Source organism: Mus musculus, chromosome 3 (genome assembly GCF_000001635.26).
Source record: "Mus musculus strain C57BL/6J chromosome 3, GRCm38.p6 C57BL/6J".
Classification (NCBI taxonomy): Eukaryota; Metazoa; Chordata; class Mammalia; order Rodentia; family Muridae; genus Mus; species Mus musculus.
Genome location: NC_000069.6, coordinates 137,264,514 through 137,326,319, shown reverse-complemented (window position 1 = coordinate 137,326,319; position 61,806 = coordinate 137,264,514). Strand labels below are relative to the sequence as shown.

Below are 61,806 nucleotides of genomic sequence, written 5' to 3'. Positions count from 1 at the left end.
GCACGTGAACTCTAGGTGTAACCTGAAGTTTGTCAGTCTACAACTAAGAGAACCAAGCTTTTCCACCTGTATAGAACCAATGTAATTTTCCTGAAGCATTTTAGCATACATTGGTCATTGCAGATTTGCTTCAGAATAAAAAGGTCTCTCAGTATTCCAGATGGCAGCCTTGTCTCACTTTCATGCACATAGGTAAATTTGTGAGAGTTGGTGAGGAATAACGAAAAGGGGTGATGTTTTACTTTCAAGTCCCTTCTAACTACTGCTTCAACTGTTTAGCTGTGCCAATAGCCGAAGTGTAGAATAATACCTATTTGGGCAGTTTGCTCTTTGATACCCTACCATTGCATGACCAGTTTTCTGCAATAATCAGAGATTTCTTAAGGCTAAGGAATATACATAAGGCAGAAACACAAGGCTGGAAAGAAGCCATCATTGAGATGTAAGAACTCATAGCCTCTTACCCGCGTTCTCGACCGGCCAGGAAAGACGCAGCAAACCAGAATCTTCTGCGGCAAAAGCTTTATTGCTTACATCTTTAGGAGCAAGAGAGCAAGAGAGCAAGAGTGCAAGAGAGAGAAGCAAGAGCCAGAGCAAGAGAAAGAACAAGAACAAGAAAGCAAGAGAAGAGAGAGAAAAAGCAAGAACAAGAGAGAGAAAAAGAATGGCAAAACCCCGTCCCTTTTAAGGAGAATTATCCTCCGCCTAGGACGTATTACTCCCTGATTGGCTGCAGCCCATCGGCCCAGTTGTCATCACGAGAAAGGCAGAACACATGGCGGGAAAACTGCCCCTGCACGTGTGCAGATTATGTTTACTACTTAGAACACAGCTGTCAGCGCCATCTTATAATGGCAAATGTGAGGGCGGCTCCCAACAATAGCCCACCCAATAAGTGTGTTAATTTCATATTTGAGATGTATTCTTAATATTGTAGCTACATTTTGTAGATAGAAAACACAGCCTCCCAAAAGGAATACTGTAAGTTGTCCCTTTGGTTGAGTCTTGGCTTGATGAATATAATGAAAAATAGAAGCACTTGCTAGGCCAAGTATAAATTTATTTTCTCCTTGACATCCTAAGAGACAAAAGGTCATACAAAGAAGATATGAGGCTCAGATCTCAGGGTCTTAAGAGGCTTTACTGAGTCTCCAGTCTGCCAGAGGCCAGATTTTCTATCTAACTTGGTGGCCTTTCCCAGTCTGATTTTACAATAAAACAACACAGGCTGATGTATGAGACCTCACCAGGGACAAAGCTGAGGACAGAGACAGAGTTACCACAAAGCTAATTTAGCTTTTAGAGTCTTTTATTTATAGATGTTTCTTCCAATTTCTTCTGGGTGGAATTCAGGATTCCATTTGGTCATGGTTCTGCTGTAGGATTTGTACTTTAGCTGAAGTCATGATTCCTCTTGATCCATTGTCCTAGTGAAGAGTAGCACTGAAAACTGGTGTCATGGGGATATAGGTAGAGACAATAGGGATGCTGAGTCTGTTTAAGATTTGATGGCATATTTCTAGGGTTCATGGTCAAGTCTAGGTATCAAGTTATGAGTGGCCATTTCTGTGTCCTGTTGTTCACTGCAAGCTGTCCTTCAGCTGAGCATGATTGTCGTATGAATGTGGTTTATGGCTCTCTGTACTGGATTTTTTTGTGAGTTGTGGAAGGAAAACAATGTTTGCAATGTATGGAATGAGAGGCTACTTTGGGGAGCATTCTTATGATCATCAGACATATCAGGTTATAGGCAGTGCGTGTGGTTTCATGTTCCCTTCTGTGAGGGACACTTAATACATTTTGTATAATACAATCCATACATCATGCAATGTAACTGTTTTGTCTTGATAAAATCATAACAAATAGAATTGATCATGCTGCCTGAACATGTGTGTGTGTGTGTGAGTGTGTGTGTATGTGTGTGTATGTGTGTATGCTGAAATGGTTAGATATTACAACTGAATGTAACTGAGCAAAGAGTTTGGTCAATGCGTGGTGATTATCTTTCTTTTCTTTCTCAGGAAAATGATTTTATAAGATGTTTATCATATAAAACAGTGACTAAATATTACAAAGACAAAATAGGTAGAAATAATTAGTATTGGAAAATATTTGTTGTAGCATTTCTAGTTCTTTTGACATTTCTGGCATTAGTGGGATGTTAAAGCTCTCCAGTTCGCAGCTCCTTTTCATTCACTTTAGACAGAACTGTATATTTTTAAAGTACTCTGCTACTTTACTTTTTTTTTCCTAAAAGTGACCATGAAATTTTATAAGCTGCAGAATTGTTTATGTTCTCCCTGGGGGAGATAAATGGTTTATATTAAACTGTCTAATGTGTCAAGTAAGCCAACTAAATAACTTGACTCTGAAAATTCCCTAGAACTGTGTAGCAAGCCTGAAAAAGTTTTTTTTTTTTAAACAAATTAAAACAAAAAGAAGTTATTCAGTTGAACACCTTCTCATGAAAAGAAACAAAAATGCTTATTTAAGCCAATACACACAGGAAAGTTCCAGAAGCTTGCTAAGTTACTTCTGGCCTCTTATTCAGTGTCCCTGTCCTCAGCCCATGTCTTTGTGATTACTGTCTCACATTCTGTCCTGTACCTGGGCAAGAAACAGCAGGACTGTTGTACCAATATATTTGACTTCAGTGTCTCAAAGTTGAGTGTGAGTTTGAGCTTTCTGCATGTGTGGGGAGTGCATCCATGGAAAACACTGATCCAGCAATGCAGCAGCTCAGTAATGCTGCAATACAGCAATATGCTATGCACAGTAAATCACTCCTTCAGGAAATACCCACTGAACACAAATTATGAATCTATTCTGGATCTAGACCCAAAGTACGAAAGGATGAAATATATCTTATTAATACACTATATAAAAATAATATATTTTCGTTCATAGTATGCATGATTTGAAAACAAGCCCTAATTTTAAAAATCATATTAAGGATACTTATTTTTTAAAATATAGAATCGTAATCATAAGGATTTAATGGTAACAATTACTATTTTATTCAGACGTGAGTGAATGGATTCATAAGAAAATGTGCAATAAGGGAGCTTAATTATTAACAGCATTCTTTGAGAAAATTATTTTAAATCTATATCCAAAGAATGGGTGAAATTTTCTCAAATAAAGTTTGGAAATTTTATAGATTTTCGAATTAAAAAAAAAATCTGTTGCATTTGAGGCAGAGTGAAGTAAGACATCGTCCCGTGGTTGAAGAAACGTGAATGAGAAGGTGGCACAATCCCAAATCTGACATTTGAACAGGAGCAAGGACTTTAAAAGGCTTGCCTTAAACGCTGCTCATGGACCAAGGGACTTCACGGAAGTATCCCAGAAGGCAGTGCGTTGTTGGTATTGTGGGAGCGCAAATGCTACTTTAATTCTAGTTCGTAGACTACACAATAAGGGTTGTTCCTCAGCAGAGAGGCTGAAGGAGAAAGACTGCACTGCAAACCCTAGGTATCTCTATGAGGGGAAAAGTCATGGGTTAAATCAGGAAAGAAATTGAATGTAGTGATGGGCCCGCGAAGAGAGGAAGTGGGGTTCATGCCAAGATACTTTGGGCAATTCTCCTGAAAGTAACATCTACAGTACTAGCACAAGTGTCTGTAACAGCTTTGTACAACCCGTCTGTCGTTAAAAAAAGATGTCTGAGACTGTGTTTTCCTCCAGGCTCACCGTGGAGATGGAATCTTAATGACCTGGGAGGATCCATGAGCCGAAAAGGAAGGAAGCAGGAGTCATAAGGCCAGGAGCCACAATAGCCACATGAAACAGCAGCATTCTATGAGACAGGCTGTGCTGAGCTCCGGGCTCGGGATTCTTCATGTGGTCCTCATGGGAATCGCGTGCTGTAGTGTAATCAGCATTCCCATCTGTCAGACACCGAGGCTCAGAGAGGACAAACACTGCACAGAGGTCGCAGGTGCATTCGGTGGCAGAAAAGGATTAGAAAACCAGGAAGACTGCCATGGAGTTCCGCTTTTAATTGCTATGATGTATTCACAGGGAATCTTGAGGTGGTATCAGCGTTGCTTGGGTTCTCAAGATTTCTGACTTATCCAAACCCTCGGAAGGAGAGAAGCTCTGAGAGACGTGCGCCAAACGTGTCCCTTAGTTTCTCAACACGTTAAATATTGGTATGCTCAAACATGTCCTAGCCTCTAGGAACTACATGGTCAATGCTAGCAGAGAGTCCTCAGGCCACACTTTAGTGGGCAAGGTCATAGTGAGGAACAAGCATTTAATCACGTAGGATGCATCATAAATATGCAGAACATGTCCTCTTCCCAAATCCATTTTACGAGGTGTGCTTTGAGAATGTACTTGTAAATTCAGTTTAGTGAAATCTGTGTACAGACAGGGCTTCCTGGAAGAAATTACAAGCCTGTTGGAAGAAGAGTCAAATAGTCAAAAGAAGGGACCATCACTTTAGGCAGTCTCTTAAAGGGCGTTTGTGCAGAAGGAGACAGAGAGAGGTCACTGTGTCTGACTGTGATCCAAAGGACAGAGACGTGGGTCTTACACAGGTCCAGTGGGTGATGTGAGGGTTAACGGGCTCTTTTTACCTCCAGGGTGTTCAAATAGATGTGTGTTTTGAAAAAGATTGCCTATCACTTTATTACAATGGAGATGGCAGATGCCAGAGCAAGTGTGGTCTTGTCAGAGGTCTTTTCAAAGCCAGTGGTGACATGCATATGCTGATGGCAAGGTTATTCATCGCAGGCACAAAACAATAGGGAACATAAACTAGAGTAGAGATAGGAAATACAAAGAGAAAGAAAGAAGGGAGTTGACAGGTCTAAGAGCTGACTTTGGGAGCACTTGAAGGACTGAATTAAGAGTACGAGGAGAGTGAACTGTTGGGACATTTCTAACTCCCCCACTTTAAAAAAATATATGGTTTCTGTCATAGCACTAACAACAAAAATACATACTTTTCAGGAGGGTGTTTCTAGGTTCATTTTTGCAGATGTAGAGTTTTGAGGAGACTCAAATAGGCACAACCATCCGTCCATCCGAAAGTAAGAAAAACCACGCTGGGTGGCGATAAGTTTGTGTATCGTGTGTACACTGCCATTTAGTTAACAGCAGTGGATGGAACTGTGCACAGAGAAGGGGCCTGCGGTCATGCCAACATTTAATTGCTTAGTGAAGGCTGAGGAGCTCACAAAGGCATAATGAACTTCCACAGAGATGACAGAGAAAAAGGAAGGGGAGAAGCTGCCCCTCATGTTCACCTGCTACCGCGAGGTTAAGTAAAATGAGATCTTCAGAACAGCCTGTGGGGTTAGCAAGCTGCCATACACAGGAAAACACACCAAGTGGTGTAGACGATAGAAGGCACCGAGTCCGGGGTGTGGGCCACAAACACATGATTTTCTTGTCTAGCTCCCACCGTTGGGGTGCAGGACTGAGTGGTGAGTGGTGAGTTTGTCTCAGAGGTAACATCTCTCACCATCTACCATGGATGAAATCTTCCTTTCCACACTATAAGACTACTTAGAGCAACAAAATTGAGTAAAAAGCCAATTTTAGGGGATTCAGATGGGATCCATAAATTGTTAGATATGTGGTGCATAGATTGAATAAAAGATATATCATTTTCCTAGTAACAAGGTAAGCTGAAGTTTAGACTCTAAGTTATACTTTTTTTTTTTTAGTATCTTTATTTTTCCACGTGGGAAGAGTTTGTATTTGTTGGCAGATAGGTGACTGTGTGTCTCCAAATGCTCTATGGAGCCAGCAGTTATCAACCTTGGGATGCTGGTTATGGGAGTGGGTACATTTCCATCTCATTTTCCAATTCCAAGAAACAGGAGTCATCAGGATAAAAGTGTTCCAATGGAGACAAATAAGTCTCCTTAGCACAAGAAGTTAGAGCTTGCTACAGTGCCACAGTGGTGAAGCGGGATTACAGAGACTGCATCTTAATGAGAATGTAAATAAGGTACCCAGGTCTTCAGCTGCAAGCAGCTCTGCAGAGCTCACATGGCCACACAGTTTACCTGGCATGGGAAGACCCTGCAGTGTCTAATCCTCAAACTCTAATGTGTAAGGTTCTAAAGCCAAGTCCTTAGAATCCTGTTTTAATCAGCACCACAGCCAATTCCACTGGGTTTTGTTGACACATCAGAGACAAGTGTTGTGCAATGTGTCTCAGAAAAACCACATTATCCTCTAAGTTATCAAACTGGTGAAAGATAACAAAGCCCTTCCATGTTCCTACAAAGGAGGAAGGGTTGGAGACTGTCCAGTCTTTTTACTTTTATCTTAGGTCAACTCATAATACCAACGATTGAGTTTATTGAGTTAAATTGAAACAGCAGTCAGTAGAGGGGATAATGCCTGCTGAGCTAGGCAAACTAAAGAGGAGTCATGGGAATTTAACAGTTGAGTTTGTCAGGAATCAGGAAAACAGGACATCTTTCCAAGGGGTCTAGGAGACTGCAGTCCTCTTCAGAAGGCTGTGCCACAGTGCAGACTCATACTATTTTTTTATTAGATATTTTCTTTATTTACATTTCAAATGTTATCTCCTTTCCTAGTTTCCCCTCTGAAAATCCCGATCCTCTTTCTCCTGCTCACCAACCCACCCACTCCCACTTTTTGGCCCTGACATTCCCCTATACTGAGGCATAGAACCTTCACAGGACCAAGGGCTTCTTCTCCCATTGACTAGGCCATCCTCTGCTACATATACACCTAGAGCCATAAGTCCCACCATGTGTTTTCTTTGGTTGGTGGTTCAGTCCCAGGGAGCTCTGGGGGTACTGGTTAGTTCATATTGTTGTTCCTCCTATGGAGCTGAAAACCCCTTCAGTTCTTTGGGTACTTTCTCTGGCTCCTTCATTGGGGACCCTGTGCTCCGTCCAATGGATGGTTGTGAGCATCTACTTCTGTATTAGTCAGGCACTGGCAGAGCCTCTCAGGAGACAGTTATACCAGTTTCCTGTCAGCAAGCTCTTGTTGGCATCCACAATAGTCTGGTTTTGGTGGTTGTTCATGGTATGGATCCCTAGGTAGGGCAGTCTCTGGATGGTCATTCCTTCAGTCTCTGCTTTACACGTTGTCTCTGTAACTCCTTCCAAGGGAATTTTGTCCCCCCTTCTAAGAAGGAGCAAAGTATCCACACTTTGGTCTTCCTTCTTTTTGAGTTTCATGTGTTTTGGGAATTGTATTTAGGGTAATCCAAGCTTCTGAGCTAATATCCACTTATCAGTGAGTGTATATCATGTGTGTTTTTTGTGATGATATCCTCTAGATCCATCCATTTGTCTAAGAATTTCATAAATTCATTGTTTTTAATAGCTGAGTAGTATTCCATTGTGTAAATGTACCATATTTTCTGTATCTAATCCTCTGTTGAGGGACATCTGGGTTCTTTCCAGCTTCTGGCCACTATAAATAAGGCTGCTATGAACATAGTGTCCACCTGACTTATACCATTTCTTAATATTGAAGGATTTGGTTGGTTTTTTTTTTTTTTTTTTTTTTTTTTTTTTTGTATGTGTTGGGGACTCCTCTTGGGAAGTATACGGAGTCTCACAAAGACAATTAAACTAACACTAAATATAGATTAGAGTGGACATTAGCAGTTTAAGAAGCAAATGGAAGAGAAAAGCAGATCTGTGGCTTGGGAGGACTTTTGGCTCCTCCTAGAACTGGTCTGCCAGTCTCTTCTCAGGAGGCTTACCTGACTTGCCTTTAGCATGAGGTCTGTCCTTCCTTCCCCCAGGCAGGCAGCCAGGTGGCTTGAGCTGCTGGCTTGGCTCAGTGACATTTGCTATACCACCCTATGCTTGTTGTCAGTTCTCAGGTATTTCTGCAGCGCCTCCCTCCCTCCCTCCCTCCCTCCCTCCCTCCCTCCCTCCCTCCCTCCCTCCCTCCCTCCCTCTCCCTCTCTGCCTCTCTCTGTTTTTCTGTCTCTGTCTGTCTCTCTGTCTCTCTGTTTCTAACCCCCCCCCCGCCCCCCCCCCCCCGGCCTGGGGTAAAGTCTTAGTTTGTTTGTTTTGTTACATCTTGCTTTTTCTCACTCCAGTACTTCTGTTTTACTGAGTTACATGAATTGGCTTCTGGTCCGTAATTTCATCTGAAAGCCACTTTCAAACTTTAGTCACAAATCAATATTTTATATACCCTTTCCCATTGCATTTTGGCGCTGTAATTTCGGACCAGTCCAATAGAGCAGAAAAACATCAAACTGGTCACTGAGACTAGACCTTAATATCTGCAGTTTTGACTTCTAATTTTTCCTGAAATGTTTACTTTTGAAGATTGACCATTCCACTCTGAGGAAGCCAGGCAACCTGTGAATAGTCTATTTACATTATCATAGATAATAATAACTGATGAGGTATGGGTCTCCAGTCCTAAGTGATTGGCAGGCATGTAAATGAGCAAATCTTCAGATGTCAACAACATTCACCTTTATGTCATGCATACTTCAGGCAGATGACTACTGTCCCCTCTGAGTCTTTCTCATTTTGTCAGTTGCGATAAAAATAAAATGATAGTTTTTAATGTTGCCAGTAATTTTTGGATGTTTTGTTACTCAATGGTAAACAATTGGAACAAAGATTTTTACTGTAAAAAATGAGCTTGGTACATATGCAGCTAGAGTCAAGAGCTCTGGGGTACTGGTTAGTTCATAATGTTGTTTCACCTATAGGGTTGCAGATCCCTTTAGCTTCTTGGGTACTTTCTCTAGCTCCTCCATTGGGGGCCCTGTAAGCCATCCAATAGCTGACTGTGAGCTTCTGTGTTTGCTAGGTCCCCGGCATAGTCTCACAAGAGACAGCTATATCAGGGTCCTTTCAGCAAAATCTTGCTAGTGTATGCAATGGTGTCAGCATTTGGAGGCTGATTATGGGATAGATCTCTGGATATGGCAGTCTCTAAATGGTCCATCCTTTTGTCTCAGCTCCAAACTTTGTCTCTGTAACTCCTTCCATGGGTGTTTTCCACTTGACATGCAAACTTTATATGCCCCAGTACAGGGGAACGCCAGGGCCAAAAAGTGGGAGTGGGTAGGTAGGGGGGTGGGGGGGGGTATGGGGGACTTTTGGGATAGCATTGGAAATGTAAATGAGGAAAATACCTAATAAAAATATTTTTAAAAAAGATCAAAAAATGAGCTTGGTTGTTTTACTTTTTTGATTGTAGGTGTTAGTAAATTCAAGATGAAGACTTGGTCAGATTCATGTGCTGAGAATCACTTTCACAGTTCATGACTGATAGTTTCTTTTTCTTAGCAAGTAATCTTGTCTACCAGAAAAGTTTAACTTCATGCAGTGTAATTTAATACTTAAATAGTGTTTTCGGTAACATTCTAAAGAAGCCTCGTGTACTCAGATGTCTTAGTATCTTTATTTCAAACCAACTAATTCTATCTTATTTTCATTGATTTTTTTGAAAGGGGACAGATTCTCTTTTAGCATGACTGATCTGAGCTTTCAGAGAACCTTAAAAGAAGGCAGTTAGGCACTTCCACCACAGTTGTTTTCCAAACTGCATCAATGATTCAAAAATCCTTTCATTTCTCTCATTAATTTTTTATTTATTCACTTTATATCCCTATCTCAGCCCCCTTCCCAGTCCCCTCTCACATCCCCCTTCATCTCCCCTTCTTCTCTGAGAAGGGGTGCCTCCCCGGGAATCTGCCCACCCTGGCACGTCACGTTTCTGCAGAATTCGGTGCATCCTTTTCCACTGAGGCCAGACAAGGCAGCCCAGTTAGGAGAACAGGATTCGTAGGCAGGCAACAGATTTAGGGACATCCCCACTTCAGTTGTTCCGGGACCTGCATGAAAACAGAGCTGCACATCAGCTACCTCTGTGCAAGGAAGCCTAGGTCCAGCCCTTGTATGCTCTTTGATTGGTGGTTCAATCTTAGAGTCCCGAGGGGTCCAAGTTAGTTGACTGTTGTTTTTCCTTTAGAGTTCTTTTCTATTCTGGGCCCCTCAATTCTTCCTGCAATTCTTCTATAAGAGGACCCAAGCCCTGTTCAATGTTTGGCTGTGGGTCTTTCACTTGTTTCAGTCAGCTGCTCTGTGGAGACTCTCAGGGGACAGCTATGTTAGGGTCCTGCCTGTAAGCATTAACAGAGTATCATTAATAGTATCAGAGATTGGTGTTTGCCCATGGGAATGTTTGGCCAGTAACTTGTTAGCCCTTCAGCAATCTGAGATTAGATAGGTCATGGAGCTATGGGAAAATCTGTTGATATTTTGCTAAAAGAACATACCAATAAAAATGTTTCCTAATGACATATTGCTATACCCAAAGAAGAACACATTCTTAATCCTGATCAGAAAAGCTTACTCTTGTGGTAGGTGGTAATTAACAAAAAGATTTAGAACGGACTATGTGCAGAAGGTGAGAGACTTTGGAGCACTCACTGCTAAAATGGATGTTTTCTCTTTGCTCAGAAGAAGCCTACTATTCTTACAGCGCTAGGCAATGTGAGAAGATGCTATCCCAAGTATTAATTAATTAATTAATTCTTAATTAATGGTGGGATAAATAAATAAAATATTAAATAAGCTTTGCATGCAAAGTCTGTGAGTCCAAGTATAAGAAAACATATATTGAAAACCATAGTTAACATTGAAGTTTTGTTTTAAAACACTGGAGAAGTAAATGTTAGTGCTAGAGGCTAGTCCTATCATATTAGGGGAGAATTGTATTTATATTTCCCTTTGTCTTTTTCAAACACCCTCAGAAATTCAAAACTTACATTTAATTAGAATGAAAAAGAATTTGAATATGACAAGTTTCTTTTAAACAAACAGACAAACAAACAAAGTCAAACAAATTTCATCACCGGAAAAGATATTAGTACAATAGTGTGTGTGTGTGTGTGTGTGTGTGTGTGTGTGTGTGTGTAAACAATAATAATTAAAGAACAAGAGAAGATGAATTTGAGAGAACATGAATTTGAGAGTATGTATCGAGATGAAATAAATAGATACTCATATATGAAATTCTCAAAATTAAACAAAAAATAAATTAAAATTAAAGATTATTTGATTATTAGTTGATAATGAGTTGAGTTTACAGGCAAAATTGAGAATTTTTACCTTTTTTCCAGATCATATATTGTAAAATGTTTTTATCAGCATATCACCATAAAAATATTTGGAAATTCAGCCCGTTATGTTAAATTGCACCTATACAGATTCAACTGACCTTGGATATAATTCAGGAAAACATTTTATTTTCCTTGATGTTGTTCCCTATGTAATACCCTGTAATGGTTATCTACAGAGCATTTATATGGTATTAGATATCACAAGTGATCTTGAGATGAGTTAAGGCATATGAGAAGATGGATATAGGTCATATGCAAATACTACCATGACAACAAGGGACCTGAGTATCCCAAGGTTTTGGTGTCTGTTAGAAGTAGGATTGTTATTTATAAACAGTTGCCCTCAGATACTGAGGAAAAATTATATTTTTTAGATATGCCTTACATTTGCTAGTAGAAAAGTTCTTGTGTTGAGTTATATGTAGACTGATTTTATTGTTTCCAAATGTAAAGTTTTAAAATATCAAAATCTCCAATCCTAGCATCCTAACTACATCACATACCAGAAAGTCCTAATGGATCATGTGCTTACAGCTTTTTGTTTTCATTTCTTCCCAACATTGCAAATGACGTTTAAATAACTCCAAATATAGCATCAGTTATTTGAGAAAAAACAATTCCTATTCATCTTCCATTGAGATAGGGACTACTAGCATGAAGTAAGCTCTCAGCAATATTTCAATAAATGAATATTAAAATTCTAGTACTATGAAGAAAAAACTGACAAAACTGAATATTATAAGATTATTAAAGGCCGGGATATAGAGTTTCTTGTCAGCTATGAGCACTTACTTCTCTTGCAAAGGAACTGAGTTCAGCTCATAGCCCTCATGTTGGGCATTTAAAAATGCCTGGTATTTTATTTCCAGGCCTATCTGATATTTATGGCTTCCAAGGGTACCTATACATATAGACACATACTGTTAGACCCATTCTCATATACACAATTAAAAATAAAACAAACCTTTAATAAGTAATTATTAAAGAAGAACAAGTTTCCCTTGCTGGTTTATGTAAGATATGGCCTGCTGAGTTGAATAGTCATAGGAGCATGTAGGGGCTTGGGAAATAAGGCAGATCCATGCAAAGAACCTCATTAAGTGTGTAATCATAATTTCATGATGTGTTTTGAGAATTGAAGAATCTCTCTGAGAAGTCATAAAATTAATTTGAAATGGAATTAAAAGGAGGGATACATATTGCCCTGTAAAGGCTCCTGTATCCCACAAAGCTCCCTAAACGCGTCTCTGAGCATCTTGTCCTGAGGCCATGAAATGAGAAACAGCATCAGTCTTTGCCTCCTGATGCTCACATGCTTGGGACTGTTATTGCTTCATAGCCTTTGCTCTCTCAGAGGGAACACATGGAAGTGTCTGGGGTGGGGTCAGGCTTTAATTTTCCAGAAGACAGATGGACAAAATCAAACCACACTCAGACATACCCTCATCTTTTTGTTCAGAAGGACTCTGCTTTCCTGGGCCTCATTGACAGCCTCAGGCCATTGTGGGAAGATGCTATCCCAAGTATGTCAGCATTTGCTCTGTAGTCATTTTCTCATCTGACTGATCAGTATATGGTAATAATGAAAATTACTCTAGCATTTTTTCATTCTTTATTAATAGTGGTTCAAATAATTAAATATTAACTAAGTTTTATAAACAAAAGCCATGACTCCAAATACAGGAAGAATATATTGAAAACCATAATTAACCATTTTTTTAAAAAAAATACTGCAGAAGTAAATGTTAATGTAAGATGCTATTGATATAATGTTCAGATTTTAATGACTAAAATCTCATATTTTTAAGTTGATACTCATGAATCTAAAATGATTCATTATACAAATTTTTAATGTAACCAACAGTTAAAACATAATATATAAATACTGAAGAAAATGGAGGAAGGCTTTTTATTTTAATTTATTTCTTATTTTTTATTTTTTGTGGCGTTGGGAACCAAGCATGTCAAAAAGGTGCTCTACCAGCGAGTTACAAACCCAATTCAGGATAGGACGTTTAAAATTGCTATAAGACCCAGTGGCTTTCTCTTGTGTCCCCAGCACCTGAAAGTAAGCATCAAATCCACAGCTGTAGAAAGAGAAACATGTAGAAAGTCTACGCTGTACGACTGCAAGAGAAACATTGAGAAGTAGATTTACAAACGACTCGACACATCCCAAATTAGAGCACTGAGCAATGTGGCAGGGTCCCTGAACACAAGGAAAGGCAATTGTCCAGAAAGAGAGACAGTAGAAACAAAATTCAGATAGTGGGGCTGCACGAAACAGAAGCTGCAGAAGGACCCCAGTATTTGTGGCCCTTCTGTGCCCACTACACCCTGGGAATAGTGGAACAATCTTGGGAGAATTTTACCACGAAACTACTCTAGCAGAGAAAGCAGACACTAGGGAGTATTGCATATGCAGATGCCCAACTCCCCTGTGACTAAACAGTTAATGGCCCCACTAATCACGTGATCACTGATGTGAGCTGACCTGCACACAGAATCAGTGGATACAAATATACTCAGGCAAAGACATGGAGGTGGGGAGGGAAGGGACCACACTGATGGAAGACCAGCCTGGGCTCAGGAAAGAGACTCTCTAAGGAAGGATACAACTCCTTAGATCCTCAGTGCTAGGAGCAAATACCTTTACCTACTGAGACATCTCAGCAGCCCCAGCCAACTAATGTTTTATAAAGATGTCAAAAATATTCATTGGGAAAAAAAAAACCAGCCTCTTCAAAAAACAGTGCTGTAGAAATTGAATTCCCATGTGCAGGAGAATGTAATTAGATTCATATCTCTTACCCTGCACACACACACACACACACACACACACACACACACACACACACACACACACACATCAATAGAAAGTAGATCAAAGACTTTAATATAAAACCCGAGGTGCTGAAACGATTAGAGGAAAACCGAGAACACGTTTCAAGCTACAGGCGTTGGTAAAAATTCCGTTAGAGTTCCAATAGCAGAGAAAATAACTAAGAACTGACAAATGCGAAATTAAAAACTTCTTCTGCATAAAAAAGAAAACATTCAGTATGCTGAAAAACAGTCTACTGGGTGATAGAATGTTGCCAGCCATACCTAAGATCGAAGGGCTCCTACAATATATAATGAACTGCAGTGTGGCTATACAGGCAGTTTAAGAACATAACAGTGATGGAGGAAGAGGTATATTGAATAAAAAAAAATGTGAAGTGTTCCAATGAGAAAATTCGTAACAAAAATGCTAAAACTCAGAGTAAGTAGGGGTTTAAAACATGCTGAGGGCAACACAAATGTCTCTGTTTTTCTACTGTTTACACCATAAGGAAGGGTTCTTCTTAGACCAGACGCTGTGATGTTAAAAGGAGAAGAGGAATAAGCCAGTATTTACTTTATTTCCACTTTCCATATGAAGGCAGAACTTCAAAGTGTCCAGGGGTAAAACTTTGCCAAGAAGAGATTAGGCTCAAGGTGGCCATGAGGAAAAACATAAAAACCAGACTTCCACACATCCACTCTGTACTGTGCGTTCACTCAGCAACTGTTCAAAAGCGCACTGCACACACTCTAACAGGAGCTGGGAAGACACCCAGGAATCAGTTAAATGAGTCACTGAGGTCAAGGAGGTTTGATACACGAGGCTCCTGCATTCCAAAGAAGTTCAAGATCTCATTATTTCCCCAAAACATGAAGTTGAGGCTCTGAAAAGGTTATTAGCTAAAGGAGGATTAAAGCAAACAGGTGATGTAGACTCTGAGATTTATACCTAAGCCTACCCATTTCCTAAGCTATCCAAGTCTACCCCACCCCCTAATCTATCCAAGTCTATTCTATCTTCCAAGTTACCCATGTCTACTCCATCTCCTAAGATACCTAGGTCTACTCCATTCCCTAATCTATCTAAATCTACTCCATCTCCCAAGCTACCCATCTACCCCATCTCCTAAGCTACCTAAGTCTACCCCATCTCCTAAGCTACCCAAGTCTACCCCATCTCCTAAGCTACCCAAGTCTACCCCATCTCCTAAGCTACCCAAGTCTATCCCATCTCCTAAGCTACCCAAGTCTACCCCATCTCCTAAGCTACCCAAGTCTACCCCATCTCCTAAGCTACCCAAGTCTACCCCATCTCCTAAGCTACCCAAGTCTACCCCATCTCCTAAGCTACCCAAGTCTACTCCATTTCCTAAGCTATTATCTCCCGTCTATTTTGTGTTTCTCTAAGATATAGAAAGTATACGTTCATACAAATTGCAACCTAAGACATTCAAAGAAGCTACATGCAAACTATCAGTTAACATTTTAAAAGTTAGGAATATTTTAAGTTTTAGAGCAAATAGCGAAGACTATTCAGAAAGAAATATTTGCAAACACATACTCAAGAAACTATTATGTAAATAAGAAAAAATTCTAGAATATATTTAAAAAGTTTTATCAGTAAGAACATTTACAATTAAGTGATAGTTGCTAGCAAACCTTATAATTTTCAGAAATCCATGAACACTGATCATAACTCTAAAGTGTTTGAACACATACCGCAAACATTTTCTCACAAGTACTTTTGATACCTTCATGTTTCTTGATACAGGAAGGTGTATGTGTTGCTGATGGTTGGTGGCATTCCCTAAAATTCTGTTTTTGGTTAATCTTTGAAACCCCATCTCTAATGAATACATTCAATCCCATTTAAAAAAAATAGCAGATGCTGAAAATGTAATATACTGCATTTCTGAGTATAAATGATACATTCTGATATAATAATTTTTTAAAAAGGAATCTAACAGGATGAACATAATTTTTGAGAGATTGTTAAAATTTCAGTATTAGCTGATAAGGGAGAATACATATCTCAACATTTTAAGTAGAAAAATAATCTAAAGTCTAGGATAGTGGCTCACTAAAGGAGAACTTGTGCAAGTGTGAGAACCAGAGCTCAGCCTTCCTAGACACATATGAAAGCTGGTAGGCATGGCAACATCCTATAATTGCAGCACTTGGAAGATGAAGACAGCTAGGTAGACTAGCTACAGTCAGTGAGTGATGGATTCAATAAGGGACTCTGCTACACTAAATGGAGAGTGGAGAGCAATTAAAGAACACACTAGACATCAATCTCTGGCTTCCACATGCTTGCATGCACCTATGCTCCCACATTTGGAAATATCACACACACACACACACACACACAGAGAGAAAGAGAGAGAGAGAGAATAATAACAATGTTCTTAATTTTCATTATTGTAGGAATAATATGAAATATTTTCTTCTCAAAGATGATGCAATCTCAGCCTGATTTTGGTCCGCTGAAATGACCATATGAAAATATATTAGAATAGGGCACAGGAGTGGTGGAGCAGATGGGACAGGGTCAGGAGCTGGGGCTGTTCTTGCCAGGGGAGAGATGGTCTCCAGGGAGTGTTCTGACTCTCTGGCTTGGAGGTGAGATCTCCATTTTCGCTCCAGTGACTGTCCAAGGCAGTACCAGGCAAGAGTGGTAGAGCAGGTGGGACAGGGTGCTTCCAGCCTGTCCTCCCAGCCTCCATCTGCATCCAGGAGCTGGAGATATTCCCCAGCCCTCTGTGTAAGGGTCCTGCCAGGGGAGATCTGGTCTCCCAGGAGTGCTGACACAGGCTTACGGGAGTGACAAGCTCAAGCCAAGACAGCAAGACCAACTAACACAAGAGATAACCAGATGGCAAAAGGCAAGTGCAAGAAATTTATCAACAGAAACCAAGGCTACATGGCATCATCAGAATTCAGTTCTCCCACTACAGCAAGTCCTCGATATCTCAACACACCAGAAAAGCAAGATTTGGATTTAAAATCACATCTCATGATGCTGATAGAGGATTTTAAGAAGGACATAAATAACCCCCTTAAAGAAATGTAAGGAGAACACAGGTAAACAAGTAGAAGCTCTTAAAGAGGAAACACAAAAGTTCCTTAAAGAATTGCAGGAAACCATAACCAAACAGGTGAAGGAATTGAACAAAACCATCCAGAATCTAAAAATGGAAGTAGAATCAATAAAGAAATCACAAAGGGAGACGATTCTGGAGATAGAAAACCTAGGAAAGAGGTCAGGAGTTATAGATGTGAGCACCACGAATGGAATACAAGAGGTAGGAGAGAGAATCTCAGGTGAGATAGAATCTCAGATACCATAGAAAACATTGACACAAAAGTCAAAGAAAATGCAAAAGGCAAAAAGCTCCTAACCCAAAATATCCAGGAAATCCAGGACACAATGGGAAGGTCAAACGTAAGGATAATAGGTATAGAAGAAATGAAAATTCCAAACTTAAAGGACCAGTATATATCTTCAACAAAATTATAGAAGAAAACTTCCCTAACCTAAAGAAAGAGATGCCCATGAACATACAAGAAGCCTACAGAACTCCAAATAGACTAGACCAGAAAAGAAATTCCTCCCATCACATAATAATCAAAACATCAAACACACAAAACAAATAAAGAATATTAAAAACAGTAAGGGGAAAATGTCAAGTAACATATAAAGGTAGACCTATAAGATGGAGAAAACAAGGTATTCCATGACAAAAACAAATTTACACAGTATCTTTCCACAAATCCAGCCCTTCAAAGGATAATAAATAGAAAATTCCAACACAAGGAGCGAAACTACACCCTAGAAATAGCTAGAAAATAATCTTCTTTTAACAAACCAAAAAAGAAGATAGCCACACAAACATAATTCCACCTCTAACAAAAATAACAGGAAGCAACAATCACTTTTCCTTAATATCTCTTAATATCAGTGAAGTGATTTCTTCAATAAAAAGACATAGACTAACAGACAGGATGCATAAATAGGACCCAACATTTTGTTACATACAGGAAACCGACCTCAGTGACAAAGACAGATATTACTCAGAGTAAAAGGCTGCAAAACAATTTTCTAAGCAAATGGTCCCAAGAAACAAGCTGTAGTAGACACTGTAATATCAAATAAAATCAACTTTCAACCTAAAGTTATCAAAAAAGATAAGGTGGGACAGTTCATACTGATCAAAGGTAAAATGTACCACGAGGAACTCTCAATTCTGAACATCTATGCTCCAAATACAAGGGCACCCACATTCATAAAAGAAACTTTGCTAAAGCTCAAATCACACATTGTACCTCACACAATAATAGTGGGGGACTTCTACACCCCACTCTCATCAATAAACAAATCATAGAAACAGAAAAATAAAAAGTGACACACTGAAACTATCAGAATTTATGAATTTAGTCTGTGATGATCTGATAGGATGCATGGGATTGTTTCAATCTTCTTGTATCCCTTGTGACCTGTTTTGTGACCAGTTATATGGTCAATTTTGGAGAAGGTACCATGAGGTACTGAGAAGAAGATATATTCTTTTGTTTTAGGATAAAATGTTCTATAGATAACAGTTAAAAAAATGGCTATGACCACAGACAAAGCTGTGTAGGTCTTTTTAATAGGGAACTAGGGGAATTTTAGCTAGGGTTAGGTAATCTAAAACTTCATTGGAGGGTACAGGGGGGTGTTACATGTGTTGATTTCTGATTGGGTTGTGTCCAGGTGATCAGTGGACTAAATTCCTTTGTCATGAATCTTTAACCACAGGATGAGACACCCAAACTATATAAAGCTGCCCGTCTCTGATAGCTGATCCTAACTAAGATATGATTTTTCCCATCCTTGTAGGTATCTCCAGGTTGTTCTTTGAATATGGGATTTTATGGCCTTGTTCCTGGATTTTACGGTCTGTTCCTGGAGCTGGTGACTTATAGCTTAGATCCTGGGACTGATGAGTTAGAGAGAGTTTATGGTCAGTTCCTGGAATGGGTGACTTTCCTTTTGAAGTTAGACTTGGTCTTAAAATGGAGTTTATGTTATCTTCTCAGAGACAAACATTAGGACCTTGATCACACATCTCCAGAGAGATAGGATGGACTCACAGGGCAAAGGACAACTGTTACTCCATATTTGCGTAGTGCTTTGCTTATCACAAGGCAGACAAAACTCTCCAAAGACAAGTGAGGATATAGGATTGGAGTGATAGCCTCAGCAATAACTGATACAGCCTTTTGTACCAAGCGATTTTCACTCTTGCATAGAAAATAGACTAGATTGTTGCTCACACTAAGATGAATATCCTGAGCACACATTTATTTTTCTGTAAAATTACTTCTAGTTCAAGGATTTTATGCATGAACATACTGTCTAAATGTGACAGAGATTTATATAACCACTTCAATTCAAGACAGAGGAATAGCTTTTTGTCTTTCCTACCCTTCTCCTTATCTCCTGTGAACTAATATGAGGGCAGCGTTCAAGTTGGAAGCACACAGGTTCTGCTAGCTCTAACTGCAATCCTATCTGCAATCTCTTTTCTTAAAAAAAAAAAAGCACCATAGAGATGAATAGACTGGATTCTTTTTATCATACTGATGATATTCAGAATTGATGGCCATGGCAGACTTGTTCTTTACACAAAAAATAATGACATTTTCAAGGTAAGTTGCTGTCATACTGACTATCTTGGCAGAGATTAAAGGAGTGGTAACAGTAATTATGACTGGTCTAACAGGGGAGAGCAGAAATTTTGACTAGAATTATAGCAATTACTGAAACCTTCCTCTCACAGTGTGATGTTCACTTCCAAGATTTCAGATATCTTGCCAGGAAGATTTTGAGCCTCTAAACAGAACCCAAGAAGAAATAGAATTTATTTATGGACCTTAATATTTAAAGTTCGATGTCCATTGAAACTAGCAGAGAAAGCATGAGCTATGTGTGTCTACCCCTTGTCCTTATGACCATGAGCAAATTATTTCCAGTTTTTATACCTGTTTTCTAATCTGTGATGGAAGTAACCTTTTATTAAGGCATGTCACATCTGTATATTCAATTGTTAGTTGCTGAACTGGCAGGGAGCTAAATGCTAACAGGATTCTGGTATTGACACTGTCATATGACCCATTTTGCTTGCCTCCTGTTTTGTAAATCCTAAAGAAAAAGTCACACTGTCCTCTATCCCTAGACTATATAAGAGTTTTGTCAGATGTATTTCAATGCTGATTGGTTGTTAGAAAGACCTGATGGCCAATAGCTATGGCAGGAAGTGGAAGGTGGGATTTCCAGGCAGAGAAAGGGACTCTGTGAAGAAGGAAAAAGGAAGGTCTTTTTGACAGGAGACACTGGGAAGAGACATGACTATGGGTCTGGAAGATATAGCTAGCCGTATGATAGGACAGAGCTAGGTAGCCTGGTCAACTTAAATGATCTAGTTGAGAGTCTGCCCAGGTAGTGCCTAAGGATTGAAATATGAAAAGAATGGTGTCATTATTTTTGACTGGTGGATCACAAGGGTCCTACAATAATCTGTGAAGTAGTTTCACTAAAACTATAGGATTATATGAAAGAGCTGAGGTGGTAGCTGTATAGTGGTTGGTATAGTTGCTCATATGCCAAATGCTTAGCAAGTGCTAACCACAATGCCTGACTCCATGAAGGGTGGTCTACAAAATGCAAACTTCTACTTTACTTTGGGTTTGGAAAGGACGTGAGCAGTAGACCTGATTTTGTTTTCTTCCTTTCATTTCTCAGTTCATTCCAGCTCTGGTTGCAATAAATTCAACAAGAAGATGGTCTTAACAATTTTTATTTTAGGAAATATCATCAGTGCCAACAGCTACAAGTTATTTATTAATTGAAAAATAAAACTATGTTCCAAAGCAGTTTTGATGGTGACATGGACAAGAAGTTGATAGCACTTCTTATTGTGGGCTATGACTTTGGTATAACAAAAACCAAAACAAATGATGCATGAGTTAGGAGTAACATACACTGTACTAAATCTGGCTTTTGCTCTTGCTTTACAGTAAATTGTCATGTTTGAAAACGTCACTTACATGTATATATTGGTTCAAACTCCAACACTTGCTTACTCAAACAAGTAATTTACTCATTTATGTGCTTAGCATGTCCCCAAATTCTAGTAAATATTTTATATACTTCCCTGTTATAGAAGTATCTTAGTAATGTTCATAAAATAAAAATAATGCATATAGTGCAAAAAGAAATATGTGTATAAAATATTCCTTAGTTGAAATTGTGCACATGGCTGTATAAGTGAGAAAAAAATTAAATATGACAATTTCACTGAAATCTGAATCTGACTCCTTTGGCTTCAGTTGGAATGAAGACCACAAATCCCAGAAACCTTTCAGATTTTAAGGAAGTACAAAAACACCCACCCTTGAGAACTAGGTAGTTACCACTTCTCAGCCACTCTAAGAAAATGCTAACTAAACTTTAATCATATTGCATAGTTCAAAAATAGAAAAAACCTACATACGTATGAAGAGTCAATACTTCAAAGTTCTAGTGTCCACCTACATATGAAATGATTAGTGAGTGATTAAAGATACCTTTCTTCAGCTTTGTAATGCCCAAGTTCACATTTCTCCAAGTGTTTGGTTCCGATGCAGGAATCAGGCATAGGCTAATCCATCTCAGTGTATGATTGCCCACCACTGTTTTGTGTAGGTTTACCTAGTGCACAAGATCTAGCCTCTTTCCTCTTCTAACTCTGCGATGTCATCTCCAAAGCTTTAGATTAGTCTAAAAGGATGGTGATATAAAGGAGACCAGCAAGAACAAGAATGTTCAGCGAGACAATGGTTGGACACCAATAAATTCACTGATCATACACTAAACTGTCCTCATAGTGACCCCCAAACATCTCAAGCAGTGGAGAAGTTTCTTTATAAACAGTCACCCTGTAAGGAAACAGAATTGGAGTGAAAGTTTTACTAGTACTTAAAATTGACCTCCACATAGGACACATCAAAAATGCAGAATTCATTAAGAAGACAGACACAAACTAATTTCCAACTCTTGCCTTATGATAATAAAAAACACATTCTAACAGGGTCTTATTGTTAGTTTAATATCATTTTTATTTTGACATCTGCCGAAACTGAGGAGCAATAATCTTTGAATATATTAGCAGTTCAATGGATATTAACAGTTGTGTATGCTTAGAACCACTGCAATCATCAATAAGCAAACTCTCCTACAACTGTAACTAGTGATTTTCGCCCCTGTCCAGGCGATAGAGCGCATGACCTCAGACCAATTTAAGTAATACATTCTATACCATTGTAGAGTAAGTGGCATTTTATAGAGTTTTAAATAAGCAGAATCATACATTATATATTCCTTTATGATGAGGTTTATTCCTTTGAAGAAATGATTTCAAGACTTATGCACTGTGTTACATTCATATCAAGCTTGCTTTCCTTGCTAAATATCCACCATTGAGTATATATACTATGAGTTAACTATTCGCAAAATGGCACAATTTTATTATTTCTAATCTGGATGATTCATAAATAAAGTGTTTTTGTTTGGTGGTGGTGGTGATGTGTGTGTGTGTGTGTGTGTGTGTGTGTGTGTGTGTGAATTCTTAAATGTAGAACATTGGGGTTACATGGAGGGTTGCTGAAACTGGTTGAAACTTGACAGGATCTGGATTATCAAAGAGATACGCTTCTGGGTGTGTCTGAAGGTGCATTTCCTGGAAGAATGAATTGAGGGCAAGGCTGTGCTGCAGAGTAGATACATCTGCTGCTGGTGGCCTGACTATCTAGAGGTCCAAGAGAAAAGCTGTTCTCTCCTTAGCCTCAGACTGGTGAATGCATCTGCCCTGTTGCTGTAGCTGCTACTGCTGTAGACATCCTTTGCTGAGACTGAACCCAGCTTCTTTGGCTTTTCATCTCACCCTGAAGGCCAGGAAATCCTGGAATTCTTCAGGCTTTTGACTTCTAAGGTAACCAGACTTAAGAAAACGTAGCTACCAGATTCTGAGTCTGGCTAATGTGATGGCAGCTATTGTTGGAATACCCAGACCATATCCTGTAAGCCAGTCTCATAAATCTCTTTTGAATGTATGTTCAGTCTATTGGTTCTGTTCCTACAGAGACCCTAAGATACGCGGGTTTGTGTTTAGTACTTTAAGGGTGAACGATAACATAGTTACATCACTTGATATCTGAACCAGGCATGCTACGGCTCTCCAGCTGCACTTCATCTTCTCCAAAATGTAGGTGGAGCTCAGCCCTGTCTTCTAGCAGCCCTGGTGAAATCCCATGAACTGTATTGAAACTTCCCAGAACAAAGTTTTCCCAGTTACTGCAGGTTCCAGGAATGTGTGTGAACCTCACACTCATCCTGTTGAGATATGGCTAGCTGTACTCTGGGCCCCGTGCTAACAAACACAGAGGAACATTAGGGCAGTCCGAGAGAAGAATAAAAGGATTCCAGGAGTCTAAAGATCAATACACTTATGTCATTCAAGTCCAAGAATACATTTCTAAGTCTGCTAGAAATGTTTTTGTTTTCTTTTGTTTTGCTTTGTCTTCTAACTTAGAAGTGTACAATTAGAGGAAAAACCTCATTTTGGTTGACATGATAGTGAAATGGAAGAAAACACTGAATAGACACGTCCAGAACGTTCCTGAAGAGGCTGGGAGTGCATGTGAAATGACACTTTAAGTCTGTTCTCTCCCTCCTCTCCCTCTCTCCCTCTCTCCCTCTCTCCCTCTTTCTCCCTCTGTCTCTTTCTCTTCTCTCTGCATAGAAAGTGGCCTTGGGTGACTGTGCTGGAGTCAGATGCTATGCTCTCTTCGGTGATGGTACAAGAAGCTGCGGGTAAACCATATGCCAGACGTGGGGTTTAGAAAAGAGTGGGAGGACAATGCTAACCCTAGAGATCATTTAGCAGAGACAGACCTGCGGGAGGGGAAGGGTTCGTTTGATGGCTTGTCATCTAGGACCTTTGCACATTATTATTTGTGCTTTGGGGAGTAGGGCAAAGAGGGAACCATTAGCTGTAAGTTATATTTTTTCAGTAGGTTACAATGCTCTGATCAATTTCAGAATCTGTAGTCAAACATACAACTGTTCACTATAAGCCATGTGTTTTTCTTCGAAGTTGTTCATGAGCTGGGGAGGTAGTGTAGAGGGTATGCATACTTGATAGGCCAATCTGGTGACCTGAGGTCGATAGCCAGAACCTGGAGTGGAAGGAGAAAATCAACTTTTGAAAGTCACCCCCCGACTGCCAGAGCTAGGCTGTGGTGTATGTACATCCCTACTCACATACAGTCACCATGCAAATAATTAATAAATGAATTAATTAAATAGAGATAGATAGATAGATAGATAGATAGATAGATACAGATATAGATATAGATACTTGTATGCTAATTTAACTATTTAGTCTTTCTGCCCCCTTACTGAATTGGAGACTTTATGAAGAAATGATGTTTTGTACATGCTATTTTTACTGTATTATTTCTTTCACAGAGAAAATCCTCTAGCATAAAGTAGATGCTACAGAACACTTCCTATGTGTTTGGAGAGTAAGTTTTTGATAGATATTACAAGTTTTAAATGAGAGGAAGAACATGACCTGACTTAGTAAATGGGATAGCCTGAGTATTTAGAAAAATACTCAGAAATTAATAATTTTTAAGTGACCATTTAATGACTAAATTTAAGATATACCCTCTCTGGTCTTTATTCTCTTGTTAGGTCGGTAACAATAACGTTGGTTAGTCAAATAAGCCAAAGTGAGGGTGGTTTGACCAACATGCAACAAGTTTTCCATAATTACCATTGAGAATTATAGCATTAGCCAATCACAGATACCTCCACATGCTAAAGGATTTCCCAGTGTGGTAACTGTCTATAGTGACACCCTTTGCACAATTATGTGAATTCCTTCTGTCTGCTCAGATCACCAGAACAAGGAGGTAGGTTATTGATTTCACAACACCTTGTAGTTCCCCAAACTGAAGTCTTGTCTGAATATAGTCACCATGGTATATCACATAGAAAAGGCTGTAAAGGAAGAAACATGACTGCTGATGGGAGGGAAGACTGGGAGGAAAAGGCCAGGGACAGTGACTAGAAACAGTCTCCCACACAAAAGAATAGTGGAGATCAGGAGAGATGAAAGTACCTGCTTCCTTTGTAGGACAGAATGGGATTTTGAGATTTATTATTTGATGCAACAGTTATTCAGTTTCTAGGAGATATGTTTCAGAGGAAGGACAAGTTAACATGTCAACCCACTGCAGACTGGTTTTGTTAGAGGCATTGCATAGCATAGTACATGCATATATAAGGACAAAGAAAAGACAACTGAGTTCAAGTCGTCTAGTGTTTAGTTGAACATAGAGACTTCAAGCCATGTCCAGCCTCTCCAGGGAAGTCAGTAGCTGAGATCTCTTGGCAATGAAAGATAAGAGGAATAGGGTTAGTTGTACTGGAGACATACAAATAGTGAGTTATCTTAAAAGAACCCAAAATAGGCAAAGACAATGAGACTAGGGTTAGTTTACTTCCTTCAAGCTGCCATAAGAAAAATACTTAGTCATCTGTGTATTAGTTACCTTTTGTTGTTCTGAAAAAACACAATGAAGAGAGTGACTTATGGGGCAGTGAGTTTATTTTGGTTTATAGTTCCAGGGAGAGAGTTCACAAGAGCAGGAGAGGAATTGCAGAGGCTGAGAATAGCAGGAAGCTGGGAGGCCACATCTTCAGCTACAAAATGAAGCGGAGAGCAGAAGTTAGGCGAGGCTACAGACTCTCAAAGCCCAGCTCCAGTGACTTATTTCATCCTGCAGAACTCTGTGTAGTAAAGGTTCCATGCTTTCCACAAGTAGTTCCTCCTTTTTTTGCATGAAATATTGCATGAAACGCCTGAAGACTATATGGGACATTCTCATGAAAACCACCACAGCATTGCAATAGAGTTCCTGCAGTTCTACAGGCTAGGGATTCCTATGTCTATTGAGGGCTTCTTCTTCTTTTTCTTCAGAGATAGCTTCCTTCTTGCTGTGTCTTCATATAGCAGAAGAATCAAACTATACTCTGAGGTGTGTGTGTGTGTGTGTATCTGTCTGTCTGTCTGTCTGTCTGTCTGTCTCTCTCTCTGTATGTGTGTGTATCTGTTTGTCTGTCTGTCTGTCTGCTGTCTGTCTGTCTGTCTCTCTCTCTCTCTGTGTGTGTGTATCTGTTTGTCTGTCTGTCTGTCTGTCTCTCTCTGTGTGTGTGTGTGTCTGTCTGTCTGTCTGTCTGTCTGTCTCTCTCTTTCTCTCTCTCTCTCTCTCTCTCTCTCTCTCTCTCTCTCTCTCTGTGTGTGTGTGTGTGTGTGTGTGTGTGTGTGTGTGTGTGTGTGTGTTTGTTTGAGATATCACCATCTTCATTCATGGAAGGCATCCTTAGAACTGGAATCCCTGGAACTCCAGTTTTCAGCACAAGGGCACTGAGAGAGAAGATTTCCATGGAGAGCCATAAACAGCCTATAAAAGATCTAAACACAGGAGCAAGTTGACTGGATAATTATTATGAGAGTCATACAGAGAGATATGGGGTGGTATAGACTTGAGGAGAAGAAAAAGTGGAAAGAAATTAATATCGAGGAGACATGTTTATGAAGAAACATTTAGTGGAAATCACTTTTAGATCAAAAAAGGTCCTTATTATTTTATCCAAAAAATTGGATCAATATTACTACTTCACAGGAAGGTGAAGTAAAAACAAAATCACTTGATAAAGGAAAAAGATGGTTTTGTTTTAGTTTTATAAACCTATGACTAGTTAAAAGGGACCATTTAAAGCTCATTGATTTTTTTTCTTTCAGATTCACAAAGAATTAATACTGATAATTAATAAATAAGCACATTATGAATACATATTAATAAAAATATGGGATCACTTGGGGATATTATTTGGAAAATCTGGGGGAATTTTCTAGCTTTTCTGTTCACCAACATCCACCTCATATGGTCACAGCCTCTCCCTGGGCTTGACATGTCTGTCTTCATCCCATGGCATACTTACCTCTGACACTGATTTCCTTCCTGGTGTGGCTTTCAGGTCTGAAGGGAACATTCCAGCACAGGAGTTGGCTCCGTGTAATATATACCTGAGCTGGCCTTGAGGGATCCATTTTCTCCAGATATCCTCACCTCTTAGGAAATACCAGGTCTTCGAATGTGAGGCAATAGTCATAGAGTTAAGATGGAAAACGTAAATAAAACAATCCTTCATCTCAGATGCTCTGAAGCCCTTTAAGAGAAATACCAGAATGATATTTTTTGTAATATATGTAAATATTTTTTTACTTATTAGGCATTTTATTCATTTACACTTCCAATGCTATCCCAAACGTCCCCCAAACCCTCCCCTGCCCACTCCCCTATCCACCCATTGAGGCTATTCCAGGGCCTAGCAAACACTGAAGTGGATGCTCACAGTCAGCTATTGGATGGATCACAGGGTTCCCAATGGAGGAGCTAGAGAAAGTACCCAAGGAGCTGAAGGAGTCGGCAACCCTATAGGAGGAACAACAATATGAACTAACCAGTACCCCGGAGCTCATGTCTCTAGCTGCATATGTAGCAGAATGATATTTTTATTCTCTCCTTTTTTTTTGTACCTCCCAAAGAGTCAATAATAATAACTTTGCAAAGATTTATTTTGTTAAAGCTTTCTGTAACTTCAAATTATTTCTTCTTTAAAATTCACAGGAGGTAGGAAGAACATTTTAAAATTCTCTTTTAGTTAATTGATAGCCCAAAGCCTTCTGGTGATTGTTGTCCAATGGAGACACGCCCTCACAGACTGGTGGTTGAACTCATAACTGAGTCTTTCCTCAGATTTCTTTTAATTAATTTTCTTTCACTGAAGGCCTGGCATGTCCAGCCGTCCAGCTGATGCACAGCAGCTGTGAAATCAGAGGACAAGGCTCAATGTTTTTGGTGTTGTGGGCAAGAAAGGAAGATGACAGCTGGATTTAGTGCTGCTGAGCAATGGCTCTCTGTCTCTGGTTAGAGGGAAGGAGTGGGAGGAGGAAGGAGGGAAAAATACAAGGGACCTGAAGATAGATTTTGAAACACCAGGAGAATAAAAAGAAAAGTTAAGCCAGAAAGTTGTTATTAAAAAGGAGGTTTTTTTGTGATACTTGCAAATTACTGTGACCCATTTTTGCCCTCTATACATTTGTAAGCCAAGAGGAACACCTTGATTCAATTTATCATGCTTAACAGAATTCCAGAAGGGAATATAAGTAGTATGGCCAATTCCCAAAATGCTAGAATATAAATGATATTCCATGGTGCCTGTCCCAGTCAATGCCTCCACCTGCCTATATTAGCAGGAAGACCTACCTGAAATTTACATGTTCTATAAGGAAATTTTTATTTATAACTGGCATAGATGTTAGGAATGGAATCGAAACTACAACTCAAAGGAACTTTCTCTGGGACCTGCCGATGGCTGCTCTCAGGTTGCCTGTGCAGGGGTAGTTTGACCTTCATGTTGTACAGATGTAGTAGACCATTGAGCACATAGCCCGTGGCTATCAGAGTGTCCTCTATAACTCATGGGTAGTCTCTGTATTCCCAGCCAGGCTAATAGGCAGGAGAAAAAGGCAGTTGTTAAATGATACCTATGGTATCTGCACAGCATAGCTTCATGGGCAAGGGAAAAATAGCTTTTTGTGAAGACAGAATCTTCAGTCTTTTTAATAAAACAAACAAAAATCCAAGTATTAGTAACTTAACCAGATATACACTGAAACAGAAGTCTAAGACCCTAAAATTCACAGTTGAAAACTAATTTCCAACAGGATGTAGTCTCATAGGTGGAATAAATTTCCTTGTTGAAGACACCCCAAGTCCCTGCCTGATCACTTTTGCTATGTGGGGATATAATGTGGAGATGAGCATCTATGGATCAGGAAATGAGCCCTCATTTAAAACAAAATCTCTTATCACTGTAATCTAGGACATCTTAGGGTCCCAAACTATGAGATATAATTTTTTTTGTTGTATGTAAGCCAATCAGCCTCTGATGCATTTCTTCTAATAGCCATTTCAGAATAAAACAGGAAATGGTATGTTCATCATAGCAGGAAATGACTGACAGTCCAGGGAGAAGAGATGAAAAGGATGTCAGAGATCTTGGATGTCATACAAGAGGACACACAGTAGCTCTGCTGTCCTGGAGCACTCTGCCCTTTATTGAGAGTAAATAAAGGTAATTTGAGAGATGTAAAGGACGACCTGCCTCCTTATTTTTAAAAGAAGGGAGCCAAGAAGGTGACCCTACAGAGACCCAAGGGAACAATGTTTGCTGAGCTGTAGGGGTAGGATCTCTACCACAGTGAAGGAAGGCACCCCTCTTACAGACATCCTAAAGATGAGCCCAACAGCTGAGCCTGGAGCGTCCAATCCAAAAATGATTGAGATGCTCGTAGGCTTTAAGATGTAAAGGAATATGTACTCTTGGTTTTGACTTCACTCTGGACCTGTCTCTTGTTCTCCTTTCTCCCTTTTGGGAAAGAAATGTTCTCTAATGCATGTTTTGCCTATTGTATTTTGTAACTACATTGATCACATAGCTGAGGATGAATCTGTCTCAGAATGAATCATATCTCAACCTCATCCACTGTATTTGATTAGATGATATTCAGACTTTATGTTTTGAGTTGGTGGTAGAATGAATTGAGAGACTCAATGAGAGTTATTAGGTTGGACCAACTACATTTTGCATGGGACACAGGCATGAGTCAGGGCAGTAGGGTGGTTCTGAATGGTTCTGGCCTCCCATAATTCATTGAATCTCATCTCCACTGTCAAAGTTATTTGGCAGTGAAGTCTGTGATGGGTGAGTAGACATGAAGTTTCTGAAATTGGATTAACATCCTGACAGAAAAGGCACCGAAGAGCTCACATGCCCTTCTGACACATGCAGGTATAGACAGTACAAGTCTCCGAACCTGTATGTGCTGGACCTCTGACCTCAGACTTCTAGTATCTAGACGTATGAGAGACACATTTTGTTATGCATAATCCACCCATCTTATGATATCTGTTAGAATAGCTATGAACTACTAAGAATAGGTACAAAATAAGTGACTATGACCAAGGATCCACAGCACAGCATGGTGCAGAATCCTTCAAGATTCACTTGAGTAAATTTGCCAGAAATGCTCCCTCAGTACAGCGTGAGTCTCCTTTCCCTCCTAGAACATTGTAAACTTCCCCAGTTCCCAGGACACTAGAGAAGGGATAATTTATAACACTGAAGACTTATTACCATTGTGGTAAATTCATTTCTGCCCACAGAGACAGCATCGCCTCAGGCTGTGTGTCTGTCTGTCTGGGGCTGTGCCTCATCTAGACTTGCTGATCCTTATGATAACTGTGCCCTGTAGTCTTTGACAGTCTGCACCTGTAGGAGCCTGGAGACTCGACCCTTGTAGAGCACGCTATGTTCCAGCTTCTTACCATTTTACTTCTGACACTTAAAACTGGTGACAGCCATTTTCCATGGTTTGGAAGAGAATGTCACTTCCTTTAATCCTTGTGTAGTGAAAGTACCCCCTTCACAAAATGAGACTAAGTGATGCTATTTAGTTGTATTTATTTTTCTACAGGTAGTAGATGATATGGAATAAAACATTTCCTCTAACTCCCTTTCCTACCTGTGAAAACTCCTTAATGTTATCCTAAATGGCTCTACAGAAATATGTTTTTTGTAAATATAAACAAGTTCACAAAGTGTATGTATATGCTTTAATGTAAGCTCTCCCAGAGCTTCTGTGATGTTCTGGAATAGTTCATACACTATGTTTATTCCTAGTGTGTCTAGAACTTCTAGAATTGTCTGGTGAAGTCGCTGAAGAACAATCCCTGGGAACTGGGAAGGGAGGAAGCCCCTTGTCACCTTCATTTGGTGATTTCTGGCTTCACTCAGGCTCTCCACATTCCTTTTGTTAGTAGTCACCTGACATGGTTTTCATCTTTTGTTTGAGAATAGCATTTTTCTTTGTAATCCAAAGGAGAATGATCGTAAGCCATCACAGGAGTTTAGCCTAATTGTCTTCTTTGATAGGAGCATTGTTTTCTATCTTGTTAATATTAAATTGCTTTAGAACTTTGCAAGTTCTTTGCTTTATGTATCTTTGTGATTTTTAAATATGCCCTGTCTTTACTTTTTTTTTTTGGCGGGGGGGGGGGGTTCGAGACAGGGTTTCTCTGTATAGCCCTGGCTGTCCTGGAACTCACTTTGTAGACCAGGCTGATCTCGAAATCAGAAATCCTCCTGCCTCTGCCTCCCGAGTGCTGGGATTAAAGGCATGCACCACCACACCCGGCTCTGCCTTTACTTTTTATTTGTGGAAAAGAGGTCAGTACATTTGCTCCTCTAACTTTGGCCAACTATATACCTCACTAAGGACTATAATATTTATACTTGGATTGAACTCATAGTCTTGACCTTTGCCCCAATCTTTTTCAGCAGTTAAATAGATTTTAGACCACAATTTTCCCCTGTGAATTTTTTTTTTTAGTTATTCTTTTCCTAAATGTTTATTTTTGGTTTTAATCAAGTATATGTATTTGAATCTATGCATGGATATGTAGACGTGTGTGCAGGTCCCTATGGAGGCCCAAAGGGGGCTTCAGAGTCCTTGGGGCTGGAGTTACAGGTGGTTGTGAGCTTCCTGGCATGGGTGCCAGGGACTGAGATGAGCCATCTCTCTAGTTTCTCTGCCCATGTCTTGATTTGTTACACTTCTGTTGTCTTGTTTACCAGCAAGGTTTTTTAGAACAGTTGAAAGTAATTTCCTTCAAATCTTGGTATTTAAATCAAAACTTAGAATTCTTTTAAACTACATGTTGAAATTTTCTTGATTTCAGGGAACTCTTTAAATATATATATTACTTTCAAGTGTATACATATACACACACACACACACACACACACACACACACACAGACACACACATATATATATAGTATGTCTTATCGTCTTATTTCAATATATTCTTCTATGAGATCCTGGTATGTTATCTAGGGCATTCTTACTTATCTTGCGTATCTGTGAAGATATAGTGGAATATTCTTGGCTTTTTAATAATGTAATCTCTGTGAAAAAGAGAAGATAAGAGAATTTTGGTCAAGAGATGTAAATAAATCTTCGTTGAGTATTAGTAGCCAGATTGCAGTCAGACACCAACCAGTGTGTGATTTAACCAACACCCTTCCTCAGGTTCTAAATGTTAAACTGAGCCAGGGAATAGACGTGCTCAAGGGCAGTGTAGGTTTCATTCCTGTTGAAGCATGAAGCAGAGACTTGGCTCAAAGCACCAAGTGTCAGCCTGACCGAAGGGAAACTTGAGCCCCTTTAGATGATGATTCTCTGTACACAAAGAAATATTTCGTCTACAGGCTATGAACTATAAATTAAAAACAAACTTTAATTAAATATTTATTTATCTCCTATAAAATACAATGACAAAAGTGAATATGTGACCATTACTTTCAAGTCAATTTCTGGATTTCTGGAGTAATATTTACAAGGGCTCGGGTTATGAAATGATAATTCTCTATAGATATATGGCATTGCCAATGAGAAAGAGTGAACTTCACTGTCTCCAAAGGAACAGAAACAAGACCTTTCAGCTTTCATGTATCTGACTTATTCCAGGTAGGTATAGGCATGAAGTCAAAGAATAAAACCATGTTGTCAAACAAATACCTTGCATTACTGGCTTAGACCAAGCCTGGGGCTAAGTGAGAGCAGCCAGTGCAGCTCTGTGCCAGATATCCACTTTAGGTTGTTTTGAGTGACGTTTGATTTTCAGTTCTTACTCAGAGGAGCATGGCCCATGGCAATTTGTAACTCACAGGCATGAGAGCATGGAAGTCCAGGTTCTGCATGACAGAACTAAAAAGGAATCCACAGGAAGCGAGTGGGGTCTGTGAAGTGTGCCAAGAGGGCCGGCAACTTAAAATTCTTCAGCTGCGCTGTGCATTACACATCGGCCGGCCCTTCTATGGCTATCACACAGTTTCCCTTTTCTGGGGTTTCCTCTTTTCACTCTCTGCCAGAGAGAGGAGATAACAAAGCATTTCCCCTTGCACATACTGAAATCAATTTTGCCAGTAAGTACGGATCCTAAAATGAAACTGTCTTGACCCTCTCATAAAAGGAGGCATTTTCAATTGCCTGCTGATAGCTGTGAAGTATATATCATTTTTCATACTCTTAGCCTTAGTAATCTGTCAGGTGTCTGGACATTTCATTACCAGCAATGTTTTACCATCTATCCATCTCTGCTCTTCTAGGTGCCTATTTTTAACACAGAGACAATAGATATCAGCCAGTCAATAAAGGATTATCCTGATATACGATGTTTAAGAACAGGTATCCTGGTATCAGATAATGTGGTACATCTGGGTTGTGTTCGAAATTCCCTCTGAGCATTAGAATTTGGTGTCATACATGATGAGGCAGAATTCTTTTCTTTTAAAATAGTATCTACATAACTAGATCATATGATATGTTTAACGATATCAGTATTAAAAACTATGAAAAATGCTATGAAGAAAGAGGGCTTGATAAGGGGACAGAATGACAGGGTTGTACTTTGGGTACAGTTGTTAGACAAGCTGTTCTGGGAAGATTTTGTTTGGACAAGGGCTTAAATGAACTGGGGAAACAAATCATAAAAGCACTGGGAGGGAGGGTTACAGGCAGAGGAAAGAGCAACTGTAAGGATGCAAAAGAAGAAGAAGAAGAAGAAGAAGAAGAAGAAGAAGAAGAAGAAGAAGAAGAAGAAGAAGAAGAAGAAGAGGAAGGAGGAGGAGGAGGAGGAGGAGGAGGAGGAGAAGGAGGAGAAGGAGGAGAAGGAGGAGAAGAAGGAGAAGGAGAAGAAGGAGAAGAAGGAGAAGAAGGAGAAGAAGGAGAAGAAGGAGAAGAAGGAGAAGAAGGAGAAGAAGGAGAAGAAGGAGAAGGAGAAGGAGAAGAAGATGATGAAGAAGAAGGAGAGAGAGAGAAAGAGAAAGAAAGAAAGGGAAGGGAAAAAAGAGAGAGAGCATGAGAAATAACATAATTTCATGGATAGAGAAGATAGAGTGTAAACAATATTCCTGTCTCTCTTAGAAACCATTTGCCATCTAATTCAGCCAACATCCCAGTAAGATGAAGATCCTCTATGATGCAAGGCAGCAGTCCTCCAAGTATGGTCTTGGTACCAGTGTTAATAGCAGTTTTGGAACCTTATAAATAGTACTCATTATTGGACTCCACGCCAGACTCTTGCAGGATATTTGCTCATACCTTGATCCATAAGACTGTGTTATTTACTGAAAAAAGAACAAACACTAAAACCAAACCAACCAACCAACCAACCAACCAAATAAACAAAAATACCAAAACCAAACTGTTTTTAGTTGTGGTGTGGCTCAGCCCTTAGTATACACACCTTTAATCCTACACACCTTTAATCCCAAACAATGAAGGTAAAGTTAGTTAGTCGAAGGAAGTACCCATGTCTGAAAGTGATGTCTAATTGAGTGGCAGATCAAGTAGCAAATCAGAGAAAGATTTGATAGGATACACCCAACACTCACAAGAAGAGAGAGGAAAGGGAAGCTATTTAAGGGGCAGTGCAGAGAGAGAAGGCAGTTTTATTGCAACAGTTATAGAAAGACAGGTTGCAGAGGGAGAACAAGCTAGACATAGATGAAGACAGAATGAGCCAAAGAATGAGAAGGAACCAAGAGACTGGAATATTGCCACAGTTGGTGTGAGTCTAAGCAGAGCAATTCAGAGGCAGAAAAAGAGACACCAGATTGAATCAGTTAGCTTGGAGAGGAGTTTGAGTCAGAACAGCTCAGTTGTACCAACCTGCCAAAGATCAGAAGGAACAAGAAAGGGGAAACCTATTCAGCAGCAAGTCTCAGAGGCTGAAAATATTCTAGGCCTAGATAAGATTGTACAGAAGTGCTAGCAAGCTTCCAGGACTAGGCCTAGGTTAGCAGATGAAGGCAGTATGCCTCTGAGATGACATTGAAATCAGGTGAATAAAAGTTACTATTACACCAGACCTAGTAAATGAGAATTTCTAAGGGAATGGCCCAACATTTTGTTTTAATTAGACTCTCTGATGATCCTAATGTACATTGAAATTCGACCACCACTTTCAGTGATGGTTGAATCTTGTCACTACTAATAATTAGATATGACCTCACCAGCTATAAACTCTGTGCTTCACGTAGTCTCTCTGTTGTACTCTCTCTCTCTCTCTCTGTGTATATACATATATACTTGTGTGTTTTCATATATATATGTGTGTTTTCATATATATATATATGGATGTTTTTATTATATATGTGTGTATATATTAAATATACATATATGAAAATGAATAAAAGCAGAAGTGAACTAACATTATCCTATTTGTAGATTAAATGGTCTCATCTATATAAAAGCTAGAAAATGATGCTTCAAGTTCCTATTACAAACAAGTGCTAAATGACAAGGTAAAGAAGACAGATATTTCCCTGGTTCACATATAGCAAGATAAGACAGGCAGTTGGGTACGCACATTCTCAATTGATTGAATATAGAATTTTTCATGATGGCATAAAGTTGGGGATCAAGGAAGAAAGAGGGTAATTATGACTGGGAAGAGCAGAGATGCGGGGTCACTTTCCTAGATGTGACATATCTATACAGAGCCAAAGCTATCCTTAGTCTTGACATCATGGAAAGGCTGGGATTACTGAATTCCTAAGAAGAAATTATTTTTGTATATATGCATGAGACATGAAAGTGCCAGCCATCAGCTACATTATTGCAAGCAATAAGAGCCAGACTTAATTAAAGAGGAAACTGTAAGATATTAATCATTGAGAACAAGAAAAATAAGGACAGAACTGAGCACAGATCTTAAGGGGCCTTTACATTTCTAGTATACAGCCAACATCAGTTTCCCTACTTTTCTCTCATTCTTGTTTTTGAAGGAAATCTGGAGGCAACCACATTATTTTGATAATAGCAGGAACAAGGGAAAGCAAAGGCAGGAATACGTCTGGAAGTGGAGCCCAGACAGAAAGACCCTTTAAGGGTTCAGCTTTCCCTTCTGTTCTTATTCCTTCCTTCTCCTGTTGATGTCCAGAATGACAAGCTGTCAGCCTTTGGAGAGACAGTGGGAGGGGCAGAAGGAAGGTGGGAACGGAAACAAAATGGAGGCAAAGGTGAGAGAGGCTCAGGGAGTCCCTTAGAGATTCTCTGTTCTTAAGGCCTGGCTGCCGGGAGCAGAGTTTTTGACACTAAAGTAGCAGAGTCTTGGAGTTTGAATCCTTTGTGGCACATTATTTATGACTGAGTTCTTTGTAAGTAGTTATTTTTAATGACTTTGTTCCCACACTAAGCCCTTGGTACCACTGTGCTAGCACAACCTTGTGAAACATTGACCACTTTGTTCTGTTTATAAAGGATGACGGATTTACAGTGCTGAAAATAAAACCCACAGAGTCCATAAAGCCCACACTCTTGGTCCCAGCTCTTACCTCACTCCGCATTTAAACAGGTTTCCCCAGCCACAGTCATAACCATGGTTTGGTGCCTTGCTCAAAGATGGAGGCTTGCAAACGGTGACACTCTCTCCCAATTAGAGGCAAAAGCATGGGCTTCTCTCTGTTCCTGTTCTCAGGTTTCCTGGTGGACAGGAGGCATGATGAGGCTTTATATAAACATTACCAGTGTGCATTACCTCTGGGTAGTTTGAGGTTTGAAATTTTCCACTCTTAACAGACACTTAGCACATTTCCAAGAGAAACAAAGAAGCCTTACTTTAGCACTACATAATGTGTAGTTTCAAATATAATTAGATTGCATACACATAGTCACACTCAGGGAGACATAGGATGTCAACTCCTAATTTGCTACCAAAAACATTGTCTCCAGTTATTTTCCAGAGATTAGAGTGGTAACTTCAGTAATTGAAGAGGGGGATAAACAAAGTTAGCATCAAATTATAGTCTGACAAAACTTTAAATTCTGCATTTTAAGGTCTGTATGAGCTCATGTGTCACAGGTCCCAAAATAAATAAGTGTCCGAGTGCCTGAGAGGAAAACAATGGTATAGTTAAAATCATCTATGTAAATGAGCAAATGAGTCAAGTGCCCAGAATGCCTTCTGCTAGGGGCAAAGCTAAATTATAAATAGGGAAATGTCCCACTTAATGTCCCTTACCTACAGGAAGATTGCGGAACAACCACAGAAACACAGACTTTTGCTCTATCTGTGACATAATAATAATCCTGTTGGGAAAGCATGAATAACTTTGAGTTATTGATACTGTAGGTTATGAGTCCTGATTAGAGACTGGTTAGTGCTAATGCTTTTGGCCTTGAATAAGACCTGAAAGAAATCAAGCCTGTAAAAATTGTAACATGAATCAGAGGAGCACACGTGGCCCCCACTCCTCGCTGAGGAGCTATGGATGGCTGCTTTGGTGAGAGTCATTTCTCTTTAGGGGGATGTCCCCTTGGTAGGCTGCTCATGCATCAGTGGATCGTTCTCCACCCAGCAGAACACAGGCGACACTAATTGCACTAAGTAGGTTATAAAAGCAAAGAAACAAAACCCCAAAAGAGATCAGGTAGCAGAGAGGAGAGGATTCTGGAAGGAGTTGGAGGGCCGGATGGATACGATCAAATTACAGTATATACATGGATGGATTTTTTAAAAGAATAAATGAAAACAAAACCAATCCAGAAACTGAGACACATAAAGAGGAAGTGATACGGAAGACTGGCTCTCTGGATAAAGCAGTACAGAACAGGAAACAAGGTCAAAGCTGGGCAACAAGCACCAAGAAATGGGATGCCTTCCATCCTCCCTCTTTTCTTGAGACAGGGTCTCACTAAGGAGCCTTGGCTGGACTCAAACTTGTGATATAACCAGGCTGGCCTTGAACTCAGAGATCTATCTGTACCTTCCAAGTGCAAAGATTAAAGGTATGTGCCACCATGCTTGGTCCTCAACTTCTTTGCCGTAGCCTAGAGGTCCTGCCTCCCCGGCCTGGCCTCTTACCTCTCAGTTCTCTCCCATAACTACTGTAGCCCATTCCACACTTGCTGGCATCTGTCCACCTTGAGCCTCTTTGCTGCAGTTTAAACCTGCTGGTGATGCTTCTGCCCGAGGGCACTTCATCTTTCTGAAATGAACTCTTCCCTTGTAGGTCGGATGTGTTTTGTTTTGTTTTGTTTTGTTTTGTTTTGTTTTGGTTTGGTTTGGTTTGGTTTGGTTTGCTTTGCTTTGCTTTGCTTTGCTTTGCTTTGCTTTGTTTTCTCATTTATACCACCTTGGTCAAAACTTTCATTTGAGTAAGTAAGGCATTTCATGACTATCTCAGTCGCATGGGCCAAGATGTTTACTGCCTTGCCCGAGCATGCGCAGTGAGGCTGCATGCGTGGGCTGCCTGCCAGGCTGGACTGTTCCTCGTGATCCGGACCTGTCAGCCTATCGGTGACCGACGTGAGCTCATGCCTGGAGTGTGTGTGAATTCTGATTGGATGAGGTGGGCTGGAGATAGATGAGGTTAGTTAGCACGAGGATAGTAGAAGTTGTTGTTGTTCCCGGGAGTTAGTTAGGAATATAGCCTTGCCCTAAGTAGAAGTTGTTTAGCCCTTGCCCTAAGTAGAGGCTAGTTGTAGTAAGAGAAGCTGTTGTAAGGGGAGTTGTTCTAAGAAAAGCTGCAAGAAGGAGAACAAGTAAAGAAGCTGTTGCGTAAACCCGACTTGGGTCGTTCTTGTCTTTCCGGCTCGAAGGACCTGAGTAACAACTATCTTATTTAAATTTAAATAAAATTAAATTCATTTAAATTTTTTCATTGATTCTCAAGATGCTCTGGTCCCTTCCATTCTTGGCCTTTTACTCTAGTGGTTATTATCCCTTTTCAATGACAATTATATATTTTGTTTCTTTATGTTAGCTATTCCATGGGTGACTAAAATATTTGGTGTAACATATATAGTTATTCAATAAATACTCATTCAAATTTTTCTTAAAAGACTTTTAAATATCAATTAGCACTTAAACACCCAGCCCACTGTGGATACTCATTATGAATGCTTACAAAAATCAGGGTGTTCAAGGAGAACATAGCCCAGAGGTACAGATATAGGTCAATAACCATTCAGAACTAAAGAGATGGGAAAGTGGCCTGAGGATACAGGTTCTCTGGGGAGATGGATATCCTATGCTATGGCCTTACCACTCTATAGAGCAGTTAGCCAGTTATATCTGTACCTAGGCCACAAAAATGTCATACTATAATGCTTAGTAGCAATTACTTAGGAAAAAACCTAAGAAGGGATTCAATAGAATTTAGCAACCATCATTATCTTAAATTTATTCAATATTCATAAATACTTCAAAATTCCAAAGATACCCCATGGAAAAACACATCTGTTTGACAAATATTGATGCTGCTGATATGAATTTTATTAATGCTGCATATGTGGTTTGCTGTTCTTAGCTTTGGGGACTCAATAACAGTTCTTTGTAAATGCTAGTGTGACTTTATGTAGGCCAAAGACTCACTGTGGACAGTTTAACTTGTCAAACTTGGGTCACAGGAAGAATGTACACAATGCAACCGAAGAAATGGATGGGTGGAAGGAGATCAGCCAGTGGGTCCTTCTTTCTTTCCCCTCAGAGCTGAGAAATACAATGCACTGGGGCCTTCGGCCTGGTTTGAAGGTTGTCTGAGACCTGGGTCCTGTGACTGTGTCACAATACATACTATACTGCTATCTACCATGCATTTCTTTGAACAGCTCTCTGACTTCAAGCTTGTCTCACTGGGGAGGCAAATTGGGATTAAGTAAAATGTGTAAGTGATCAATAGTTTTGGTAGATAATACTACCCTAATGAACGGACTCAAGACTGTCTCCCAGGCTGGCATGAGTCATTTCACATTTAGAGATACTGTAGGGGCTTCGGATGCACCAAGGAGTCATATTCCTCCATAACAGCATGGAGTTATTTCTAACGGCTCACTGGAGAGGTTGAATCAGAAGAATGACACACCATCTCAAGAACAGTGTCCTAAAGAGGCCTATAACTGCCTCTCTGCCCTGTTATTTTCAGGGAAAACTTCTCCCTATGGCATACAGGTGGGAGAAGATCATCTTTTAAAAAAGAGCCAAAGCATTAGGTTAGGAACATCTTAGATAGCCAGACTGCATCCTCGAGGTCCTGGAACACTCCTAGTTAGAAGCAGGTCCATGATATTGTGTCTTCTGTTCTCCTTGACAAAGGTGGTGGGCTAGAGTGATGGTTTCATTTCTGTTAAAATGAATCAATGGTTAAAGCATGTGTTCCAACCCCCAGGGGAATTCAATTCCTCCCTGTTATTAGACGCGTTCTCACGACCGGCCAGGAAAGACGCAACAAACCAGAATCTTCTGCGGCAAAGCTTTATTGCTTACATCTTCAGGAGCCAGAGTGCAAGAGAGCAAGCCAGCAAATGGCGAAACCCCATCCCTTTTTAAGGAGAATTATCCTCCACCTAGGATGTATTACTCCCTGATTGGCTGCAGCCCATCGGCCCAGTTGTCATCACGGGAAAGGCAGAACACATGGTGGGAAAACTGCCCCTGCATGTGTGCAGACTATGTTTACCACTTAGAACACAGCTGTCAGTGCCATCTTATAATGGCAAATGTGAGGGCGGCTCCTCACAGATCCCCCTTTTCTTTTAATAAGAGCAATAGGCCACCCATATTAATGAGAGTGGAGATAGAGGTCAAATCCCCAGTGTGCAGGTAAAGGAGCCGTACACATAACCTCCTCCCAGGCTCATCACCCAGAGGGGTCCTGGTCTGGTCCCGTGTTGTTTTTCCTGGGGGAAGGACACTTGAACACTCAACCTTCTTGAAAGATGACATGTCTCCCTAGAATAGGCTCATATATGCCGCAGAGCCCTTCTACTGCAGTGCTTAGCCGTGCAACTCTCTCGGGCTGCTGAAGCACACTCACTCTATCCCGTGCAATGAGACTAGCCTCGTGGGGTTTAAGAGCTGAGTGGCCAGCGACCTATTGCTTAAGCATAGATAACTATATATCAGGGGAAGCACCATGTTCTAGTCCTGCAAGCGCCTGGGCAATAACCACCTTGTCTCTCCTAGTTTGGGCCTTAAGCTTACAGACCAATCAAAGAAGCAACACTAATCCACAGCAAAGTGTATCTCCAAATAATATTAATCCCACCCATTTTTTAAAGAAGGAAAATGCTGAGGAGATCCAATTGGGTAATCCTTTGGTCAGCGACAGGTCCAAGCGCGTGGAGTTGACCTGAAGTCTCAATTCCCGAAGGATCTGTTCAAATTCAGCCATCCAATTCTGTAACATATACTGAAAAAGACTTTTTGACAAATTAGCTGCCCTAGTAAATTTAACATACTGAATGGAAATAACACACAATCCCGGAAACTTTTGTTCACATCCCTGCTGAGTTATTTGTCATAATACATCTAGTTGTTTCTGGACAAGATCTATGCGTTGATTAACCAGCATGAGACCTCCCTGTATCTTGACATTAGCTGAGGCCTGTTTATCTATGACTGTAGTCACTGAGGCTGACAAAGTGTTAATGGTGTCAGTCGTCTGGACCTGTCCAGACAGAGCCAAGGCTGTCTGAATCAAGGCTAAACCCAGTTCCCAGTTAGTGGTAAAAAAGCAGGAGAATACTTGAGCATTATACATCACCGTCATTGGGAGTGGAAATATCGACATTATCCCCCAACGCTGCTCTCTCATTGGACAAAATAAGGCCCAAATGCTGCATAATATCCCTTCCCCAGAGGTTAACCGGGAGTGGGAGCACATAAGGTATGAATTTCCCTTGCTGTCCTTCAGAGGATTCCCACGTCAAGGCAACGGAGCTTATAGTGGGACATGATTGATAACCTAGGCCCTGTAATGAATGAGATGACTCTGTGGTGGGCCATGCTTTGGGCCACCAATGTGTAGAAATTATACTTTTATCTGCTCCGGTATCAAGGATGCCTTCAAACTCTTTTCCGTTGATCTTAAGGCGGAGCTTAGGTCTATTATTCAAAGATACAACCAAATAGGCAGAATCATTTCCTGAGGAGCCCATTTTCTTTATCTCAGGTCCTGCAAATTTCTCCCTGGTATTATCAGGGAGGAGCAGCAGCTGAGCTATCCTATCTCCTTTACTAATAGAAAAAACGCCTTTAGGGCTTGAGCACAGGACCTGTATTTCAGGGGAATGTTGACAATCCATAACTCCAGGGTGGACTACTAAGCCCTGCAAGGTGAGTGAACCCCGGCCGAGAATAAGGCCCATGGTTCCCAGGGGCAAGGATGGTATAGGCTCCACCGGCACCGGCTGAATACTCATTTGAGGCATTAATAGGAAGTCGGAGGCGGCACGCAGGTCCACCCTTGTGGGTCTTCCTGGGTCGCCTCTCTGACTGCTTCCTGGGTCCTGACAAACCGGTTCCCATATCTTTGAGGGCCCTGGGACCGAGGGCCCGATGACCCGTTTTTTGGCACATAAGCTGATTGACTATCAGGTGGGGGAAGGACTCTGCCCTTTATATCCCTCACAGAGCGACACTGGTCAGCTCTATGATAACCCTTGCCACACTTAGAGCAAAGAGTGAGAGTCCCTCCCTGTTTACCTGGAGCTCTGCAATCTTTCTTAAGATGCCCAGGCTTCCTGCAGTTAAAACATGTCCTCCGATCATTTCTGCCCATGGAGCATTTTTGGGATTGAAGGATGGCAGCCGCTAAGCCTGCATTGGTGAGAGGTCCCCCAAGCTCCCGACAAACCCTGAGCCAGTCTTGTAAACCTTTGTTCTTTCTTGGGGCTATGGCTGCTCGGCACTCCTTTGTGGCTTGCTCATAGATTAGCTGTTTTATCAGAGGCGCAGCTTGCTCTGACTCTCCAAAAATACGCTCTGCTGCCTCTGTCATTCTGGCCACAAAATCTGAGAAGGATTCCTGAGGTCCCTGGATTATCTTTGTTAACTGACCAGTGGTTTCACCTGCTCGAGAGAGCGCCTTCCAGGCCCTAATAGCCGTGGAGGAAACTTGGGCATAAGCTCCCCAATGGTAGTTTGTTTGATCAGCAGAATAAGCTCCCTGACCCGTTAACAAGTCAAAAGTCCAATCTCTCTGCTCTGGAGTCAAAGCAGCTGCGTTTGCTCGGGCCTGCGCTTGTGCAGCTTCGTGCCAAAGCGCTTTCCATTCCATATATTTGCCCATACTAGGGAGAGCGGCTTTTACAACCGTTTGCCAATCACCAGGAGTCATAGCGTGATTCGCAAGCCTTTCCACTTGTGCTATAGTGAAATTAGCACTGACTCCATAGTTACGGACCGACTCGGCAAGCTCTTTAATCTGTATATACGCTACCGGAGCGTGGACACGCCCACCCTCGGCTCCTTCAAAGACCGGAAATGCCTGTTGTATTTTCCTTTGTTCCTCCTTTGGAATGAACGAGTCTGTGCATTGCCTCTCTGTCCATTGCCTCTCTGCGCAGGGCTGATGCACTACGCAGGGCGGGGGCTCAGCATAGGGTGGAGGTGCACTATGACCTTGAAGCCGACTGCCAAGAGGCCAAGCAGCAAGCTGGCCTTCGCCAGCCGCTTTTGGCTTCCTTAACTGATTAGCTAGCACTTTACCTGGCTGGTACCCTTTTTTCTCATAATGAGCTGCTTCTTCCTCCCAGTCTGTTTCCTCAGAGGAGAATTCTTCATCTGCTTCAGAGCTACTAAGAGCTGGCTTCCTGAGCTCATCTAGTGACGAGTATCTCCTAGAGACCTCCGCTAATCGATCTTTTTTCTTTTCTTTTTTCTTTTCCTTCCTTCTAATCTCTCCCCAGGTATTCTTACCTGACCTAAACTTTTCCTCAGGTTCAAGACCCTTGGAAAGGCCTGTATACTTATTTTGTGCACCATGTTTCCTCTTTGTTCCTACTCTCTCTCCCCACTTTACTTCTGATAGCTTGTCCTGAATTTCATCTAGAATCCGCCCTATCTTAACCACTTGATAACATGTGAAAAGGAACAAAAGGGCTTCTAACACTAGAAAAAATTCAAGGCCAAACATATTCCACTTTACTTCTGATAGACTGTCTTGAATTTCCTTAGAAAGTTCAAGATCAGACTTACCTCGTAAAGCTGTACTCACTGGTACTCTCGTTCCCCAGCTGAAAAGTTCTGAATTCATACAGTTGAATCCTTCTTAACAGTCTGCTTTACGGGAACCTTTATTACCGCGACCCGCAGTTCTGGTTCTGGAATGAGGGATCTTCCTTGCGCCAGTCCCGAGTTTTTTCTCGTCCCGGGTTTCGGCACCAATTGTTATTAGACGCGTTCTCACGACCGGCCAGGAAAGACGCAACAAACCAGAATCTTCTGCGGCAAAGCTTTATTGCTTACATCTTCAGGAGCCAGAGTGCAAGAGAGCAAGCCAGCAAATGGCGAAACCCCATCCCTTTTTAAGGAGAATTATCCTCCACCTAGGATGTATTACTCCCTGATTGGCTGCAGCCCATCGGCCCAGTTGTCATCACGGGAAAGGCAGAACACATGGTGGGAAAACTGCCCCTGCATGTGTGCAGACTATGTTTACCACTTAGAACACAGCTGTCAGTGCCATCTTATAATGGCAAATGTGAGGGCGGCTCCTCACACCTCCCCTATCTCCTCTTGACAAGAATGATTTGCGATGCACAACAGAGGTTGCTGAAGTTGCTGGAGTGCCTGGGACACGAGTTTTTTTAATTACACTTACTGTTGCTATGTGTCATATTCTCTCTCTAAGCTTCATCAGCATCTCCGGCTCGGCACAATGGAGTTCAGGGGCCAGCTTGAGAAAAACAGAACTCAGTTAAGAAGATCTGAAGAGCCAGGCTGGATAAATATTCATAAACACATTCACACTACCTGCATCAGAAAGGGCTATGAACTCCCAAACACACTTCAAGGTCAGTGCATCGCTTTCATCTGTTTCCAGCACTTTGCATAGTTGGCAGCCCTCCCTCCTCTGGGGAGAGGCAGGACACCAAGAGAGCACACGACTCACATTCTCGGCCCAAATTTCCATAACCACATCACCAGATGGGATAATAATCATCCCTGAAATTGATGCACAGGCTTCGGGTCTGAGGAAACTTCTTCCTGCTTCTTTTCAGAATCGTTTCTTCTGGCTCTTTAGACATAAAGTGTTCTTCCTTCCAGGAAAGGTTACAAGTTAAGGTGGTTTGTAAAAGAAAGAAGTGTGAATCCCATGTCTTTGGGGAGCACTGCGGCTGGCCCTCTTTGACAACTAAATGCGATGAAAACCTTCCCAGGTGATTGGGAGCAGTCACTGGGAGGCCTCTGTCCCCTGCATGGTTGTCTCCTGGCCACCTTGGCTCTGTCTCCACAGCATTTTGTCATTATGCCGAAGTATCCTCTCCTAGTCTCAGGCATGTCCTCTGAGTTACTCATTCTATGGAAAGCCAGTAGCATTGAGAAGGTTCCAAATCAATGCAACTCAAACCATACTTCTAGAATCTGGTACAGTAAGGAACTTGATGTTGACGATACATAACAGTGTCAAACTGCCCCGAAAACTTCAGACGAACCTTAAACACAGTTAAGTTGTAGCACACAAATATCAAACAGCAACTAGGTAGTACAGATTTTAAAAACGTTCAGTGTTCAAGACATTATTGATACCATGGGTAATCTGAGAATGCTCTGGTAGAGATATAAAAATCATTTTCCTAGTTATCCATGTATAAGACAATCTCTTACAATGTAATCTCAGACATAGGGCGTTCAATGATGATGGAATGGAGGATAAGTGCAAACCTCTGGTCGTAAGAATTTAGAAACTGAGCTGCAGTAATGAGCCCGTATCTGCATGGTAGAGTCTACAGATCAGTGAATACAGGAGGGAGGGAGTATGCTCAAGGACAGATTAGCTACAATGCCAAATAGTTTATCAGCTGCTCAGTTACTGCCTTCTGCTCCAAGGAGGTGACTGTAAGTCTGATTGTTGCTTTCTGTTTTTTTGCTTATTTACCATGATCAGCCCTAGTGCAGAGGCTAAGGAGAATATAGCCTTTCTCTTTTTTTTCTTATCTGTGCCTTGAAATGCACATCTTTTATATAGCTTTAACAGAAATCAATGAGTGTGTTAAATATGTATTTTCAGCAGCATCCTGCCTTGCATATTTTAACCCAATGCTGACAATTAAATTGGTAAAATTCATTTTAAATTAAATTATAATATTTATTCCTTCCCTTTTCTCCTTCCAGATCTTTGCATAAACTACTTCCTGCCTCTATCAAATTATTGGTTTCCTTTATTCACTAGTTGATATTGCATGCATATCTGTACACATGCATACACATGAACACACATTCACACACATACACATACATACATACATACATACATGCATACACATTACTAAATAGACGTGTTCGGTCTGTATAATGTTACAGATATGTATATTTTCAGCACTGACCATTTGGCATCAAACAATTGATATGCCTTTCCCTGAGGAAGGCCGTCCCTCACACTCTCAGCTTCCCTTAGTTGTTTATAGTTCTTTTAATAGGTGTTTTGTTTTGTTTTGTTTTGAGAGGGGCAGGGATGTTAAAATGCTGTTAGTAAAGCAGTACATGGATGAGTTAACTTGTCCCATCTTTGCGTTGCCTTCTTATAATGAAAATGCAGCCATTATGTATTTGGCATGCAAACAAGACCAGGCTTCCTGTATTTTAATTTGCTAATTCTGGCAAGCTTAGGAGAGGGGGTGGGATGTTTTTGTTCTTGTATGCTTTGAAGTCTGTGTCTTTGCCTTCCCTTAATTCTGAATGGTAATCAAGACCTAAGTGGTTCCTCAACTCAAGGATTCTTTCTTTTTTACTAGATATTTTCTTCATTTACATTTCAAATGCTACCCCTAAAGCCCCCTATAGCCTCCCCCACACCCTACTCCCCAACCCACCCACTCCCACTTCCTGGGCCTGGCATTCCCCTGTACTGGGGCATATGATCTTCCCAGTACCAAGGTTTTCTCCTCCCATTGATGGCCGGCTAGGCCAACCTCTGCTACATATGCACCTAGAGACACAGCTCTGGGGGGTACTGGTTAGTTTACACCATCGTTCCTCCTATAGGGTTGCAGACCACTTTAGCTCCTTGGGTACTTTCTCTAGCTCCTTCATTAAGGGCCCTGTGTTCCATCCAATAGATGACTGTGGGCATCCACTTTTGTATTTGCCAGGCATTGGCATAGCCTCACAAGAGAGAGCTATGTCAGGATCCTGTCAGCAAAATCTTTCTGGCATATGCAATAGTGTCTGAGTTTGATGGTTGTATATCATATATACATGCATATATATATATATATATATATTTTTTTTTTTTGGTTTTTCAAGACAGGGTTTCTCTGTATAGCCCTGGCTGTCCTGGAACTCACTCTGTGGACCAGGCTGGCCTCAAACTTAGAAATTCACCTGCCTCTGCCTCTCGAGTGCTGGGATTAAAGGCATGCGCCACCCCACCCGGTACCATCAAGGATTCTTATAGGGCATAATGTCAAAGGCACAATGTCAACTCCTCAATAGGATCTTACCCTTCCTTTGAAGCAAAGAGAAGAGCAGAGACTTAGTGGAGGGACAGATTTCCCCCAGGGACTTAGGTGAGAGATGATTAAATTTTGTTTTTGTCAGGGGCCTGACATTTCTTTAAACCTGCAAAGCACTGAGGGAGGGGTTTTCAAAAGAGTACAAGAAAGCAGTGCTTAAAGCACAGGAATTTCTACTCTCATTGGCTGGAAGGGTGGCAAGGGAGCAGTGTAAGAGGTGTGAAGGGCACGGGGCTCTGCCCAAGGGGTACTTGGTGAAAGTGAAGCCACCATTGCCTGATGCCTGCTAGGCTTCCACTGTGCTTCTCCACCATGTTAGACAAGGATTTCCAGAGAGGCAGAGCCAGGAGGAGACAGTACAGAAGCAGAGATTCGTCAAAGAGTCAGTTTACACTATTGGGGAGGCTTCATCTACATGGGGTTGTCTATGGGCTGAGACCCAGTGATGACAGTACTGTTGCTCAGTTCCATTCCAAGGTCCACAGGAAGCCAAAGAACATAGGGATGCTAGTGTAAGTCCTGGAGAGCAAGGGCCAGAAAACCTGATCCTCTTATGCCCCTGGGGTGTGATGAACATGACATTCGGGACAATGTCATGTTTCCTTCATACACTAGAGTACATCTGCCCCACTTATCTCTCAACTGCACATGCCAATGTCCTCTGAAATGATTCAACAGATATACTCCAGAATAATGCTTTTCTAGATTGCTAAATACTTTTAAATTCTGGTTGGTTGACATCAAAACTAAGTTTCAGTAACATCAAATAATATTACAACCTTGCACCAAGTGAAGCCATACTGCTGCTGTGTGAATGAAATCTCCTTGTGTGCAGAACTCCTTCAGCCTTATAGTCCAAATGCAAGTTAATTTTAAAATGCAACAAAAAGACACATTTCTTCTCTTCTATATCTGTGAAATCAAATTCAGACTTTATTTTGATAGATATTGATTTTCTTTGTATCTAACAAACATCTCTTTTCAGATTTACCATTGTAGGTAGGTTGTTTTCCCCTAAGAACTGAACATGCTAGGAACTGCTGTTCCACTGTTTTGTAAACTGTAAGTTCAGTTTGGGCTGCTGAACCCTGAACCAATATCCACCTGGGTAGAAATCAAACATTTTTTAAAAAAATAATCTTTTCTTTAGCCTCCCGGAGGACTTGGCTTTGAAGGGATACCTCCAAGATCAGTAATAATCATATTTTGATTTTAAGGAAACAAGCCCGATAAAAAGAGATAGGATTTCCAAAGTGAGAAGACCGATGATAGAAGAAATGTGAGCTCGTGAGCATAACTGAGTTACTTAACAGTCATCTCTACAAATTCCCTTCTTCTAAAAGAAAAAAAAATCATGCACGAGATAATGCATTTTAAAGACACTGCTTGGTTATTTCATGGTTTGCTGAGAGAATTGAAAATGACACATTGTTGCTACCACAGATTAGGTTTCCAGGAATGGATATCCAGACAGCTGAGATTCTTTGTGTTTATGAAGGACAACCAGCTGCATAAAGGATGTGTATTTCAATAAAAGAAGTCAACTGACAGAGCTCCCAGGCCTTTGTTCGGTGGAGTGTTACATCGTAAAAGGTCACCAGCAGCAGAAACATACACTGTTACCTTGCTCCAACACAGGCAAGCTGCTTGATACCATGACTTCAGACAGAAGATTTCTGTGAAGATAAGGTAGACCTCTTGGGCAAGGCAGCAGGAGGTGTCAAACTGTGACAACTGTGTTCTACAAGAGTGGAGGTTTGAAAGAAAAATGGTCCCTACAGAGCGGCATTATTAAGAGGTGGGCTCTAGTTGGAGTAAATGTGGCTTTGTTGGTTTCAGAAAGCTTAAAACAGTTCTCTTCCTGCCGCCTGTGGCTCCTGATGTAGAATTCTCAGCTCCTTCAGTACCATGTCTGCCAGCACGCCATCATATTTCCTGCCATGAAAATAACAGACTAAATCTCTGACATGTAAGCCAGCCCCAGTTAAATGTTTTCCTTTTTAAGAGTGTGGTCATGGTGTCTCTTCTCAACAATAAAACCCTAACTAAGACAGCAAGCTTGTCTTGTCTTCCTTGAAGAGTGACAAACGTGTTCCTGTCTACACCTGTTCTACATGCACACGTCAACATATGTGTATACGTACATACGTGTCAGCATGCATGTGCTGTACCAGACACTGCTCTCTATGCCTGTACCTGTACAATACAGCATCTCACATTCAATATTATCAAAAGCTAAAAGTGGCTCTAGTTCTGTGTCTGTAAGGTAGGTTGATTTGTAAAACCGCTTCTTTCTTGTCTCCACCTGGTCAACATTCAGGCACAGTAGTGTCACATTCAGAGCACCTCTCCTACTTTTTGTTGATGTTAGTGAAATTCAATCTTTATTCTGCCTCACAAAGGCCAGAGCCACAGCGATTGCTAATTCAATTTCATCTCTAGACACAACTGTCAAGTTATTCTGCTTGTAGCGCAGATCTTACCTTTCTGTTGTCTCTTTTAAGAACTGTCTATGAGCCCAGTTATTCCTATTTAATCTGAACAAATTGCTCCTTTTTTTTTCCTCCAAAGTTCCTCAGAATTTGCATCTAACTTACATAAGATAAGCAGGGGGTTGGTTAGAAATTCCAGTGAGATACAGTCTGCATATTCTCTTTCAGTCATGTCATCTCGGAAACCTTTCCTTGTTCTTATTTATGCCTTCTGAAATGTTAGTAGATCAAAACCTAATCAGTATGCCATACCAGGACACACTGGTTAAATGTCAGGTTTCATTTTTCTATATCACAGATTTTGCTTTCATTATGTTTTCGTGACCGGCTTCCCGATAAGCAGAGAAAGCAGCTTCTTAGGCACCAGGAAATCAAGGCTGAGCAGATTGCATTTGGGCATTGCTGTGATCCATATACTCGCTTTGCATGCGGGCTAGATGTCCCAGCATCAGGACACACTGTTTTCTTCCAGTACCATCAATCTGGGACTACTTTAACGACTTCTGCCTCCAATGTGTGCTAGTGGCTTCCTGTTTATACCCAGGCTTTCCTGTTACAGGCATGGGATTCGGTGGAATTCACCCAGTGTCTACACAGGCAAGCACGCAGGTCACAGTCCAAGCAGGAGAGAGTCAGGGCTGTGGAATCTGCCTGGAACTGACAAGAACCTTCCCTTAAACTAAAGCTGACCCAATTTTATGTGGAAGAATTGTTTTCTTTTCGTTATTAGGCTGCTCAATGGATTTTCCACTTCATTTTTTAAATTACCGTAGACATCTTCATGGATATGATAGTCTTATGGCCTTGTTTTGCTTTGATGTATGAATTTAAACTTCTTTAATTGCTTTTTTTATTGTTGTTATTGTTGTAGTGGCATGGTATTTTGTTAGCAATTTTCCAAAATAAAAAATTAAAAACAAAAAAGACATGTTGGTAGAGATTATAGCACATCATTTAGGGATAATACTTTGGTCTCTGGAAAACTGTAGTTCTCAGCTTTCATAGGAGAAGCTTCTGTTTGGTGGACAGCAGTTTACACAGAAACTCTCAACTTGTCAAAGTACTTAGATTAACTGTCTATAGGATGTTCACTTGTACTGAGACATCTACATCACATAACCTCCTTCTAATGTTTCAGCGGGGCATTATGGAAGACAGGAAAGAACAATTATAAGAGCTAGAATTTGAGGAGCAATGGGGCTAAACAGCATCTTCTGGATGTAACAGGATCAATGAAACCACAAACTCATAACAGCTATGCTTACCTTGACAAGCCATGCACAATATCAAGCTAGTTAACATTCCAGCATGGAGCAGAGATGGACTCATGAGCTTCAACCCTAGCAGAAGTCTTGGCCTTTGATGGCTTCAGGGGGAAGAAGAGTTGGTTTTCTTTAGGGGTGTAGTTACTGATGTATCTACCATGTTCCAGTAAATACCAGCACCCATAAGTATATGTACTCATAAATTGAATTCAGTAATGTAATTTTTAAAAAGAGGGGATGACATTAAGAGAGTTAGGGAGTGGGAGGTGAACTAGATCTTGGAGAAGTTAAAAGTGGGAGAGAGTAGGTGAATATGATCAAAATACATAGTACACATGTATGAATTTACCAAATATTAATAAAATATCATACTAAAGTAAATAATATAAAGGATGAATAGTGATAACATAGTTTCACAGAATTTGGATGCGCAAAGATGTATCTAGCCTGTGGTCTGAGGACCACGTGAGTTTTAGCAAAAATGTAAATTCAGCCCAACACAATTGTATACCATAGATCATCATGTTGCAATGCCAGGTAGTTGGGCATTCCTGTAAGAAGCAATTAACACATTTGAAAAAGGTGCTTTGGTCTGAGTGTTTGTATTTCCTGATTTGTAGACTAATATTAGTCTTAGTTCAGTAGTGCTTAGTCTTGGCAACTAAAGAGGTGAATAGACTGTCAAGGTGGAGCCTCATAAATGACAGTCACTAAACATAGCATATCTGAGCATGTCTATTTGCCCTTTTGCCATCCTGTGAGGATGCATAGAAAGTCCATGAGGGAGCCATGCTTGTCAGATATCACATCTGCTAGGTTCCTGACTTTGTGCTTCCAAACCTTCAGATATGTGAAGTGCATTTCCTCTCTTGATTCTTGTGCTGGGAAGCCTGAGTGGGTTAAAGAGGATGACAAGTCTGAGATTATTTATTTCTTTTACTTCTCGATCAATAAATCACAAGAGAACCTAAGACAGGAATAGGTAGGATACTTATTTTCTTAAAACATTGCTTTTTGAAGATAGAGTGGTGCAACTCTCCTATGAGCAAACAAACAAACAAATAAATAGGCCTGACGTAGTTGAAGTGTGGAAAGAACAAATGTTTAAGTATGCATATTCCATTTCAAGATGTTTATCTAATGGATATTGTATTTCAAAATATTTGTCTAAGTTGGGGAAGCTCTAAAGTTCCAGGATGAAATTGCTTTTTTTCTTTCCTCACCATTTACTTCTCTTTCATAAAAAACAATATTAAATTTAATAAGAAGAATATCATTTATTTTACATTCATTAAGGAAGTATTAAACAATTTAAATAATAGATGTGACAACATGATTCACAGATATCTATTCCAGAAGAAAATATTTATAAAGCCATTTACTTCATCAATTTTAGAGGACAAGGGCTTTGGGGATATTTAGAACTGGAGTTAGGCATTAGGAGCAATGAGTATGAAAAAATGGGGGAGGGGCAAAAGTGAGAGTGGATTCATCACATGAGAATCATTCAGATTTTTAAAAGCTGTGATGCTGGACCTAGTCATGGCTCAATTGTCTCAGCTGTCTGTGGGACTCATGTAGGAAATGCTCAGAATGCAGAGGTTGGACTCAAAACCAGGAGCTTATAACTAGAATCCTATCAAAAAACAAAAACAAATGACATACCCACAAAATCCAATCCTAAGTGGTTTTAAAAACCAATTCCTCTAAGGATTTGTCTTCGTAACTGTGACTTTATATGGAGCTCATCAGACACTGGGAGAAAGCATGTGACTGAAGTACTATTTTGAAAACATTTCTTTTTCTTTTTTTTCTTTTCTTTTTTTTTGGCATCAAAACAATTTAAAATTAAGTCTTTATGCGTTTAGCTCCTGACCTTACTAGGAGATATTTTCTCACAGCAAACTCCCTGATCCTTTGGCTCTATAATCTTTCTTCTTCCCTTTCTGCAATGTCCCCTATGGCAGACATCAGCCATGAGAACACACAAAATAAAAATATACAGACTAAGCATAGTTGAGAATGTATATGTATATCCATACTTATATATGTATGCAACAACAATTAATGAGAAAAGACATCATGAACTTGACAGAAAGCCTTCCTCCTATAAGCTAATTTTGTTACAGTGGTGAGAGAAATATCTAATAAAGTAGATTAGTAAAAGTCTAGTTATAATATTTAGAAAAATGAATAGCTATCCTAAAAAATTAAAGACACACAACTATACATATGGTTTACATACACATCCAAATGCATATGTCATAACAAATCTCGCTTAGTGACTTAGTGGCAATTCCAAACAAAGTCAAGAACTATCTTTTTTTTAAATTTTTTTACACTTACTAAGTAAGAAAAAACCTTGGAAATTATATCATCTCTGAGTCCTCTGCTTCCTAATTGATCGAATAGTTACAGTTATACCTACCTACATTGGCTTATTAAGAGAACTAAATGAGATTGCAGAGAAAGCATTTTGTACAATAAGTGTGTTTATGTAATGACTATTTTCCTTCAGATAATCAACACTACCATAGTATTAGAAGAGCCAGCACATAAAAAAAAAACAACAAAAAAACAAAAACAAATCAAAATCAAAAACAAAAACAAAACAAAAACACCCCACAAACCTAATACTTATTTAGACAGAAAAAAAAAACATTTCAGAAGAAATATAATTTTAGTTACCAATATGATTTTTTAGATTTAATTTATTACTCAAAACAGGGAAAGGAATAAGCTAGAATGGGTCTCAACACACCATCAGCATAAATAAGACTCTTCATTTCAGCAGTTTTAGCCAATGATCAAGATCAGTTTTCTCACAAGACACAGTGTCATAGGGTTTTTATTGCTGTGACAAAACACCATGACCAAAACAACTCGTGGAGGGAAGGGCTTATTTCAGTTCGTCACACTGGTCACCGTCTATCACGGGGATAAATTAGGTTAAGAATTCAAGGCAGAAGCTGATGCGGAGGCCATGGAGGAGTGCTGATGGTGGCTTGCTTTCTAAGGCTTGTCCAATCTGCTTCTTCATAGCACCCAGGACCACTAGTCCAGGGGCACACTGCTCATATTCAGTAGGGCCTTCCCCTATTAATTATTAGTCAAAACCATGCTCCCACAGGCATGCCCACAGGCCAAGTTGATGAGGGTGTTTTCCCAAATGAGGCTCCCAACTTCCCAAATGATTCTAGCTTGTATCAAAGTAACGTGAAGCCATGCTGACCCAACAGGCTAGTCTAAAGTGCCCTGTCTCCTGTCAGAACACAGACAATGCTCTTATTTAGTCATGAATTTTATATATCTTCTCATAAGGCTAAGTTCTTCTTCCTCCAAAAGCTTTTCATACCTTGTGAGATGAGCTTTTAATAGCATTAAAATTAAACCAGGCTTTAAGTCAAATCTTGCCAGCAACTACTTGCTAGTCAGTCATGATTTGCTGTTCACTTAGATGTAATTAGAGTACAACCTTGATGTTTGGTCTCTTCATCAATGCCAAAGTGGGATGGACCCGAGAGAATTTCGATGCAATGTGAATTCCCTCCTCTCAGCCTTGTGCTTCTCCCTTTTCCACAGACGTAGGCAGCATGTCTTCTGAAGCACCCATTCCAGGACACATTGCTTTTTCTGTGTCTCTTTTGAATTTATACTCCCTGCTTCTGCCTCTCATAACAAAGAAAAATAAAATAATAATAATAATGTAAACTTGACAGTTCACATGAGGATGGATTCAAGCATCTCATTTGTCATATTTCCTCATTATTCCCAATGCCCTTGCTTCGCATTGTTGCCTCACCACGAACATCACTACTTTCCACTAAGAGCCATTTTCATGCCATTAGTTGGTGATGCCATTCTCTGAGTCAGTGTCCTTATTGCTACTCAACTCTCTGCTACCACTGAGTGCATTACAATTTATCTTAAAATTTTGCTTCTCAGCCTTAATATTCCATCATCTTGGGTATTTGGTACTCATTATGACACATTCTACACTATTATAGGATGTTTTAACTCATTTGGATTTCTTGGATTTTATACAAGAACACAAAATCGTGTGTATAGATGTGACATGAAAGTAGAAGTAAAACTGTCTATGGAAATAAAGGGACTAATGGAAAGGATGGGAGGGAGGGAGTGGGGATGGGGAGACTATGCTCAATGTATAATATATGTGTGCATGGAAATGTCTTTATGCAGCAAAGTACTATGTCCAATGAGTACATACAATGGCACAGACACACATGCTCACACACATAGACACACACACAGACACACACACAGACACACACAGACACACACACACACACACACACACACACACTCACATACACTCCTTTCATCCTTTTAGATTAATGTTCACAGCCTGGTTATAATATCAATCATTCTTTTATATGACAGAGATTCTTCCATTTGAGGATAGCTCTATGTATCTTAGTTTCCTTTCCAAACACATAAACACTCCTAATGCTTCCATCTTTCAGCTCACCCAGAACACATTATCTTAGCAGGTCAACCTCCTACTGGTAAATACCACACATAGCTGCTCCAACTTCAATCATAGGATGCCTGCAGTACTAGGTAGGCAAAGTCATGTTGGAACAGAAGGAGTATGGCTCTTTGGAAACAAAGGTTGTCCTGAAATGAAAAGGCAACTACGAATACTGTGCACTACAAAGCCATTTCTCTCCTAAAATTCCTTAACTTTCCCTTTTTGTGGTCTTAAGGAAAGGTGAGACTGTCTTAACACAAAATTCAAAACTTTGTGCTACCCAGTTGCCGCTCCGCTTTCCTGATGTGTCTCTTTCCTTTCCCGTATCCTTTATTCTTCTCAGAGATGGCAGTTGTTTGGGATCTAAGAACACAGCGCCAGTGAGTTTTAAAAAATTTATATTTATTTACTTTACATCCTGCTCACTGCCTCCTCCTGGTCACCTCCTCCCACAATCCTTGCTCCCTCCCCTTCTCATCTGAGTGGGTGGGCCCCTGGGTATCCCTCCCACCTCAGCACCAGTACTTTTCTTGCCTCTTAACCTTTACCCCGTGCATCCCTCAGTGTCTAATGACCACTTCTCTTCTTTGCCACCCAAGACCCTCCTATCCTTCTGATTGTAACTTAAGGAGGTCATTTTTGAAAGTCTTTGTAAATATCTCTTTTCCTTTCCCTTCTGGCAAGACTAACGTTCCCCTGGAAACATGCCCCTTTGTATATCTTATTAGCACAGTCCCTATAACATAACATTTGAATTTTATATTTCTTGTACTAGTCTTGCTTGGTGCTTGATTGTAAACTCTTAGGTAAAGAGTATATAATCCTATATCGGTAGGCAGTAATAGTGTTTGCATAAAGCATACGCTTGACAAATATTTTTTAAAGGAAGAAGATCCAAAAAAAAAAGGAAAGAAGACAGCACGATTCCTTGTGGTTATTCTCACAACGACAAGAGAAACTTGTAATCAACAAGATATGAATTGTTAATGAAGAGTTGAAATGTTTCTGCCTCTGGACATTATAAGTAATGTGTCCAGAGGCAGTTTGTAAATGTGGTTCTCTTTAAAGTGCTAACAAGGAACATAAACAAAATCAACTGCTGTATTTACTAGCCATAATCTCTCTGGATGTTTATAGGAGCTGCACAAGTTCAGGGGCTGAGTGGTATTCCTCAGAGAGGTATAGTCTTTAAGTCAAACCTCATACTGTTGGGAAATTTCCTCACCTTTGAAATTCAGTGATGCCTGTTAAGTGCCAAAATGCAGTGAAGAAATGGTTGATTTTTTTTTTTTGACTTATCATCTGAATACAATTATTTTGAGAATGTATTTGCTAGTATGCGATCACTAAGAACTGGACCAGAAATAAGGAGTTCTTTCAAATACTGTACTAAACATCTGTTATGCCTGAAAGTTCACCAAAAATTAAAGCAGTGACATATATAATGTGTTAAATCAATCATTAAATGCTAAGATCAAGAGCTGTACACAGGCTGAGAAGATGGCTCAGTAGGCAAAAGTGCTTACACATTGGTGCTTGATGACCAGAATGGATGTGCCTACATGCCACACAGAAGCCTGGTGCAGTGGCTGAAGGATCTACACCCTCCATGCCCCAAAGGTAGATGGGAAACAGACTTGTGAATCCATGAAGCTTATAGATCGGCTAGTCTGGGCTGGCTTATGCAACTGTGAAGAGACTATCTCTAACAGTGTGGAAAACCCAGGAAGCACACCTGAAGGTTTTCCTCTGTGACACACTTCCATGTAAGAGCCCACTCACATATACAGTCATACACTACTCATATTCACATAGACCTGTAACAGCAGTTATCAAACCTGCCTCCAAGCTGAACAACTCACCTCACTTTGTGCACATAGAGATGAATGTGCACACCCCTCTCCGTTTGTAACTCACTCACCTCCTCTTGAGCACCTAGCAACACTTCCTTTTCACACAGTTTTGTTTGATAACATTTGAAACCCTGTAATCTCATTTTTATATTTGTATACTTGAAACATTCATAACTGTCTAGACTGTAGCTTGCCTGGCCATAGGTCCTTGAGAACCATCAGAACCCAAGCTCCCTTACTTACTCTTGTCATAGGCCACTAGCATTAAACTTGTATCAGTGTCATCTACAGGGATCCCGATTCCAGCTTCTGAACATATTAATTGGAGTGGACTTCTCAGTTGCTGTTTTGATCATCTCCATCTTCTTCACTAGCTCACAGCCCATCTGCTATGGCCCTTTCTGTCTGACCTACAATTTTCTAATTTTTGCCATTTATATCATCCCCAAATGGCATGGCCTCTTGCAATGCCTGCCAAGGAAAGGACTTAAGAAGCATTATGAAAACTCCTTAATTATCCAGTGGGATTTTTTCTTGGCATGTCAAGGCTACAGCATTGGATGCCAAGGCACAATAACCCATTTGTTCTCCAGTGCTGACTCACCTGTTATGAGACTACATCATGAGTAGCTGCCATGTTGGGAGTTCCAATTTTGTGAAACCACAATCCTCGTCTGCCTGATTTATAGCAGAAGTGACAGTGCCTTGGCAAAGGGAAATGAAACAGTCTAAGTAAAAGCAAATGAAGCAATGGTAGGTGTGAAGCAAGGGTTAAAGAAAATAATTTCAAGTCAGAATTGGACTGACCATCTTGCTAATGGCCACCTTGAGCACCTCGACCTCCACAGTAGAGTTGCAGCCATGCTTCATCGCCTTCTCTAATGCTCTCCGAGGACTGTGGGGTCTAGCTGCGCTTATGTGTTGGCATATAAACAAACAAAGAATGAAAGCAGAGTAACTAATGAGATCCCTGGCTATCATCTATCGCAATTCTTTGACTAGACAACACCCAAAGGACATTATTAATGACAGACTCCACTGAAACCAACTTTCTAAAGTTTCTAGCATTTCTTAAGAGTGCTCCCCCAGTGAAGACCAAGACTTTAACATATGAACTTCGAGGGGGAGCACTGTACATTTAGATTATAACACCAAGTCTTTCAGAACCTGGGGGTAGGGCTTTTCATGTTTAAACTATAAAACCTAGAAAGGGTATTTGCTGTACAGAAGACATATAAATATGCTCTTACGTTCCCTTTTTCATGAATAATAATGGCATATGCCATAATAGAATGATAAAGAAAAGCAAGTGAGTAATGCTTTCTACTGGAAGCTATCATCTGTGTAGGGGTGAAGATGATTCCTAAGTGTTTTATAACAAGTGTCATTTTAATAATACTGCCAGCAGTTTCTCGTCAAGCAATTAGAAATACAATAAGCAAACCTAGTGTCCTCACTGTTTCCCTAGTGGTACTCAGCTTTGCCATCACTGGGACAAATTTCTGAATAAGTTGACGAAAGGAGCTGTATCTTTGGGCTCATGGTTTACAGGCTTGAGTCCAAAGTCAGTTAGATCCCTGAGTTTGGGCAAGAAGCAAACGAGAACATCATGGTTGCAGGAGAATGTGGCAGAGATTGGTGGCCAAGATGCCAATGGAGAGAAGGTGGAGGCCAGAGAGAGACAGAGCATCTAAGGGGACACCACTAATGAGCTATTTATTTTAGCTAAGTCCTTTCTTCTAAAGTTTCTAGTACTTCTTAAGTAGTGCCATAGCTGGAGATGAAGCTTTCAACCCAAATACTGGCATTAGGACCCTGAATCTTCCTAGATCATCAAACCTGCATTGAATGTTTTATAATATAGCACACACACACACACACACACACACACACACAATTTTCACATACATGTAAATATATTTCTATTAAAAGTGTCTAACTTAAAATTGTATTTATTTTTAAAGAATTAAGGTAAAAACACTTCTTTAGTTGAAAGATGTAAAGATTTAGGAAGAATTCTTTCATTGACATTCTTAACCTGTGCAAACCATTATAGAATGTTATTTGCCTAAAACTACAGGGGGTTTATAGTATCATACAGAGGAGCACATAGGCAATATTCACCTTGTATTGCTTGATGCATGTGGAATAACTTATTTAGAAAATAGCCTCCAAACAGTGCTTTAATGAGTTAACAATTAGTCTGCAACAGTACCCTGCCAGTGTCCATTTGCATGTGTATTTTCCTCTTCTCACTTCTACTGTGTTAGAAAGCTACAGATCAATCTAATGGCATAGTTGAAGGACTCCTCTGAAAGGGAACATTTTTGGTTTGGTTCATCCCTTTGAAGGTTCTAGTCAATGGTCAGGTGACTCTGTTACCTGTGGGCCCATGCTGAGCATTACATCATAGAGGGAGTGCATAGGAGATCCAAAGGGCTCATTTCATTACTAGAGAGCAGAAGAAGGGGAGAGGTTCAGAGGACCATAATCTCCTTTCAGGACAAAGGCCCAGTAACCTAAAGGCCTCCAATGAGTGCCTCAACTTAATGGAGTTTCAGGGATGCAGCGTTAAAGTGACACCATTGATAGTCATGAATTTGAAGGTGGAAAGATGCCATCATTTGAGTGGGATTAAGTGGCCATGAGAAATGAAGACTATAAGAAAACAGATTCTATACTAGAGCCTTCAGGAAGAACAGAATTCTCTCTCTCTTTTTTTAATCTCCATTTTTTGGTACAATGAGATCTATTTTAAGCCTCTGAGCTCTAGAACTATGTGGTGATTTTGTTGCTTAAAACCACAGTGTGTGCTAATTTGTCATAGCAGCAATTAGACTACCATACCTTACTGTTTCACAAAGCAGACCTTAAAATATCAACTTGGCTGATTTCAAGAATAAATTTATCATAGCTGCTTCATTTTCCCCAAATAAAAGCATGAGTCAATTTGTAGTTAGTATAACAGTTCTTAGAACCCCACCAAGAAAAGTTGACTATTGGCCAAATAACCCTTAAAGATTATTTGATTTCTATGTCTTTGATTTTGTTCTGTTTGATGAGAAATTCACTTTCTCAGCAGGCTGATAAACAGACTAGCTAAGATAATGTATGCTATGTGTGGATCCAAGCTCTGGCCTGCCATTGGAGTGTTATGCACTGCTATTGGGGAGGCAAAAAGCAGGGAGCATGCTCAACTGCATTCACTCTGCACCAGCAGTGTTGGGTGCTATGCTTTATGGAACCCTGGGGCACTGCTCAGGAGTTGGGAAAACACAGCCCAAGTAGGCTTTAGCTGGAGTTTCCATACTCCAGGGAATCCAGTCACTGCTGGAAAACTGCATAGAAGAGTCAAGAATGAACTGTGAAGGTCCATGGCCAGCTAGCAACCAGGCCAGGACTGAGGACTCCCAAACTCCTGGACATCCAGGTGCTCTTGAGTCCTGCCATTGAAACGATGCATTGGGAGCAGAGTTGGGGGCCTGAGGGATGAGGACTGCATCTAGCATGGGGGCCAGGGGAAATGGGAGCTCCAGCTTAGCTCATTGGCAACTGTCCTTAGCTTGGCAGTGGTTGTCTACTAGCACAGAGAGGCCTTTTGCAGGAGACTTAGGTGGCTGATCGATAGGCAAAGGCTTTCTCCATGTTCCCCATGGTGGTTCCTGATGAAGGAGACAGTTCTTGGTTCTTAACTATTCATTTGTTGTTCATCGTGGAAAATGTGTGCATACCACCTCCTCAAGGTGGACCTGAGGTATTTACCTTTTGGAGGAAGGAATGTCTGGGAAGGGAAGCTTATTTGCTACACTCTCAGGGCCTCTAAGTACCTCATTAGCATGGAGAACTCTATTCTGGGTTACATAACCAACACGGGGAGTGTGGACCCATGTTCCAAGATAGGAATCTAGTAGGGAGCAGGGATGTGTCTACTATCCCAGCTGGGTACCTGGGTACAGGTTATCAGTACTGCTCTATCTTGCCAGGTTGCCTGGCATGGTCCATTGTCCAACAGTTGTATGTTTA

The 61,806-nt window shown here is 40.4% G+C and overlaps 1 long non-coding RNA gene across 1 annotated transcript; it reads right to left on the bottom strand.

Annotated features, from left to right (window-relative positions):
- Positions 1 to 25,611: 25,611 nt before the first annotated feature.
- On the bottom strand, positions 25,612 to 36,703 carry Gm567 (predicted gene 567). The gene is made up of 3 exons (NR_163863.1): positions 36,554 to 36,703; positions 27,027 to 27,254; positions 25,612 to 25,724 (listed from the first exon to the last, which is right to left on the bottom strand). It is a non-coding gene; the product is annotated as a predicted gene 567 (long non-coding RNA).
- Between the last annotated feature and the right edge of the window lie 25,103 nt (positions 36,704 to 61,806).